At 47.4% G+C, this 72,089-nt stretch overlaps 2 protein-coding genes, 1 non-coding gene and 1 pseudogene across 4 annotated transcripts; all 4 read right to left on the minus strand.

Moving 5' to 3' along the window:
* Positions 1-15,577: 15,577 nt before the first annotated feature.
* Positions 15,578-17,220, minus strand: LOC125548601 (transcription factor MYB58-like). Its single transcript, XM_048712167.2, has 3 exons — positions 17,056-17,220; positions 16,471-16,600; positions 15,578-16,365 (listed from the first exon to the last, which is right to left on the minus strand). The coding sequence occupies exons 1-3, from the start codon at positions 17,189-17,191 to the stop codon at positions 15,756-15,758; spliced, it is 876 nt and encodes a 291-aa protein (XP_048568124.1). The 5' UTR covers positions 17,192-17,220; the 3' UTR covers positions 15,578-15,755.
* Positions 17,221-26,760: 9,540 nt separating this feature from the next.
* On the minus strand, positions 26,761-26,833 carry TRNAV-UAC (transfer RNA valine (anticodon UAC)). The gene has a single exon. It is a non-coding gene; the product is annotated as a tRNA-Val (tRNA).
* A 783-nt stretch (positions 26,834-27,616) lies between these two features.
* LPXA (bacterial transferase hexapeptide repeat-containing protein) lies at positions 27,617-32,490 on the minus strand. Of its 2 annotated transcripts, XM_048708484.2 has the most exons (11): positions 32,289-32,487; positions 32,103-32,188; positions 31,597-31,721; positions 30,861-30,969; positions 30,540-30,632; positions 30,346-30,462; positions 30,178-30,261; positions 29,329-29,433; positions 28,494-28,580; positions 28,285-28,407; positions 27,617-27,962 (listed from the first exon to the last, which is right to left on the minus strand). In XM_048708484.2, the coding sequence occupies exons 1-10, from the start codon at positions 32,368-32,370 to the stop codon at positions 28,288-28,290; spliced, it is 1,008 nt and encodes a 335-aa protein (XP_048564441.1). In that variant the 5' UTR covers positions 32,371-32,487; the 3' UTR covers positions 27,617-27,962; positions 28,285-28,287. The 2 variants fall into 2 exon arrangements, with proteins under 2 accessions (XP_048564441.1, XP_048564442.1); XM_048708485.2 differs by lacking the exons at positions 27,617-27,962; positions 28,285-28,407 and having other exon boundaries at positions 28,494-28,609; positions 32,289-32,490.
* A 706-nt stretch (positions 32,491-33,196) lies between these two features.
* On the minus strand, positions 33,197-35,241 carry LOC147980301 (subtilisin-like protease SBT1.2 pseudogene; annotated as a pseudogene).
* Positions 35,242-72,089: the final 36,848 nt, after the last annotated feature.

Genomic DNA, 72,089 nt, shown 5'->3' on the forward strand with positions numbered 1-72,089 from the left:
CTAAAACTGACTGTCATGATAAGGCGAGAGACTGGTCGCTGTTCGGCGAGGTTTTTCGAGTCCCTAAAGACTTATGCCGCTTAGGGCGAGGGGCCGGCCCTGTCCGGCTTACAAGCATGTATCATGCCCCGAATTCGGCCTTCTGAATACCAGGGACTTCGCCAAAATTTAAAATTATAGAATTCTATGGCTAAGTGAGAGTGATAAAGCATTATTAGTCTGGTTGCCTTGTTTGTTCTGCCGAGTACCTCCCTCGAAGGATCCAAATATGGGAACAAGAGTGCTCAGGTTTATCCCGAACACCCCAGCACTCGTGGCATGGGGGCAGAAGCCGAGGACTAGCCATCTCTCAGATTGGATAAACGGCCAAACAGAAGGTAATATTTTAAATTCACACAAGCGTTGCATAGCGCATATGAAACAAGTTTTCATCATACTGGATCACACGAGCAAGTTTACTCAAATATTACATCCTTTGAACATTCGTCCGCCACAAGACGGGCACCCTTCAGGACACCCTCATAATAAATTTCGGGGGTGCGATGCTCCTTGCCCTGCGGTGGCCCTTCCTTGATCAGCTTCACGGCGTCTAGCTTGGCCCACTGCAGCTTCACACGGGTGAAAGCCCAGCGTGCACCTTCGATGCAGACGGACCGCTTGATGACCTCCAGCCGTGGGCAGGCATACACTAGCCGCCTCACCAGGCCGAAGTAACTGTTCGGAAGGACGTCGCCAGGCCATAGCCGGACTATAAGGCCGTTCATGGCCTGTTCGGCCGCCTTGTGCAGCTCGACCAGCTGCTTTAGTTGGTCGCTTAGAGGCATTGGGTGTTCGGTCCCAGTATACTGAGACTAGAACAGCTTCTCCATTGAGCTCCCCTCCTCGGCCTGGTAAAACTGCGCGGCATCGGAGACGCTGCGGGGCAAATCTGCGAATGCTCCTGGAGAGCTCCGGATTCGGGTAAGTAATCGGTAATTTACTTTTACATGCTTGCTTTGCATATAGAAAGCCTTACCCGCCACTATCTTCTTCATTGCATCGATCTCCTGGAGGGCCTTCTAGGCCTCGGCCTTGGCACTCTTTGTGCTCTCGAGGGCCGCGGCAAGCTCAGACTCTCGCGTCTTCGAGTCAAGCTCCAACGCCTCGTGCTTCGTCACGAGAGCTTGGAGCTCTTGCTGCACCTCGCCCACACGAGCCTCTTGTTTCTCCCGCTCGGTGCGCTCCTTGGCCGCTTTATCTTCGGCCTTGGCTAGAGCTTGCTTCAGGGTCGCCACCTCGGTCGTGGCCCCTGGCAAATATACGATGATCCTGTCATTTTACAATCGCGTCTTCTTTTATATATACATATCTATAGACAGGGTATTACTTACCCTTGTTCTCCTCGAGCTACCTCTTGGCAAGGCCGAGCTCTTTCCTGGACCTCTCGAGGTCCTGCTTCAGTACGGCGACCTCCGCAGTCAGTGCGGCGGACGCCAGCAGCGAAGCCTGCATATGCATATTGACACACTTATATTAGACTCCTATTATATTATTTGATCCTCTGTTCGGCTTTTCTTTGTGAACACCGAACAAAGCATCAGGGGCTACTGTCTATGCGGTAATATTTCTACTGCATTTTAAAACACTTACCTCGAAGCCTGTTAGAAGGCTGGCACAGGCTTCAGTCAATCCGCTCTTGGCGGACTAAACCTTCTGGATCACCGCACTCATGATAGTGCGGTGCTCCTCGTTGATGGAAGCACTGCAAAGCGCTTCCAACAGACTGTCCGGCGCCTCTGGATGGACAGAGGTCACCGGCACAGGCGTCTTGCCCCTCTTAGAAGGAGGCCGCCTGCTCGAGCCCGGAACCGCTGGAGGGTCTGGCGTGGTGTTCGGCTGAGGGCCGAACTCGGAGCTCTCAGGGGCCCCGTCCCCTCGGCTCCCGGAGTCCGGAAGGTCGCCTTGAGGCGCCTCCGGGACTGTCTCCCCTCGATCCGGTGCCTCTTGAGACAACACCTCGGCGTCGTCGGCAGGATGAGGGGAGGTGGCGGTCGGGACTGGATCGCTATCCATGTCCGACAAGCCCAAGGAGCCGTCCGATGATACCTCGATATTGGCTCGTGGCGGCCTGCATAATTATGTTCGACGATTAGGGAAAATAGTGCGCCAAAGGAATTCCATGAGTTACTCTGGTATCCGAATACTTACGATCTCCCCGGGGGCTTGGCCCTGGGCAACCACTCATCTTCGCCTTCGTCGACGGCGGTGGAACTGTCTGGAAGGAGAGTCCTTCCCTTCTTGGACCCTCCGGCCTCCCCAGTTGGGGAAACCTTCCTTTTCCTGTCTCCCCCAGTCGGTGGGGGAGCATCTTCTTATTCTTCCTCGTCTTCGGGGGAAGATTGCGCCGCAGAGTCATCGGACGGTGAGTCCGACGACGCCTGGCGCTGGGAACTCTTTCGAGTTCCCTTGGCCTTCTTGGTCTTCTCCGGCACCGTATAAGGGGCCGGAGTCAACATCTTCGCCAGAAGATCGTCTGCGGGGCCTTCGGGCAAAGGAGCCAGACAGTCGATCTATCCGGCCATCTTCTGCCAGTCCTGTCAAAGGTACGGGAGTTTAGATCCCGCATAGAGTCAATCTATAAAAAAAATAAGTATCCTGTGAAAGGTAAAGCAGCTTACCGCACTGGCTTGGCGCTTCGCGCTGAATCTGCGATCCTCAGTAATAGGAGGGGGGACCTTGGCACTTTTGAACAGCACCCTCCAAGCATCTTCATGAGTCGTGTCGAAGAGTCTGTTCAGAGTTCGGTGCTGCGTCGGGTCGAACTCCCACAAATTGAACTCCCGTTGTTGGCACGGGAGGATCCGGCGGATGAGCATAACTTGGACTATGTTGACAAGCTTGAGCTTCTTGTTCACCATGTTTTGAATACATGTTTGGAGTCCGGTCAGCTCTTCCCAACTACCCCAGGACATGCCCTTCTCTTTCTAGGAGGTGAGCCGCATGAGGATGCCAGATCGGAACTCGGGGGCCGCTGCCCATACAGGGTCGCGCGGCTCGGTGATGTAGAACCACCCCGATTGCCACCCCTTTATGGTTTCCACAAAGGAGCCCTCGAGCCATGTTACGTTGGGCATCTTGCCCACCATGGCGCCTCCGCACTCCACCTGGCGGCCGCCCACCACCTTCGGCTTGACATTGAAGGTCTTCAGCCATAAGCCGAAGTGGGGCTTGATGCGGAGGAAGGCCTCGCACACGACGATAAACGCCGAGATGTTGAGGACGAAGTTCGGGGCCAGATTGTGGAAATCCAGGACGTAATAGAACATGAGCCCCCAGACGAAAGGATGGAGAGGGAATCCCAGTCCGCGGAGGAAATGGGCGAGGAATACTACCCTCTCATGGGGCCTGGGGTGGGGATGAGCTGCCCCTCATCTGGGAGCCGGTGCGCGATGTCGTCGGGCAGGTATCCGTCTTTCCTCAGTTTCTTGATGTCTCCCTCCGTGATGGAGGAGACCATCCACCTGCCTCCCGCTCCGGACATGGTTGGAGAAGGTCGAGGTGGGAAGTGTGGACTTGGGCACTAGAGCTCGAGTGTGCGAAAACGGATGAGCAAAGGAGGAAGAAGGCGTGGATAGAAAGGTGAATCCTTATCCCTTTATATGGGCGGACGAAGCTAAGCGTCCCCACTTGCTTGGTAAAACTCGCTTATCCCCCAAGCGCCGCAATTGATGGTGCGGTTGGGTTACCCACGTCCGTATTGATGAGAATCCCGTAATAAGGGGACACGATCTCTGCTTTGACAAGACGTGTCGAAAAGCTGCCTCGCGTTATGTGTGGGGCTGGTTAAAGGAAACGGTTCGAATAATCACCAGGCCATGACATAACGTCATGCTGCCAAAACAAGCCAGCAAATTAGATCTACGAAAATACTATTCTCTCTACGGTGGAATGTGGAACTTATTTTGCAGGGTCGGACACTATCCTCGTATTCAAATTCTTCTGTGATGTATTCGGAGAAGGAACTCGCCTTGCAATGCCGAAGACAATACTGCGTGCCGGACTCATCGTCATTGAAGCCTGGTTCAGGGGCTACTGAGGGAGTCCTGGATTAGGGGGTCTCCGGACAGCCGGACTATCTCTATTGGCCAGAACGTTAGGCTATGAAGATACAAGATTGAAGACTTCGTCTCGTGTCCGGATGGGACTCTACTTGGTGTGTAAGGCAAGCTAGGCAATACGGATATGGATATCTCCTCCTTTGTAACCGACCTTGTGTAACCCTAACCCTCTCCGGTGTCTATATAAACCGAAGGGTTTTAGTCCGTAGGACAACAATCACAACATACAATCATACCATAGGCTAGCTTCTAGGGTTTAGCCTCTCTGATCTCGTGGTAGATCTACTCTTGTACTACCCATATCATCAATATTAATCAAGCAGGATGTAGGGTTTTACCTCCATCAAGAGGGCCCGAACCTGGGTAAAACATCGTGTCCCCTGCCTCCTGTTACCATCCGGCCTAGATGCATAGTTCGGGACCCCTACCCGAGATCCGCCGGTTTTGACACCGACAAAGATCTTTATCGGTCAAACCGCATAACGATATACGTTGTTCCCTTTGTCATCGGTATGTTACTTGCCCGAGATTTGATCGTCGGTATCTCAATACCTAGTTCAATCTCTTTTTCGACAAGTCTCTTTACTCGTTCCGTAATGCTACATCCCGTAACTAACTCATTAGCTACATTACTTGCAAGGCTTATAGTGATGTACATTACCGAGAGGGCCCAGAGATACCTCTCCGACAATCGGAGTGACAAATCCTAATCTCGATCTATGCCAACTCAACAAACACCATCGGAGACACCTGTAGAGCACCTTTATAATCACCCAGTTACGTTGAGACGTTTGGTAGCACACAAAGTGTTCCTCCTGTATTCGGGAGTTGCATGATCTCATAGTCATAGGAACATGTATAAGTTATGGAGAAAGCAATAGCAACAAACTAAACGATCATCATGCTAAGCTAACGGATGGGTCAAGTCAATCACATCATTCTCTAATGATGTGATCCCGTTAATCAAAGGACAACTCATGTCTATGGTTAGGAAACATAACAATCATTGATTCAACTAACTAGTCAAGTAGAGGCATACTAGTGACATTCTGTTTGTCTATGTATTCACACATGTACTAAGTTTCTGGTTAATACAATTCTAGCATGAATAATAAACATTTATCATGATATAAGGAAATATAAATAAAAACTTTATTATTGCCTCTAGGGCATATTTCCTTCAATCCTAAGGTGGCTACCATGACTAGCTAGTAGCTTAACCATCCTTAGTTGCATAACACTTAGTTTCATATATAGGCGACTTTGGACCTAAGTTGCTAATGCTACTAAGCGTGCACTTGTTGGCTAGCCAGGTCACGTGTTTTAGATGAGAAGTTGCATAGGGGGTAATGACAAGTTTCATACGGGGATGGATTAGACAATTGCCCACTGTCGGTGTCAAAACCGGCGGATCTCGGGTAGGGGGTCCTGAATTGTGCGTCTAAGGCGGATGGTAACAGGAGGCAGGGGACACAATGTTTTACCCAGGTTCGGGCCCTCTTGATGGAGGTAAAACCCTACGTCCTGCTTGATTAATATTGATGATATGGGTAGTACAAGAGTAGATCTACCACGAGATCAGAGAGGCTAAACCCTAGAAGCTAGCCTATGGTATGATTGTATGTTGTAGTTGTTGTGTCCTACGGACTAAAACCCTCCGGTTTATATAGACACCAGAGAGGGTTAGGGTTACACAAGGTCGGTTACAAAGGAGGAGATACACATATCCGTATTGCCTAGCTTGCCTTCCACGCCAAGTAGAGTCCCATCCGGACACGAGACGAAGTCTTCAATCTTGTATCTTCATAGTCTAACAGTCCGGCCAATGGATACAGTCCGGCTGTCCGAAGACCCCCCCCCAATCCAGGACTCCCATAGTAGCCCCTGAACCAGGCTTTCAATGATGATGAGTCCGGCGCGCAGTATTGTCTTCGGCATTGCAAGGCGGGTTCCTCCTCCGAATACACCACGGAAGAATTTTGAATATAAGGATAGTGTCCAACCCTGCAAAATAAGTTCCACATACCACCGTAGAGAGAATAATATTTCCACAAATCCAATTTGCTGACTTTGTTTTGGCAACACGACAATACGTCACGACCCGGTGATTATTCGAACCGTTTCTTTTAACTAGCCCCGCACATAACGCAAGGCAGTTTTTTGACACGTCTCGCCGAAGCAGAGATCATGTCCCCTTATCACGGGATTCTCATCAATACGGGCGTGGGTAACCCAACCGCGTCTAGGACTCCTAGATTATAGGCAAGTCCCAAACGGCCATGGAGAGGACGCTTGGTATTCACCCTCTTTATAAAGGGCCAAGGTTTTCACTCTTTTCCCTCCCGTACTCAATCGAATCCTTCCCCCGCCTTGAGTTCCAACACCCAAAGCCCAGGTCAGGTGCTCCGAATCTTCAACCATGTCCGGATCCAGCCTTCAAGGCCGATGGATGCCCTCCTCCGTTATGGAAGAAGACATCAAGAAGTTGAGGGTGGCCAGATACCTGATCGCCGAGGTTTCGCATCGGCTGCCTGCCCGAGGGCAGGTCGTCCCTACTCCTGAACCCAACGAAGACGTCGTGTTCATCTCCCACTTCCTCCGAGGTCTAGGCCTCGCTCTGGATCCCTTTGTAAGGGGTTTGATGTTTTACTACGGGCTAGACTTCCACGATCTAGCCCCGGACTCCTTTCTTCACATCTCAGCATTTATTGTCGTGTGTGAGGCCTTCCTCCGCATTACCCCCCACTTCGGCCTATGGCTCAAGACCTTTGACGTGAAGCCGAAGACAATCGAGGGACAGCACGCAGCGTGTGGAGGAGCATTAATAAGCAAGATTGCGGGAGCTCCGTGGCCAAAAGGTTCCTTTCCAGAGGTGTCCGGATTATGGCAACAGGAGTGGTTCTATGTCACAGCTCCCAGAAGTGCCAAGTGGGTGGCTTCCCCCGCTTTCCGCTCGGGCCCCCCACCACAACTGATGTCATGGATTAGCAGAGGGCTGAGATGGGGTCCAGCCAACGACGTGCCCATACTGCAAAGCCGCATTCGAGATCTCTTCGAGGGAGATTTTAATTTGGTTATGGTGATGCAAGTCATGCTGGTTCGTCGAGTCCAGCCTTGCAAACGCCGGCCCCTTCGCTTGTGGGAGTTCAACCCAAAACGACCGCGCGCTATTCAAAGTTTCCTTGGCCTGACGCATGAGGAGATGTACAGGTCATTCTTTGGACCTCAAACAGAGTGTCCGGACACTACCGAGGTCGTGGGCCTGAGTAGCAACCGCGCCGCCGAACAAGGAAGTAATCCTTAAGCCAAACACAACGTCTTTTATTTATCATGACGTCATTTCTGAGAAATCGCCTTTTGACCAGGACTGGCTAACCAAGCGAAGATGATTCGGTGTTCGGCCCCCCTCCCTGAGGGTTTGGAAAATCCGGTACTGGAAAAGATGCTCGAGCGCGCACCTTGCCCGGAGCCCTCGAAGGAAGATGCGGGGGGGGAGGGGGGAATAATACGGGCGCAAGCGGGCCCCCATCGCTGCCAGTTCCAACCGAGGGAACGAGCGCCTCCACAAGGGAGGATAACCAAGGAGAAGATTCTGGCCTTCTCTCGCTACGGGGGAGGAAGAGGACTGCCTCTGAGGATCCGGAAATCGAGGCCTCCAAACGGGAGAAGTCTCCAACAGAGGGTCCTGCCTCGGGGGGTGCTCTTGCCGCACAAAGTCCGCGCGGGGACCAGCCCTCCAACGAGCCGTAAGTGATCAAAAAAATACTTTAATAGTGAAGGTATACTACCTTTCTTCTGAGAAAAATAACCGAAGCATATATCTTGCAGTTTGGATCTTAGCCCTTCTCATCTGAGCTCGTCTTCGGGGGATCTTCTTCCGGAGATGATGGAGAGCGAAACGCCTCCCCTGGACTCCCCCGCTCAAGAAGTGGGCGACCTTGAAGTGTCGTCACGGAGGGCCTCTCCAGGTCCGGTGAGGCCAGAAGACAATACCGTAGTCACCCGAAGTCCCCAGTGTCCGGCTCTTGAAGAGAGCAAACAGAAGAGTCTGGCATCGGCTGGTATGCGGTCAGACGTTCTGAGGGAGCTGTTGGAGCGAGCGGCCATCTCAGAAGAACACCGTACGTTGATGGGTGCGGTGATGGAAAGAATTTCATCCACCGAAAGCGGATTACATGAAGCCTTTATGAGTCTACTGACGGGCTTTGAGGTACGTGAAATGATATACTTTTTGATAGTACCGCACATGTTAAGTGTGCCCTGTGTAGATAGTAGCCACTGAGACTCTGGTTGTCGTCGAGAACGGCGGCGAACAGAGGATTATAGTCCCAGGTAATAACCAGACTGCCTTTATGTGCAGGTGGTGGAGGCTCCGGTGGCTGGCTGGACTAAGGAGTTTGCCGAACTAAAGTGGCAATTGGATGCGGCGGACGCCGACATCGAGCTTGTTAACAAGCGGCTTGACGAGTCACAGGGTAAGTAATGTTTTCTGGTGAATGTCACATAATAAGAGCAGCATGATGCTATTATCTTTAATATGTTGTGACTGCAGACGGAGCTGCCACCGTGGAGACCCTTCGGGTGAAACTTGCCCGAGCCGAAGAACAAGCAAGAGCTAGTAATGCAGCTGCTTTGAAGGCGGCCGAGGAATTAAGAGCCGAGAAGGCTGCGCATTGCGAAAGCAAAGAGAAGATGGCCAAGATGGCTGTGGAATTAAAAGGCACTGCCGACCTTTGCCAGTTCCTTGAAGAAGAAAACCGAGTGAAGGCAACGAACCTTGAAAAGGCCACGATGGCAACCAAAGACACTCGCTCTGCTATGAGGGCGAAGAAAGAGGAGATGCGTGAAGCCAGGGATATTGCGGCTGGGAAGCCCTTTCTGCTGCAGAGGAAGTACGGAGATCCGCGATATACCCCTCTGGACCGGCTGTGGAGTTCGGCAGACGCATATATGGACTTGGCTGCAAGCGCTGTCGATGCGGCCGAATACTTCCGAGATCAGACAGATCGTGAAGTGGACAAGCTGTTCTGGTCGCAATTTAACGCTCCAGAGCGTCCGCTTCCCTTGACTGGTCAGCTAGCCGAATGGGATGAACTTAATAGGTTGTCCGGGCTTGCCATGAGGTCCGTCGTAGATCATTTGTGGTCGGAGAAGCCGAAGCCGAACAGCTATTTCAGCTTAGTGCAGCAGTTCCTTGGTGCGGTGTCGCGCATCAATGCGATGAAGAGGTCGGCGTGCATAGAAGGCTCACGGATGGCCTTTGCCTGTGTCAAGGCATACTGGGCAGAGATGGATGCTACCACTATTGCGGCGCAAGGTTCGGCCATAGGCCGAGTAGCTGCCGAGCACTATTTTGAAGAGGTTCTTGAGGGTGCTCGTCTGATAGAGTCCTAGTGCTCGAAGAATATTATGTTTGAGTGACATGTATTCCCATTGTAAACACAATGTTTTTAGTAAGGCTGTATTTATACTTTTGCCGGAAAGTAATGTGATGCCTCATGTGCGGCCGTTTATGTATATATGTATATAACCTGAAAGATTGCAGTCGTCGGCTTCAACCCCCACGCATATAATGCGGGGTTGCTTGCAAAAAACACGTGTTCACACTTAACCCAACGTCTTGGTCCTATTAAGGAGGTGATAGCGCAGCGAACGAGGCAACCGGACTATGATGCTTTAACACTTTCACTTAGCCATAGGAGTTTGACGGTGGGGCTACTATATAGCCCCTGGTGGCTCCGCACTCTCCCGAACTCGGGGTGCGTATATGCCTGGCCGAGAAACGGCCCTTCATTAAAGCAGAGGAATTTTAACATTCCGATAGGTCATCGAGTGGTTGACCAGTCTCGCGCTATATCATGACAGTCAGTTTTCGGCTTTCTCTACTGAGGTGCTCGTCCGGACGAACCAGGGCACAATCGCAGTAGTTCTCCTGGTGCTGCCTTAGCCGATAGAGCGGAACGTAAGGCACCAAAACACAGTAGCCGGGCAAACCCAACATTTGACCAAAGACATTATTCGGAGCTGATGCATATAAGGCCAAACTCGCGACGCCAAACACTCCCTAAGGTATTCGGTCTTTACGGTATAAACCGGGCCCAAATAGTGCCCTTTGTAAGAAGCCCCTTGTGTCCGGGTACGTGCGGTATTCTGACGTGGCCACATGCCAAGACGTCAGCATCCTTCTCAATTGTACTGAGAATCCGAGGGATGTATATCAACAAGAGACAGTAAAAAAGGTTTACGTAGGGTCTTAATCTAAAAAGAATCCTTGGGGCGGGTCCCTGCTGCACGTCTGCGCGTGTGTCTCCGTTGTGCTGTATCCTGGACGGGTGTAGCACGATGGTCATCTATGAAAGAGAGGAACTTAAGTGAAAAGTTGTCGTGCAAAAAAGTAGTTTTTAAAGAAACCATGTATAATTAAAGAGGAGTAAAAATTGCCACTTGTCTGTGCGCGTTGAGCCCCTTGTATTTGTGATAGGGGTGTGGCCATCAATCTGGTATGAATTACATATGGCTGAGCCGGACTCGTCTAACCATGTCCGTGGTCTTGACGACCTATCAAATGCTTTAGCTAGTGAGGCCGTTTTTAGTGTGTGGCTGCCAAGGCCGTCGCACTCTCTTCGGCACGCAAATATTGCTCAATATTTCCATTCACCGTAATGATGCCACGTGGACCGGGCATCTTGAGCGTGAGGGAAGCGTAATGTGGTATTGCATTAAAGCGAGCGAAAGCTTCGCGTCCAAGTAGTGCTTGATAGCCACTTTGGAACGGAGCAATGAGGAAGGTTAAATGTTCGCTACGGAAGTTATCGGGGAAGCCGAATATAACCTTTAGTAGCAGGGAGCCCGTGCACTGAGCCCCTGGGCCTGGCGTTACTCCTTTAAAGGTAGTATTGCTACGGCAGATTTTTGTAGGGTATATCCCCATTTCGCGGATTGTATCCTGGTATATCAGATTTAGACTGCTGCCACCGTCCATCAGGACTCGTGTGAAGTGGTATCCGTCAATTATTGGGTCTAATACCAGGGCAGCCCATCCTGCACGCCGGATACTTGCTGAGTAATCACGATGGTCGAAAGTGATTGATTGAGACGACCAGTGGTAGGACTCCGCGGTGACAGGCCCTTGGGCATATTTTTTTGGGAGTGCCGCTTTGTTTCTCCCCTTAATCACGTATAACACGTTAACTCTTTTGACTTCTGGTGGAAACTTCTTTTGTTCCCCAGTGTCTTGCTTGAGAGGCTCATCCTCGTCTTCGCTTGGTGTATCCTCCCCCTTGTGTACGGCGTTGAGCTTGCCGGACTGCTTGAAGACCCAACATTCTCTATGGGTATGATTAGCGGGTTTACCAGGGGTGCTATGGAACTGACATACTTGGTCCAGAATTTTGTTTACGCTGGACAGTTCGTCTCTGGCGCCTTTAGAGGGCGGCTTTTGCTGACTTGGTCGAGAGCTTTTGAATCCGGCGTTTACTACCGTGCTCTTCGTGTTGTCTTCTTTATTCCGGCGTTTGTTATTTTTGTTGCGCCATGATTTCCCATTTCCATCTCTAACTTCGGATGTACTTGGGTCGCTGATGTTGCATCTAGCTAGCCAACTATCCTCACCCGCGCAAAAGCGGGTCATGAGGCTTGTTAGTGCTGCCATCGTTCTCGGCTTTTCTTGGCCGAGATGTCTGGCAAGCCATTCGTCACGGACGCTATGCTTAAAAGCTATCAAGGCTTCGGCGTCCGGACAGTCGACTATTTGGTTCTTTTTAGTAAGAAACATGTTCCAAAGCTTTCGGGCTGACTCTCCGGGCCGTTGAGTTATATGACTCAAATCGTCCGCGTCCGGAGCTCGGACGTAGGTCCCCTGAAAATTTGCCCGAAAAGCATCTTTGAGCTCTTCCCAGCTTCCAATGGAACTTTCGGGGAGGCTCTTAAGCCAGTGCCGAGTTGGCCCTTTGAGTTTAAGGGGTAAATACTTAATGGCGTGGAGGTCATCTCCTCGAGCCATATAGATATGGAGGATATAATCCTCAATCCAGACACTAGGGTCTGTTGTTCCGTCATATGCCTCTATATTTACGGGTTTGAATCCCTCTGGAAATTCATGATCCAGCACCTCATCGGTGAAACATAGGGGGTGTGCGGCACCCCTGTATCCGGGTGTACCGCGTTCTTCAGATGTTTGTTGTGTTGCGTTGTATGCTGGAGCGCGCTTACGTGGTCCATAGATGGATCTGGTTGTGCGGTCCTTTTGATGTGAGTCCTCGCGTAGATCGCGTATTGGCTTATGTGCGGCGTTGTTTGCCGCTCTATGTTGGCCGTGAGGTTGCTTATCTGGCCAGATGGCTGTTTTGATTTTTGGTTGTGGGGGATCTAAGGCCTCCTCATCGAATTCAGGTAGCAACTTCCGCTTCGGGTAGCTCTTGGTGGGGCGATTGCCGCCGTACTTCGCTGCTGTGTTGAGTACTTTGTTCCATCTGATTTGGAGTGTGTCTTGCGCAGCCTTGAGTCTTTGCTTCTACTTTTTTAGACTCCTCGCAGTGGCAACAAGCCTTTGATGGGCATTCTGTTGCTCCGGGTGTCTGTCCCGTGTGACGTCATCTGGACTATGATCTTTGACAGAGTCGGATTGTTCGGCTTGATTCTCCGTGTTGCCGTGGTCCGGCAATGGTTCCCCCTGCTCTAATACTGGGTCTGTATGATCGTTGTTTCTACCGAGGCAGGATTTGGGGCGGCGCTTACGCCGCCATTTTGACTGCTTCTCGAGGGAACCATCCTTCATTGCATCCTTCCGTTCCTCGTCGTCGTTTTCCTTTGGTGTGTCCACCATGTATACGTCGTGTGGTGAAGTGGCTGTCTAGCGCCCTGTGGGCAGTGGTTCCTCTTCGTCTCCCGCATCGTCGTCCATACCGCCGATGTCTTCGGAGCCGAAGTCGAGCATGTCGGTTAGGTCATCGACAGTGGCTATTAAGTGGGTGGTGGGTGGGCCGTGAATTTCTTCGTCGTCCGCATCCCAGTCCTGCCGGACATAGTTCGGCCAGGATCCTCCTGACAAGGAGAGAGACCTTAATGAGTTCAGTATGTCACCGAAGGGCGAGTGCTGAAAAATATCCGCGGGGGTAAACTTCATGATCGGCGCCCAATCGGATTCGATAGGAACGGGCGTAGGCGGTTCGGAGTCCGTGGCTGGAGAAGGATCCGACAGTTTAACAACACGGCTCTTTAGCAAGGTAAGGTCGATGTTTGGCTCAATCGCCGCTGAGGGTAAGGCCTCCGTGGCGGGGTCTATCCACCCGTCCGTGGACGGCGCAACTAGCTCCGAATTGAGGGTCGGAGCGGCTGCCTGTGCGATCTCCTGAACACCGTCCGATGGTAGAGCTAAATCGTACTTATCGGGACCGTGTGACGCATAAGGCAGAGGCTCGAATCCGTCGAAGATCAAGTCTCCACGGATATTGGCCGTGTAGTTTAAACTTCCAAACCTGACCTGGTGGCCAGGGGCGTAACTTTCAATCTGCTCCGGATGGCCAAGTGAATTGGCCCGCAGTGCAAAGCCACCGAATACGAAGATCTGTCCGGGGAGAAAAGTCTCACCCTGGACTGCATCGCTATCGACGATAGTAGGAGCCATCAAGCCTGATGGCGACGACACAGAGGAACTCTCAATGAAAGCACCAATGTCGGTGTCAAAACCGGTGGATCTCGGGTAGGGGGTCCCGAACTGTGCGTCTAAGGCGGATGGTAATAGGAGGCAGGGGACACAATGTTTTACCTAGGTTTGGGCCCTCTTGATGAAGGTAAAACCCTACGTCCTGCTTGATTAATATTGATGATATGGGTAGTACAAGAGTAGATCTACCACGAGATCAGAGAGGCTAAACCCTAGAAGCTAGCCTATGGTATGATTGTATGTTGTAGTTGTTGTGTCCTACGGACTAAAACCCTCCGGTTTATATAGACACCGGAGAGGGTTAGGGTTACACAAGGTCGGTTACAAAGGAGGAGATACACATATCTGTATTGCCTAGTTTGCCTTCCACGCCAAGTAGAGTCCCATCCGGACACGAGACGAAGTCTTCAATCTTGTATCTTCATAGTCTAACAGTCCGGCCAATGGATACAGTCCGGCTGTCCGGAGACCCCCCAATCCAGGACTCCCACACCCACAAACCTATGTGTTCTTAATTTTCGGTCGAGTAGCCTGCGAAAATCATTGAAATCTTCAGATATAATGATGGAAAACACAGATGAGTTGGCTAGCTAGGTCGTGACGAGCTCTTGTAAACTAAATCCTATATGGGTATGTTTCTTTGATTTTTTTTCAAAAGCAACTTTGATGCTAGATGAGGCAACTTTAGTGCTAAAAAGAAGCAACTTCACTCCTAAAAATAACTAATTAGCAACAATAAGCAACTAGCTAATAATACTTACCAACTTCGAAACAGAGGTAGATAATATCACATCACCTTCATAAGCAACTTTCCTTCGACAAGAGGAAACTTTGCTTAAAGTAGGCAACTTCGGTACACTTTATGTCCTAGTTAATTATGTCTAACATTCTCCTAACTTCATTGCTGGTACTTGTAAGTTGCATATTGTTCATGCTCGTATGTCGTCGTTGTTTCTAAATTGCGTATAATACTATAATGTCGTCTACCGATGATGTTCTTGTGTCTGCTATCGCTAGTTATGGTAGACAACATGATGTCACATCTTGGCCACTTCAGAGTGTTTTGCAGGTAACTTAGAAAAACAATGATAAAAAACTTCATAATATTGTAGACAACTATTTTTGCAAAGTTAGGCAACTGAGAAGCAATTGTAGGCAACTAATTACCAATAGGAGGCAACTAGGCATCAATATAGGTAACTTATAGCATTTATAGGCAATTGAACATCAACAGTAGGCAACTAAGCATCAACAACAACCATGATAGGCAAGTTGGGATAATGTTAGCAAAACTCATAGATACACATAGTGCAATGAAGTTGCTTTGTATGTAGCACTAAAGATGCCTTATGTTTTGTATGATTTTTTCTTTTTTTACACAAACCAACCTAATAGTCAATCCAACTAGGCTAAAAAGAAAAAGTTGCTTCCCTATAGCACTAGACTTGCCTCAATTGCATACAAAGTTGCCTCGAAAAAAAGTTTGACGAAACCTACTCATATGGGATCTAATTTGGAAAACTCATCGTCAGAAACCTGACAGTGAAAATGGAACTGGATTTTGATGCTTGAATCAAAAGTTATGGGTTTTACAACTTTTGAAAACTCCAAATAGATGCACGTGGGGACATGATGTAGGCTGATTCAATTGGCAGCCATGTGCGCTACCGGATGTGGCGAAATAATTTCCTATTCTAGCGTAGACAACTATTCACAAGGACATGCACTTACTATATACGGCAGTGCGCTTCAAACAACAAACGAGCGCAGCGGCGCTCCCTAGCCACATCCAATATATATATAGTATGAAACTACATTTCATAATGAATCTAACAATATTGATTTGACATTGAGAATGTTGATAATTTTTCTACAAGTTTGGTTAACGTAGAGATATTTTACCTTCGGACAAAACTTATATGCAGACTAAAAATGACCGGATGGAGTATAACTTAAAAACAGTAGATCTAAATATATACACAAAAGTTACCACGCTAATTCAGATCTTCAGACCAATTCGTTCCTAGGTACAGCAACTCTTGCGTCGCTATGACCTCGTCGTAAGATGAGGCCAACAAATCTAGGAAAGAGTCGGGCGTGGACGGCGGACCGAAAATGTGAGCAACGCAAGGATCATCAAATTCAACCATGCCGTTCCCGCTAGACTCCGGCCAGAGTATTGTGTCATGCACGTCCACTGGCCACGTAGCGCTGCTCCCAGCTGCAAAACTACTGGCGGTCGGACTTGTTCCAAATGACGACGGCGACGACATCACCTCCCCGGTGGATTCACGGGTCGTGGACTGCGGCTCGATGAGCCCCATGAGCTCGGCGTACAGCTGCTCCGATTCGCGCGTGAGCTCTCCGCCGTCGTCGGCCGTGGCGAGGGCCGCGTCGAGATTCACCAGGGAGGGAGGAGGAGGGGGGAGGGACGATTGGTCGGCCCCGTGAGGGCTGTCGGCGGCCGCGATGGCGTCGCCGCCTGTAGGAGGAGTTGATGGCGCCGCGGTCAGCGAGTAGTACCTCTTCTTGAGCTTGGTGTTCCAGTGGTTCTTGACGTCGTTGTCTGTTCGGCCGGGCAGCTTGGCCGCGATCACCGACCACCTGGGTCAGTACAAACCAAACCATGCACAGAGGTTCATTAATTCAGCTGTCAAACGTATGTTGAACAAAGAGCTATAGCTAGTCATGTATCCACTCCATATATACCTGCTTCCGATGTCGCCATAGAGGGACAATATGAGGCTGTCCTCCTCCTCGGTGAAGCTGCCGTGCCGGAGCGCGGGGCGGAGGTAGTTGAGCCACCGGAGCCGGCAGCTCTTGCCACAGCGGTTAAGCCCTGATGATGCATATGCAAATTAGAAACAGAACTAGCTATAGAGAAGGACAAACACTCTGACGTGTGCCACACGCGAACTGGAGTCCTGGCTAGGTGAGTAAATTAATTACGGAAAATTAGTTAAGCAGCGATGATAAGCTTGCGTAAACTAACTACGTAAACTGTGTCAATTGTCAACCAACCAGCCTTGCTAGACAGAGACGTCGCAACTCACACATGCATTCCACTGCTAGCCGACGAACCTAGCTCACACGAGTTTCTTTTGACCACTGTTTTTTTGTTACCACCATCCTCCCTCAAGGCACGTACGTACGTAGTAGGTCAAGGCAAAAATAAACCTAAGTACGTACGGCCGGCGAAAGATTTCCTAGCTCCGGCCCGCGTGTTCTTCCTTTCGTCTCGGATGAAGTATATACGCCGGCGGCCAGCCGTAGCACGTAACACGTATACGGTACCTGCTTTCTGTGGCAGCGTGATCCAGTTGCCGGCATTGGCGAACCTCTGGACGAAGTTCCTGAGGACGGCGTCCTCGTCCCGCGACCACGGCCCTCGCTTCACGCTCGCCTTGTCGCAGCAGGGAGACCTCCCCATTGATCAGTCAGGCCGCCGGATGAGGCAGAATGCAGGTGTGGGAAGAAGCGGGATTGCTGACATTCCCGTCGTCTGATCCTCCCGACGGTTAGGAAGGGGTTATATAGCTAGAGGAGCAACGGCCCTGCTGCACTGAGCAAGTTGACCCAGCACATATAGTCTCATCCAGAAGAGTTCAACCACTACCGGTCAGATTAACTCATAAGTACTAGCTTTCTTTTTTTAGGATTAACTCATAAGGCGTTGTTCCGTGCCACAACTTGCATATATACATAACCGTTCCTTACAAAAACAAAATACCAAGATAACCGTGGGTTTAAATTTTGTATGATGCCTGCAACATTATGTATGGAAGTTCAATAAGCGACAGTTCTTGTCTAGATGCTCAAAACAGGCTCAACATATATGCTTGGTTGGACGACAATGTCCATACTCCATGGGCACTTGCATTGGCCATATACCTAGAAAACCCATTTCCATCAAAAATATATGTATATACTTAGAAAACCTAGCTTGATGATAACTTGGCAACTACCAGACGATAATCTATTTCATTTTAGCCGATTTTGACTTACTTCATTAGTTCCGCTTCAAAAGATTGTCTATGGATCGTACTTAGATGTAACTGATGTTGCTGGTTTCCCACGACCGCCAACCTAGGCACTAATCGCACTACATCAATTGCGAACAAAGTGGTGAGGCCAACCTAAACCGCTTTTATGCTGCGGCACATCCTAGAAGGAGTGATCATCTTGATTGAGAGCGTCCATGAGTTATATACCAAGAAACTTGATGGAGTTATATTAAAGGTGCATTTTTTAATACCTATAACAAGGGGACTCCTCTTAAACAGGTCATGAGCATGAAAGGTTTTGCGCCCAAATGGTATCATTCAAACATAATGGCAACGTTGGTGTTAACATTAATAATGATATTAGTCACTAGCTATTCCATGCAATGAAGGGATATTTTCCGGTGATCCTTTATCGCCAATCCTTTTCGACATCATTGCTGATATGGTGATAGTGCTTACAGTGAGAGCCAAAGAGGATGGTCAGGTCGGTGATCTTATACCACATTTGATGGATTATGGTGTATCTGTATTACAATATACGAACGACAGTATTGTTTTTATGGAGCATAACATGTAAAGGGCAATTGATATGAAGCTAATTATCTTCTGCTTTAGTAACCCAAAGAAAACAAGACCCTTACAAATAACTTTTTGGTTGTGAGACTGGCTCACTTTTTTTTTGCTACCTTGGCATTTCAACGAAGAATAGAAAGGCACTTAGTCCCATTTTGAGAAAAAGCTTGGAAGGGCAAGTTACTACCCTATGGGATCCTCTTGTTCTCATCAAAGTTGAACTAATGTTACTGTTTTTCAATAGTTAGTAGTTGAAATGAACTTAAGTTATTCTTTGTCATCAATTCTCAATGAGATAATGAAGATGCTTCTATTTGTTGCGTATGTTTTATTAATAGTTATGGTCCAGCAATGATTCTTATATATTTTTACGTATTAAAAGTTTATAATTAATTTGTGCACTATCTCTCTCTTTATTTCCTCCCGCTCACCTTGTATATACTTTAAAAAATCCTTGCTCTCCCCATCAGAGTTTGATAAGAAACATATCACTATCTTTTACTATCCTCACTTGTCGCACTAGTGATGCAATAGCAAGTTGAGGTTTTAGCACACAAATAAGTTAGGACTTTATTCATTCAATAGTTGCTTAGGTATTTTTGTCTTTTGAAACCACTAAAGAGTGGTACGACATAGCAGTAAACTAAAATATCACAACAGCAAGTTAGCAACGCGGTAAAAATCAATCTCCATGTTTGCAAAAAAATGAAGAAAAAAATCAACTCGGTGCTAATAGCATATAACACCTTAGGTCTTTTAATTTTGTGTCAAGTTTAGCAACCTGAAGTAGCGAGCACGGTGAATTTGCATAAATGATGGACAACGGGGGGAAAACACAATGGTTTTTTTCTTGGTTAAAACTGATGCTCCGCATATGGCAAAATATCTATCATGACATATCATACATGTAAGTAAGTCTTTGTGCAGTACCACTCACAACAGCTATCTGTTTGAAAAGAACAATTGAATTTAATAAGCCCGACTCAATTTTTCAATCACTTCCTTTAACTGACTAGCTCTGAAATCGTAAATGTCAACATATGACTTGGTTACAAACAAGACTGGGGACAAACATCAGACAACCCTCTGATGTTATGCATGCACCACACTGCCTTTGCTGATGCAACACAAGCATGAGGTGAAAGCATAACACCTACAAGGATTTTATGGTGTTTCCCCTAGACATCGTATGGAACTGAACCATATGTAGTGCAAGAGCAAGATGATTATAATAATGAAACAGTTTTATACATATCATGACATCAACTGGCGGAGCTATGTGTATGGCTGGGGGGGGCTGTGCCCCCCCCCCCCCCCCAAGCCTTGTAGCTTTTGTGAAGATTTTTTTTGGGGGGGATGGCATAGATTGAGAAAAATAGGGACTTTTACCCCTTCATAAAGCCATATTTTGCCATTGCCCCCCCCCCAATAATCCTGTGCTAGCTCCGCCACTGATGACATCCATGATTTATCTAGCTGATAAATCATCAAATTGATATTGCAGGATTAGCACGACAAGAGAGGACAATAAAAGATGGTAATCTTGGAGGAAAGAGAGATGCATATTGTGCTACTCATGTATTTTTTTATAAATAGATTACAATCTATATTAGTATGATGGATAAGAGAGAGAGAGAGATGTTGTTTCTTTTATTTACATGGGGAGAGATGTGAGGAAAGAGTGACAACTTTAAGGTTTCGAAGGCGAATTGGGATTATATAATGCCCGGGCTCATCGCAACCGATGTCATAAAAATATCATTTGTGATATGATATCTCACATCGCAAACGGCATGGGCCATATGCTACACATCACAAAAGAATTTGTTCATCTAGCACTTCACACACGGGCTGACTTGGGCCACCGTGTGTAATAGTCATGCCGCATGTTTAGGGCTCAATCATTGCAATGAGGGGTGTTAATAGGTGTGTCATGTAGTGCCCCTTCTTCCCAAAACCGTAAGGCACACTTGTCTTTTTACAGTCTTCGATGCACGACTATGTAAAACACACTTGATTTTCAAGGTCTTTGACGCTGGACTTTGACTACTACTTATACCAAAATAGATGGGTTTTACATATATTAGTGTTATCTTGTATTTATATTGCACAATACTTTTATGCCATTTTATAAGTAATTTTATAGACATATTATAAGTGAAAATCAATATCTAAATTGCCTTAATTGTTGGGAAGGAGGGAGTACCGATTCCGGTTTATGGGACAAAGAGTGTGTCAATATGGATTTGATCCCAAATGAACAAGGAGTACAATCACCTTCATAAAAAGCATCTCCTCCATCTCCCTTTCCATGTGTCCGGGCGGACAACCCGGACACTGTCCAACCAAAAAGTACACCCCCAACAGCCTCCTAATGCCTCCTCATCTGTCCGGGATATCCGGTCCGCCCCAAACCCAGCCCATGCGTAGGGTGGAAATGGGGTCGTACGGACATGTTTGTCATGTTGGACGCGGGAGTCCGGCCCCACCCCAATTCCTCCCAAATAACACCCACTCCCTCTCCCCAACCTTCTCTTTCCTCCCAAATAACACCCACTCCCTCTCCCCAACCTACTCTTTCCCTCCTCTTCGAGTTATGTTCGTGTCCTTGTCACACCATCCTCGTTCTGCCCCCAGTCGGAGCTCCACCTCCGTACACCGACATTGTCCCTAGTCCGACCCTGACGTGGAGCACCGCCCCTAGACACCACCATTGCCCCAAATACCACCCCGTTACATCCTAGTATGCCCAAAATACACCTCGCCTGCCACACGTTCAACTAAATGTCTAAATTATTTTTTTGACATTCGATTCGTCTGATCATGAGTTTGTTTAACCAAGTGATGTTGAGTTTATTTAAAAGGATTTCTTCGATCAGTCAGTGACGACGATGATGACTTGATGACGATGATGAGCATCCTCAAAGCAATGAGAAGGAAGATGAGCATGTTCTCAACTTCAGGGATTCGACGCCGGTAGGATAACTATTACTCTAAATTGGATAAAGGGTCGTAGGATATCTGCAATGACTACTTCAAAGCCAACTGGGTATATCATGAGGGCTTCTTTCGGCGTCGCTACCAGATGTGCAAGCATTTGTGTTGTGTATAATGGAAGGTGAAAAGGGATATGATCCTTACATCACATTGAGAAAAGACTGCACCGGAGCACTATCGTTCTCTCCTCTCTGGAAATGCATTGATGTTGTAAGGATGCTTGCATATGGCACAGTCGCAAATATCATTAATGAGTATGTCAAGACCATTGACACAATGGTGAGATTTGTCGCGGTCATGGTGAATGTGTTTGGACTGGAGTACTTGAGAGAACCAAATGTCAAGAACACACGAAAGCTTTTGACATTTAGAGCAGCAAGAAGCTTTTCCTGTATGATTGGTTTATTTAGTCCATTGTTGCATGTTTGCGATGGAATAACTGCCCGGTAGGCTTGGCAGGGTAATACCAAGGTCACACCAAAGAATCCAATCATAAGTTAGTTCTCTAGCATGTGTAGATGTTGTAGCTGACATAAACATACCATTCATTTCCTTGTCCTTTTTGAGAAAAGGACTGACACATAATCTGTTAGTTTTCGATAGATAAGAGAATCTATGGGGTAGAATTGTCGTGATTAGTACTTCCTCCGTCCGAAAATACTTGTCATCAAAATGAATAAAAAAGGATGTATGTAGAACTAAAATACATCTAGATACATCTCTTTTTATCCATACATCATTTTTTATCCATTTTAATGACAAGTATTTCGGGATGGAGGGTTACTATTTTCTGTCAAAATCCGCATGACCAAAGCACGTACCGGGTCAAAGCTCTAAAACCTGGTATGTACGGTGCACCTTGTACCTTTGTACTACTAGCAGTCTTGTACTATTAGCAGTTCTTTAGCTTATGCCCGTCGACCTTAGGATACTAGTTATCAGGACACTATGGGAAAAATGTATTATCCAAGATCAGGATGGCTCAAAATAGGTTGTCCTGTACATGGCTCAAGAAGATAAGCATCTCAACATACTTGAAACAGGAGCGACGCTCCAAGGCCCAGAGAGAGGGGGCAGTCTCAACGTACATGTCTGCCTTTTCCGGAAATGGTTTGATGTGTTCGGTACCATAGTGTCTGGTGGTTTCTTAAGACGGCACGGCTCCGCTCTTGTTTAGTAGTCATGGTTGTATCTTGTTAGATGTGGCTATCCTATTTTCATGCTTGGTGTTGGGTTAGTATCACCCGTTCCACTGGCTTGGATGATGTTCTGATTTTCAATTGTCTGTCTTTATGAGGATTTCCTCACCACTTTGTGTCGAAGCGGATGTTTTTTTTTCAAAAAGGGGGTTTACCTCAGTCTCTGCATCAAAAAAATGCATACGGCTCATATTATTAAAAGGATAATTCAGTAACAAAGTCTCCAAGTAATGTGGTGCGAAAATAAACAAAAGCTCAAAAGAGCTAAAAACCAAAGACACAACCGGCTGGCAAATACAATAGGAGCACTACATGCCTATCCTATTACATGACCGCCATCTAAACCGGTTGAAAATATCCGGAGCTACCATCTCCTATTGGGTAGACGCAGTAACCAAACGCTCCCTGGCCTCCGTCGGAGTGAGTAGCGACCACATACAGATGAACGTCGTGGCCCTGAAGATAACCTGCAAAAAGTGAATGTTTGTTGATCTGTTAAAGACTATATCATTTCTGCAGTTCCATACTGCCCAAAATAAAGCACAAACGCCAACACGAATATGTCTTGCAGTATCGGAATCGACCCCATCAAGCCATGTTCTAAATAACATGTTGATAGAGGTGGGCTGATTAATATTAAACGCAACATGAATCGACCGCCACAGAATCTTAGCCAACGGACAATCGAGAAAGAGGTGTTTGATGTTTTCGTTACGATCGCAAAAGCTACACCTAGAAGAGCCCACCCAGTTGCGTTTTTCCAGGTTATCCTTAGTCAAAATGACTTGTTTATGCATGTATGGGTTATATATATTAAGTTGGGTGAAAGTCTGTTTCGAAAATAAAATGACACCAAGTTAGTTGAATGATCGTGACACAAATGTAGCATCACACATACATCCTCGTTGCACAATTGCAGAGTTGCATAATTTATAGCAGCACAGATTGTGTCGTTCTTAATTACGTCGTATTATAGTTGATTAAAATATACAAAACTACATAATCTAAATTATCACAAAACCATTGTCTTAAGGAAGAGCTTCAAATAACCCACTTTCCTCACAAAAATAATAATTACCTATTCATGTATAATGTTGTAAACTGTGCACTTTCGTCCATTCCAATAAGTCTGTCAGGATTATCCCACTATGTTGAGCATAACACTATACCTAGCTAGGTTGTTACTCCATTTATCCTTTTGACTCTGCATATTAGCCTTGCTCCAAGTCAAACTTTATAAAGTGATCGAGTTTATAGAAAACAGTACAGACATTTACAATAACAAATATATATAGGCACACACACACACAATACAATGATTGATCTAATAGTATTCATTTGGTATTGTAGAAGCTAATAAAAATTAAAATTTGTTAGAGTTTATAAAGTTTGACTGAAGACAAAGTTAATATGTTGAGTAAATAAAAACAGAAAGAGTATGTGAAAAGATGTCTCGTGATCTCTTTGCACATATGACTGATAGAGGAAATCAAGATGCTACTGAAGTTCCATCAAAACTTGTATTACTCATATTAGTCATAACCAAAACGTTATTAGTCATCCATTCGCAAAAAAAAAACATTATTAGTCATGTCCTAGCAAATTATGCTAGACATAATGGTCGTATAGCTGTTTGATTAAGCTCTAGTCCTGAAGATGTTGAGGGCAGATGCACCATTGATTGTAATCCTTGTGGTTGAGTAATGCAAGTTATTTTCTGCAAAAAAAGAGGGAGTACACGAGTTTCAATAAAATTTGAAGGTTAGCTTCCCATATATAACACATCAACCGTCTTAATCACATCCAATGGATAAAAAAACCATGGAAGTTAATAATCATATCACAACTAGCTAAATATTCTCCCTGGAAAAAATAGTAGTGTTGAGCTAATTGCATGGCTTTGAATTCGACACATATTGGTTCTAGCTAATATCATATTGTACTGCAAGCACTGATTCATTCAGACAATGCTTAAGTTGAGAGAGAGAGAGAGACTATATATTTCAACACAAAGTTGGTTAAGCAAAGGGAATCGCTATCGCCACTGCCAACGAGCGAACACAGGGCTCACACCTGGCTAGAAACTCATGAGGTCATGTGTTCCTTTGCAACTAGTGTCTAAGTGAATTGGGGAGCGCTTGCTCCCTTTTCAGAAAAAAAATACTTTTCACTCTTTCAACAATTCCAAAAAAGCGCATTAGATGACTCGTTATTATGTTCAAGTTCCAAATTTCTTGAAAAAAATCACCTTATTATGTTGTTGTGAAAAAAACTCAAGGTCCTTTTCTTAAAAAAAGGCCTAAAATAATTTATTTTCTAGCTCCGATTCTAGGTTTTTTTTTGCATACAGACTACAAATCAACAATTCTACGCACTGCTATCTACATGCCAGGTTTGTTTTGAACTTTCTATTTTTTATAGTCTCATCCTTTGAATGTTACTTTCTTTTTTGAAAAATCCAGCAAAATTGTTGGCTTGATTCAGATTTAGCAGAAAGCAACGGAAGAACGACATGGTGAAGATCCGAAGATCAAAGAAAAAGAAAAACATCAGCCTAAAAGCTGCACAACGACCCTACACTCACAAGGCGGAACGCCATCCACCCACAAGAATACAACGCAACTCCAACTCCGACGGAGAGCTACGAAGAAACTAGGCAAGGTTGGCTTTGAATCTTACTTCATTCTAAGAAATAGAGAGTGTGTGATCCCGGGTGCACAAAAACAACATGGTCTACGTTAGCACTTAGCAAGCACTTCACCAGACTTGAGGTTTGTGTGGACTTGTATTAACAATTGAAGAAGTATGGTCCTTGCAAAAAAAAACTGAACAAGTATGGTTATTCAGCATTATGGATCACCATTGAGTTTCATACAAAGCCACTTGCATTTCATTAATGAGCAAGAAGAGAATATATATAAATGTAGTTCTTTATAGATGTAGAATTGTTTACTTAAGCATCTTTGGCTATGAGATAAGGTCATTATGTCTTGTTGTTTACCTTCTATTTGCTACTCCCTCCGTTTATAAATGTAAGATGTTCTAACTTTTTTTCAGAATCAGATGTATATACTGTTATTTTTCACTCATTTTAGTCTGTATGTAGTCCATATTGAAATATCCAAAACATCTCATATTTATAAACAAAGGGATTACTTGTTAATATGTGTTCTCGCATTTACTCGGGTGAACATTAAGGTAGCATGCACAGGCACAGAGGAGAGTTTATAAAAAAAAACTTGCTGTACTATGTTTGGTTTGATGGTTTCGGTAACTTGATAATGTGGTTCACAAATGGGTCAAAGCTCACAAAGTTCGTAAAAAGTAGGACATTATCTCCCTATTATCTATGTGTGCTATGGTTGAGGAGAGTTTATAAAAAAAAACTTGCTGTACTATGTTTGGTTTGATGGTTTCGGTAACTTGATAATGTGGTTCACAAATGGGTCAAAGCTCACAAAGTTCGTAAAAAGTAGGATATTATCTCCCTATTATCTATATGTGCTATGGTTGAGCCAAAGATCACCCAGGACCAAGAGGCGCATGCCTGTACAGGTCATTACAAAACTGTTATACAGTTTACAGTGGGAGTATGTAACTGTGATAAAGGTCATTGCAGAACTGTTTTTCTTTTTTTGAGCTGCATTGCAGAACTGCTATACTCAGTCACTCACTATCAAAAATTAGAATATGTGTAGAGGGCTATCACTCAGTGGAAGTTAAGTAACATATATCAAGTAAAATATGGTTGCTAAGAAGCACGGAAGAATAAGTGACAAAGATTCCCGAATGTTAACATAGACTGAACTGTTTGGTGAACTAAGATAAGGAAGACAAATAGATGGTCATTTTCATGTGCGTCAGTGTGAATGTTTAACGACTTGGTCAGGTGATTAATTGCCTACAAAATATTCTGTAACCAACCAAAGGATATTGCTTTTTTATAATGCCTAGAATCTAAGTGCATGTACCACAGCTTCACTCATCCCTCCACGCCATCCAAAGATGCTATATGTTGCAATGGTTTATTTCTTTGGTATTCTATGAGTGATTCAAATTTAACTTAGAACATGGGAGTACGGAATGAGCTTCGTTGGATTGGAGAAAAATGGCCTCTTTTCCAAGTATACAAAATAGGGATACGTTGATATAAAAGAAGGGGAGAAAATGTTGCCGCCCATGATCGAGAAAAATAGGGATACGTTGATAAAAAAAGAGCCAAAAATTGTTGCTGCCCAGGATCGAACTGGAGACCTTCAGTGTGTAAGACTGACGTGATAACCACTACACCACAGCAACTGTTGTTGACAAATAACCGATTTATATTAAAAGTTAACATATTTGTTGTCCTTTTTCCAGAAAGTGTAGTGCAAAGACCACTACACCACAGTTAACACACTTTGTTCCCTTCGGCTTAAGAGGGGCATCTTCAACATTTATACATAATAATACTAGTTTTTTGTTTGAACTTCGATAATAATACTAGTTGTTAGTAGTAAATTAGTCACATAAGACACATAATGATATGGCAAGAAAATAAATAAAGAGAGAAAGAGTAGAGAAGCTAATAATCCTGGCCGAAGTCTCAAGATGCAAAAGAAGAGCAAACTTATAGCTTCCCTCACCTCCTACCGAACAATTTAGACACGTTTCATTAGAGTTGTACTCCCTCCATTTCAAATTACTTGTCTTGGATTTGTCTAGATACGGATGTATTTAGACTCATTTTAGTGCTAGATACCTCCGTATCTAGACAAATCTAAGACAAGCAATTCGGAACGGGGGGAGTATATGATAGGTTGTTGGTTAATTATATGAATAGTTGTATACTTACAGAATAACACAAACTACTAACGATGCTCTGAGCCTTCAGACGGATTTCTCGGGCACCCTTGTTGGATTACTAGGTGGATTGCATGGGAATGATTCCTTCATTGGCTGCCTTACACATACATGCCCTGGAAGACTTGAACTCCTTCCACCATGGACATGGTTGAATCTTTCTGACGGTCGTTCGAATTTGTTTCAAAACTAGCGTGAACTACTCGAGTGCAGAAGGCCGAATCACAAACTCACAGCAGATACAAACAGTGACTATGTGCATCTCCACAATAACGGCATCCAGATCTTACAGCTTCGAGCCTGAGATCCAAAGACATCTCTGAACAAAATAAAGGCCATGTCGAATTGTAGCTTACAACTATGAGCTATAGTACAAGGATTGTACATCCAGGAGGCAAGAAAACTAGTATAGGTATTACAAAAAACTTCCCTATAATCGGTGCGACAATCATCTTGTCCACAACCCAGGTTTCATCTGGATTGACTGGCACTAGGTCACTCGCTGTCTGTAAGGTGTATCCATGCATCGGGTATAGAAGAACAACGAGAATTGAAACTGAGCATTCCATAGAGTCAGGTGGGCTGTCTGCAAACAGAAAAGAAAAAAAACAATTTAGGCCTTACAATAAAGCAGATAATACAATCAACATTGGCACAGAAATAACAAACTAAAATCAATATAATAGCCAGCAAATATAGATCCCAGAAATATAGTGATGCCAGAAAACAACTTCTGGGGCATTTTCAATATGCTCACTGTGAATTGTGATCCACCTTCCTGGAAAAGTCTCTGCTTAATACGGATTTGGCTTATCTCTTTGGTAGATCTAGAAATAAAATGAGCTCATATATTCCCAACGATGCTATCCTGCAACTCAATCAGTGCACAGATGAGCTTGGTAACTTACAACTTATGAGATGTTCCAACTTCTGAATTTGCAAATTCCACGACGTCCTTGGTCAAATGAGGTGCGAATAGATTCCACCATATAGGATACAGAGGGAGATTCCAATAGCTCAATTTCCCGTTCCTGTTATTATGGAATGGTATAAATGCACGGAAGAAAGAAAATGCAACTATGCAAGTAACACAGAAAAAAAGAACAACCGTGCTTACCAGTTCAGCGAGTCGGTCTTCAAAGTTACTCTGGGAACTACTGGCTGGCATAAATACTTTCCTATATGCTTTCCTTAGGCTCCGTACCTTTGATGTTATGAAGAATCCATAACAATCTTATGAGAGAAAGATAATTTACTTGAGTGCAAACATTTAGCTAGTAGTGTTTAGGAACTAAAATCAAACCCTCCAGGAGTCCTTAAGAAAATGGTGCAGAAAGTAACGACAGTTCATGCTTATGGTGGTAGTTTAAAAAATAAATCCTACACCCTTTGTTTATGAATGCTTGGCACTTTTGACTAAGATTTCTGTGTAGAGAAATACATGATAGTCTCCGCTTCCTAATGCATGTATGGCCTAATGACCTATACAACTCTACTCATGGCCCTCTGCTTGCATTGCCTCATTGCTCCTATTTAGGAATATTATTGTGGAAGGACATTCTAACCATGTATACCTAAATTGTGATTGCTTAGTATGTGTGACCTTGTAAATATGCTAAGTATTCAAGAACAGACGTACTAGTAATGATGATTTTCACATCATAATTCTTCGTGACTACTAGCAAAATCTATGACTAGTTTTAATGGGTGAAATTATCAGATGATGCATATGTCACAAAAAATATCCTCCCAGTAACGCATTGAAATAGTTTACTGTGAATTCGCAATAAATGGCATCATATGTCTATACACTTACCCATATCAGTAAATGGGAGATGAGAAGTGACTAGTACTATTCTAGGTACTCTCTTTGATTCAAGTATCAAACGACGAAAGACAAGCACTGCAGGTGATATCAATAAGGGCTCTAAATTTTAGTAATATGAGCAAACCTCTTGGTCTGAGAAACCGTTGCGCCTGAGACCTTCAAGATTCAGACCACGAAGCTCTGCTCTATCACCTGCAACCATCGTGTATCTTGGAACATCTTGTGCAACCTGATTTAAAGAGAAATGAATGAATCCATAATCAACAGACAAAATATTCAAAGTTTAAACATTGTGAATTGCTTACAACTTAAAGGTGGTGGTAACAACAGTTCTAAGGCCGTTTAATTATTAGGGTTGCTCTCTACATAAAACAGAATAGGTGCATCAATTCCAATTAAGCAATGAGCTAATCAAATATCCAGAAATCCACAGAGCCCCACTTCCACCTCAGCGATTAGGCCCTGCTGGCAGATAGATGAGGTTGTATCACGCTAAATGACATTTGACATGAGTGCCTCCATGCAGAAATAATACTCCCTCCGTTCCCAAATATAAGTCTTTCTAGAGATTCCAACAAGTGACTACATACGGAATAAAATGAGTGAATCTACACTCTAAAATATGTCTACATACATCCATATGTTGTTGTCCATTTGAAATGTCTAAAAAGACTTATATTTAGGAACGGAGGGAGTACTTCATAATTTTGTATGATCATGCACCTGTGCCTAGAAAAGCAACATCAGGTAAAGTGTACCATGTACACTGATTCTCTGACTTTAGCTCGCATATCTCGTTTTGTATTTACTATTTGCATTATCTATTAGCACAATTTGGCCGTGGGTAATGGAGAGAGGACTGATCAACAACTAAACCACATGACCTCGATATGAACTCTTTCCATAAGAATTATTCCAATACAAGGGAACACCTAAAGCACATGAATATTTATACTTTGCAGACCAAACATACCACAGAGCCTCCGCCTAGAAATGAGAATGATCCAATGTGACAAAATTGATGGACAACGACAGCCCCAGCAGTATGAGTGCAGTCCTGAAACAATAAAATCTTAACGATGCAGAAATGGGCTCTCGACTAAGAAAATGTGGAGGTTATCACAGTAAAATGATTACTCACTTCAACAATAACATGGCCACCAAATAGAGTATTATTAGCAAAGATGTTATTGCTGCCAATCTTGCAGTCATGTGCTACATGGCAGGACCCCATTATGAGATTATTGTCACCAATAACCTATAAAAAAATGCTTGCTCGTAAAAAGGGAGAAATGAGCTCAGCAAATATATTTGAATCATAGGGAACCTGAATACCGTGCAGTCACAAGGTTTAGAAGATCGGTGAATAGAGCAGTACTCTCTGATCTCATTGTTGTTACCAATGCGTAGAAAGCATTCATCTCCTGGCTGAACAGGAGGAGAAGGGCGTTAATGTTCTGCACAAAGCATAAGATTTCAAGTAACCAAATGAAATGCTCGTCATTCTGAATGTAAGTGTTTGTGTGTCAGCAAAAAAATGATTGACAAACAATAAGCACAAAAGTAGTTGTCTTGAATAAGATTGCATGAACGGGAAACGCTAATCATACACTGCACTATGTGACATCATTACACCAAAGTCAAGTTACTGCTAACCTTATATTTGAGATCTTGGCACTTAACACCAACCACAGCATAGTTCCCAATTACATTATTTTCCCCAATAATTGTTCGTCCAGGTAGATCTGCACCAAGAATAGCACCACTGCCAGAAACTAAATTCCACAGTATGAATAGGGGTAAAAGTATGTTACTGATATAGTGATATGTCATATTTTCACATATCATCGAATTTGCAACATGGACTATCCTGGAACTTTGCAAATTTCAGACTTGAGTGCTGCTGGCTATGGCGTAACTGTTGACAAAAAACTAAGTGCTTCATATGGTGAGAACATTCCTTTTCTAAACTAATAAACCCTGATCAAGAACCTAAAAAGAGATGTGAAGTACATCTCTTTCTTTTGGAGAAAAACAGTACAGAGAGACGGCAGGTCTTGAGATTGGGTGTGGGCTGGTTCCACCACAAGAAACCTTTTGCAGATGTGATGTGAAGTATTTCTGAATCCCTACTGAAACAATATACAACCAGAGTACCAGTAGTCCAGTACCGACCTCCACCAGCACCTAGTGATGTTATTCAAGTCATGACCACAGCAACCTAAACTTACTTTTGCTTGTACTTTATCTTGGAACAAACTTACAGGTTCTTTCTCGCGTCTATTTCTAGTTTCATGCCAATTTGAATTTTCAAATCATACAATGCAAGCCTTTATGTATTACCAAAAGAGAGAAAAGCCGGAACAGAAAATAGGGAGAGATGTCATCATACGTGTGAACAACACATCCTTCTCCTAGCTCGGTGTGTCCCGTGACATGACTCCCTGTATGTAACTGACAAGCATCACCGATCCTCGCTGAAGCCCCCACGGTGCAAAATGGGCCTATTGTGACACCCTACAAAATAGTTCAGAGCACATAAAAAACACTGATTTTCTACCATACAACTCCAAACTAGAGAATGCATGCCAACAGCCTGAAGATCCCAGAGGGCAGCATATTTCCACAGAAACAGAAAGTAATTATGGAGCACTGAATTCAGAAGGCACAGGTAAACACGAGTGCCGCATGGGCCAGATCCAACAGCCCAGGCACGCCGGCTCCATGGGTGGGATGGTCGGAGAGTAATACTGAAGTAAGTAATGCGTGCACCACTACGAGTATCCAGAAACTCAGTCAGCCATCCCCGAAGCAAAAGCTGCGAGAGATGGGAGGGAGCGATCGGTGAGTGCGTGTGTGTGCCGTGTGCGTGTATGGAGCGCAGGCGGGAGTCTTCACCTGGCCGATGGCGGCGTCGGGGTGGACGACGGCGGCGGGGTGGATGAAGCTCGTGGACGCATCCCTCGCCGATCCCTCCGAGGCACCTGCGGGCCGCCGGGCATGGGAGGCAATCCCGCATGAGTGAGGGTGACGCTAATGGAGATTAGTTAGGATACGATGAGAAGAGGGGGAGAGCGCGCGTACTTGCTTGGAGATGGCGCGAGGCGATGAGGAGACGGGGGGAAAGGAGGCGGCCGGCGGCGCGAGAGGCGGCGGCGGCGGCCATGGAGGGGGAAAGGGGCAGGTGGACCGCTGTGAATGAGGTCAGCCAGGGTTACGGGTACCCGCTGCTCCGATGCTGCCTGTGTGCGTCTATCAGCGTCAGCATTCCAGCGGTACAGCCGCAGCCGCACGCCCGCTGCCAAGACACACGCGGCAGTCCCGCGGCCTGCTCTTCGGCGACAGCAGCCGATCTTTGCCGCAATTTACACATACCGTAGTCTCTTTTTCTTTTCTTTTTGAACTTATTACACATACCGTAGTTTGCTCAGGTTATGTACACGACCTTGGAGCTCCAGGATCATCTCGACCAAAACATATAGCTAAAGAATCGTACGATTTGACTGTGTACACGGTTCGCTTTTCTTTCCTCCGAAGAAAAGAAAAGGCGGCTGGCGGACGTCTTAGCCGTATGGGGTTTTGCCCTTCGTTCAACGCAATAATCTCATTTTTGGCGAGCGACCTTAGATGTCTACAAAACTGTATATCAGTAATGGAGCCGCATCGAGTTCGGGTGTGGAGGTGATTTGTCATTTTTTTCTTTAATGGCCGTTGTGGTGGTGCCAGAAGGCAGATGACGAATGTCGGGTAAAGCTCGGAGGATTGTTCATTCTTGTTTGTAATTTTACTTCTTGGCTGGTGTTCATTTGTGCAAAGACTATCTTTCGGCTTTCTTTTCAGTTTTCCCACGTTGATATGTGCGTGAGTTGTACCATGGTCCTTATGATATAAATGAGACACATATTACTATGAAAAAAACATAGCTAAAAGAGAAAAATTCACTCTAGGTCACTAAACTTGAGCCGGATGACACATTAGTACCACTATTTTAAAATACCCGAACTACGGTCCAAATACTTGCGCTAGGGGTTCACTTTGGTTCATGTATATGATTTTGTGTACGTATTTGCTGACTTGGCCGCCAGCTCGCTTTGACCGCCACCTGGTCGTGCCTTCGGTATACTAGTCCATCCAAGGGGTTTTTTTTTGCAAAAACGCCGTGACCATTAAACTGGAGAGAAGAATCAGCCACTGCACGTCCTTCCAGCAAGCCGCTGATCATGCCTGATCGTGTGCTAAATTGCACCTCTAGTCCACGGGCCAGGTCACGGCAATGGGGCTACTCACCATGCACCGCCTCCCCTGCCCCGTGCTCCGTTGTTTCCACACCAGGTACCCCTCCGCACTGTCCTTCCCCATGGCGAACGCGTCGGCGCGCTCCCCGCCGTCAGTTATCGGCTTGCCCTGCCGGTCCGTCACGTCGGCCGTCTTCATGATCGCCGACCGCACCATCGCCGGGCTCCATGAAGGGTGCGCTGACCTGACCAGCGCCGCGATGCCGCTCGCGTGCGGGCATGCTATCAACGCCCCCGACAGCACCGTGAAGTTGGACCGTCACTCGTCGCCGTCTAGCCCCGATGGGCTCACGCTGCCCGGCCACGCCGCGATGATGTTAACCCCGGGGGCGCCGGCGGTGAGCATCCAGGGCGCTTCGTTGGCCACGGAGCTCGGCTACGGCCCGTTGTTACCGGCGGCGCTCACGACGAAGACGCCGCGCACCGTGGCACGGAAGCTGCCGATGGCGATGCTGTCCTCGAAGTCAGCCTGACCTCGAAGAGCGGGATGGGGAAGCCGCCGAGGGAGAGCGACAACACGTCGACGCCGCCACGCACCGCGTCGTCCATCCCGGCGAGGATATCGGAGCTGAAGCATCCGTTGAACCAGCAGACCTTGTACGCGGCGACGTGTGCGCCGGAAGCCACGCCGCGCGCCTCCCCAGCCCCGGCGCCGAGAACACCGGCTCCGGCCACGGCGGCCCCCACGGTCGTCGACGCCATGTTAGTCCCGTGCCCGTGCGCGTCCCGCGGCGAAGCGTACTCCCGCGCGCGCTGCGGCGTCCGACGGGTCTGTCGGGTAGTTGGCGCGGTGGCCCTTGGAGTAGAACCGCACGCCGACGAGCTTCTAGTTGCAGTTCGTCGCGTTGAACCGCTCCCCGGTCTAGCACACGCCCGGCCACCGATCCGGCACCGGCGGCATCCCGCGGTCGTCGAAGCTTGGGCTCTCCGGCCACACGCCAGTGTCGAGCACCCCGCCGACCACACCGCGGCCATACCGCGCGCGTGCCCACGCCTCGGTCGGGCACACGTTAAGGCTGAGGAACCGGTACGAGTACGTGGTGTGCAGCTCGACCCGGCGGTCCTCGCGCACCGACGCGACGCCCTGCAGCGCCCGCAGAGCTGCCGCTTCGCCGACCGTGAGCCGCGCCGCAAAGCCGTCGAACACGGTGTGGTAAGAGTACAACAGCCTTGACGACGGCTTCCACTGGCGCTTTGCATCTTGCTCCACTGAGGAAGGCAAGGATTTAACGATGAAGGCGAGGTGCCAGTCGTGCTCGAAGATCCGCGTGGGTGCAGCTGGACAATGTAGGTCCGCAGAGCCTCCTCCTGATCCGCGGCGGTGCCATGAAGAAACACCAACGAGGAGGAGAGGAAGAGGAACACCGCGTGGGAGGCGAACAGGTGGAGGAAACCCATGGCTGCCTTGCTAAGCAATCGAGCAGTTGTTCGCTTTGGTTTGCGACGGTGAGGTGGGAGATGGAGAGGTGGGTGGGAGATCGAATTTCGCGGACGACGATGACGTGGCTGGGCGAGCGTGTCTGTCCTGAGAGACGACGCTTCCTCTGGCAGGCGGGAGGCGGGGCCGTGAGCAAGAGGCACAGCACATTAGGTGGAATGGAAGACGCCAAGGAGGAGGAGCGAGCAGCAGTGGAACGCAGTGATGGCTCGCTCTGCTTTGCCGGCCTAGGCGCGCACTGGAGGGAGTAATGGCAGGCAGGGCCGTCCGGGCTCCGGCCGCTAGTCACCCGATGGAGCTCTGACTGACGCTGGGTTCCTTAATGGCGCAGACACGGGTAGAGAGAGAGGAGGAAGACTGAGGGAGGAGGAGCGTATCTGCCTCGTGCGTGCCATTTATGATGCCCGCTGCCTTCTTGCTTCTGTTGCACTCCAGGCGGCGGAACAAGGAGGACCGGGGGCGGCGCCGAGTTGAGCAGGAGGCGCCGAGTTGGACCGGGGCTGGTTTAATGGTCATGCTGTTTTTGCAAAAAAACCCTGGATGAATTAGTATTCACCGAAGGCACGATCAGGTGGCGGTTAAAGCGAGCTGGCGGCCGCTAACTCGGCCAAGTCAGCAAATACGTACACAAAATCGTATACATGGACCAAAGTGAACCCCTAGCGTAAGTACTTAGACCGTATTTCGGGTATTTTGAAATAGTGGTTCAAATGTGTCACCCGGCTCAAGTTTAGTGACATAGAGTGAATTTTTCTCTAGCTAAAACCCCAAAACAGAACTTTTGGGTCTTTTTAACACAAGCAGTGGACCCACAGCAGACCAAAATATGCATACCAAAAGTGTAGAATGTAGAGGGGTGTTGAACTTGTCTCGTCTACTCACTTTGCTCACTGTACTCAACAATGTTGGTTTATAGATGGGTTCACGCCCATATAATCAATAATCTCTGGGTTTTTTGCGGGTGAAATAATCTCTGGTTAATCTCCAAGGCTCATATAGGTGCATGGCAAGTTGAGAAGAGTTGAGATCTCTTTGATAAGGGATGCTCTTCCTCTTACTATTGGGGTATTACTCCCATAAAGGTGTAGCGACTAGACCTAAACAGTCTGATCTCTGTGCATCAGTGTCATCACTGGATCGGTAATGCTGACACGCACAGTATCTGAAGATTTATAACAGAGTAGCAATCACACATTTATTATATCGAATGTCTCAAAAGAGAACTTATTACAATAAATATGGCTTAAGGCCATCTAATACGAAAACAACGGAAGGCTTGGAAGATAAAGTGAGCCCATCAACTCCAACGGCATCACTGAGTGAAAGATCACGACCTAAGGCTCCTTACTCGTCGTTTGAAAAGTCTGCAACATGATACGTTGCAGCCTGAAACGGGTCAGCACATGGAATATGCTGGCAATGTAACACAAGAGAGTAATGAACAGAATAATGCTATCACTACATGCATATATGGCTGATGGAGGCTGTATGGTTAATGTTTTACGAAAAGCCAATTTTTCCCTACTGCAAAGAAATATATTTTATTTAACTACAAAGTTGGTTGAAAAACATTGAGAAGGTAAACCCCCTCTCAATCCCAATTAAAAGTAACTAATAACCCAATCAAAATTATATTAAGAGTGATGAGATCCACATGATAATCCAAGAACTAGATACTCAAGATGTCCATAACCGGGGACGCGGCTAACCATGATTAGTTTGTACACTCTGCAGAGGTTTGTGCACTTTTCCGCACAAGACTCGATCTCCTCCGTTGGATTTCTCGCACTACATGATGTTTGAGAAACGGTTGACCGAGACACAGTCTTTCTGAAGAGGTCCCCTTAACCGATAGATAGACCTATACATCTACAATCCCCTACATCTGCTAGTCCATCATGAAAAGATTTCCCACAACTTACTCAACTATGTCAGAGCCCATATTGGCATGTGGCTACACACGGAAGTTTCTAGCATAAATAATCTTATGATCCCTTTGAGCCTAACCATAGGAGAATCACACGGTACCCCGGGATTTCCAAAAATACAAGCAATCACTGGGTTCCCTAGGTGCCTCAATCCACCCAGATGTGCATTAAAGTTGCCACCTTAAGTTAACATTAATTAACAACTCACATCTGTCATGGATACTCTCAAACCCAATCCACATCTACGAGCATAGCATGGCAATATAAGCATAACATAGAAGTAACTCCCAAGGGTTTGATAATAAACAGGTGAATAGGTTCTACCTCATCTACTTCCCAACCCACAATTTATTCAGATCCTAACCATGCAAGTTTTTGAGGATTGGTATAATGCAATAAAAATGGGTAGTAAAGAGGTATGATCAAAGTGTTACTTGCCTTGCTGATGATCCGTGAAACCTAGAGACTCGTAGTAGCACGCTTCGCACTCCGGATACTCTATCGCAATCAAACAAGCATACAATAAGCAATCAAGAAAGGGGCACGGGTAAACTCAAATAAGAAGATCTAATCAGAAAGTTCAACTTAAGAACTTCAGTTTGCAAAAAGAATCAAATCAAACGAAGCAACGAAACTCAAACTGCGAAAGAAACAAGCTTCGTTTACTAATCTGGACTAAAGTCAAATTTTATAGTGGCAAAAACTTGTTTAAGTTGGTTAAAAAGAAAGAGGGCTTTGAGACGAAACTCTAGGCGCTTGAATCGCCTGATTCCGATAAACAAGCGAAAAGATAAACTAAAACAAAAATCGGATCAGAAATCGCGATCGAGAATAATCGCGAAAAATCCGAGAAAAAGAAAAACTGATGAACAGACTAACGAACGAACGTTTTCACCGTTCGTTAAAACGAACGTCCGGACGAATGTCCGCTAAATAACTAAACCGAAAAAAATGAACCAGATCTGAAAAAACAGATCTAGGGTTTACGAAATAAAACCTATCGGTTTTATAAAAAATGGCGGCTACCTCGTGGAACGGGATGGCGGCGGCGTAGTCCGGCGGGGCGGCGGCGTCGGGCGACGAGGCGGCGACGGCGTGCTCCGGCGGCGAGGCGGCATCGGGCGGCGGTGGGCGGCGGCGGGGTTGGCGACGACGGCGGGGTGCGTAGCTGGACTGGCTAGGGTTTGGCGGCTCGGGCCCCTCGCCTATTAAAGGGCCGGCCGGATCGGTGTCCCAGGCGGACACGGCCTGGTAGGTCGGTAACTTTTTTTAATTATTCCACGAAGAAAAACAAATAAAAGAAATACTAAACGGACTTCAAAAATCTTGAAATAAATTTTTCCCGTCCTCTAAAAATCTACTGAACAAGGTGAACATTTATATGGGACTCTAATGCAATTTTGAAAAACGTATATTTTTCCTAATTCAAATAAAATAGCGATAAAAATCTGAATAAAACTCATATTTGATTTTAACATTAAATCTCCAATATTTCTTTATTTTGAGGAAGTCATTTTATCCTCTCTCTTTTATTTTTATAAAAGAAATATTCGAAGATAAAATAATTAAAATCAAACGATCCTCTTTTCAAAATTCGAGAAAAACTCAAATATGAAAATAACGAAATCCCCAACTCTCTCCGTAGGTCCTTGAGTTGCGTAGAATTTCTAGGATCAAGCCAAAATACAATAAAATATGATATGCAATGATGATCTAATGTATAACATTCCAAATTGAAAATTTGGGATGTTACAAACCTACCCCCCTTAAGATGAATCTCGCCCTCAAGATTCGGGTTGGCTAGAAAATAGGTGAGGATGATTTTTCCATAAGTCTTCCTCGCGTTCCCATGTGGCTTCATCTTCAGTATGGTGGCTCCACTGAACCTTGCAAAACTTGATAACTTTGTTGCGTGTAACTCGGCTGGCAAAATCAAGAATCTTGACTAGCTTTTCCTCGTAGGTCAAATCGCTATCCAACTGTATCGCTTCCAGTGGCACTGTATCTCTCAGAGGGATATCAACCATCTCTGCGTGGCACTTCTTCAACTGAGAAACGTGGAACACATCGTGAACTCCTGACAATCCTTCGGGCAATTCCAACTTGTAAGCAACTTCTTCCATACGTTCCAAAACTTTGTATGGTCCCACAAAACGTGGTGCTAACTTTCTCTTAACTCCAAAGTGCTTAACTCCTCGGAGTGGTGATACACGAAGATACACTGTCTCCAACTTCGTAAACTGTCTCCTTGCGTTTAGAATCCGCATAGCTCTTCTGCCTGGACTGGGCTACCTTGAGTCTATCACGAATCAGTTTAACCTTCTTTTCAGACTCTTTAATCAAATCTGGTCCAAACAACTGTCGGTCTCCAACTTCATCCCACAACAACGGTGTTCTGCACCTCCTTCCGTACAATGCTTCGAAAGGGGCCATCTTCAAGATGGCTTGGTAACTGTTTTTGTAAGAGAACTCTACGTAAGGCAAATTATCGTCCCAACTAAATCCATAATCTAGTGCACAAGCTCTCAACATGCCCTCCAGAATCTGATTGACTCTCTTAGTCTGTCCATCCGTCTGCGGGTGAAAAGTTGTACTGAACTCTAGCCTGGTTCCCAAAGTTTCATGCAACTGATTCCAGAACTTTGAGGTAAACTGGGTTCCTCTATCTGATACAATTGTCCTCGGAACTCCATGCAAACATACGATCCTGGTCATGTATATCTTTGCCAACTTAGCACTGGTGTACGTGGTCTTCACTGGGATGAAATGAGCTACTTTCGTCAAACGATCGACTACAACCCATATCGAGTCATAGCCTGAACGAGTCCTAGGTAATCCCTGTTGGAAATATGCCCTAGAGGCAATAATAAAAGCATTATTATTATATTTCCTTGTTCATGATAATTGTCTTTATTCATGCTATAATTGTGTTATCCGGAAATCGTAATACATGTGTGAATAACAGACACCAACATGTCCCTAGTAAGCCTCTAGTTGACTAGCTCGTTGATCAACAGATAGTCATGGTTTCCTGACTATGGACATTGGATGTCATTGATAACGAGATCACATCATTAGGAGAATGATGTGATGGACAAGACCCAATCCTAAACATAGCACAAGATCGTATAGTTCGTTTGCTAGAGTTTTCCAATGTCAAAGTATCTTTTCCTTAGACCATGAGATCATGTAACTCCCGGATACCGTAGGAGTGCTTTGGGTATACCAAACGTCACAACGTAATTGGGTGACTATAAAGGTAGACTACGGGTATCTCCGAAAGTGTCTGTTGGGTTAACATGGATCAAGACTGGGATTTGTCACTCCGTATGACGGAGAGGTATCACTGGGCCCACTCGGTAATGCATCATCATAATGAGCTCAAAGTGACCAAGTGTCTGGTCACGAGATCATGCATTACGGTACGAGTAAAGTGACTTGCCGGTAACGAGATTGAACGAGGTATTGGGATACCGACGATCGAATCTCGGGCAAGTAACATATCGATTGACAAAGGGAATTGCATACGGGGTTGATTGAATCCTTGACATCGTGGTTCATCCGATGAGATCATCGTGGAGCATGTGGGAGCCAACATGGGTATCCAGATCCCGCTGTTGGTTATTGACCGGAGATCGTCTCGGTCATGTCTGCTTGTCTCCCGAACCCGTAGGGTCTACACACTTAAGGTTCGGTGACGCTAGGGTTATGAAGATATGTATATGCAGAAACCCGAATGTTGTTCGGAGTCCCGGATGAGATCCCAGACGTCACGAGGAGTTCCGGAATGGTCCAGAGGTAAAGAATTATATATAGGAAATGCTGTTTCGGCCATCGGGACAAGTTTCGGGGTTATCGGTATTGTACCGGGACCACCGGAGGGGTCCCAGGGGCCCACCGGGTGGGGCCACCTGTCCCGGGGGGGCCACATGGGCTGTAGGGGGTGTGCCTTGGCCTACATGGGCCAAGGGCACCAGCCCCACTAGGCCCATGCGCCTAGGGTTTCCATGGGGGAGGAGTCCCACTAGTGGAAGGCACCCCGAGGTGCCTTGGGGGGGAGGGAATCCTTCCCCTGGCCGCCGCACCTAGGAGATTGGATCTCCTAGGCTGCGCACCCCCCCTTGGCCCTCCTATATATAGTGGGGGAGAGGAGGGACTTCATACACCAGCCTTGGCGCCTCCCTCTCTCCCCGTTACATCTCTCTCTTGTAGTATAGGCGAAGCCCTGCTACTGTGACGCCCTGCATCCACCACCACGCCGTCGTGCTGCTGGATCTTCATCAACCTCTCCTCCCCCCTTGCTGGATCAAGAAGGAGGAGACGTCCCCGTCCCGTACGTGTGTTGAACGCGGAGGTGCCGTCCGTTCGGCGCTTGGTCATCGGTGATTTGGATCATGTCGTGTTCGACTACATCATCACCGTTCTTTGAACGCTTCCGTGCGCGATCTACAAAGGTATGTAGATGCATCCAATGACTCGTTGCTAGGTGAACTCCTAGATGATCTTGGTGAAACGAGTAGGAAATTTTTTTGTTTTCTGCAACGTTCCCCAACAGTGGCATCATGAGCTAGGTTTATGCGTAGTTCTTCTTGTGCGAGTAGAACACAATTTGTTGTGGGCGTAGATTTGTCAACTTTCTTGCCGTTACTAGTCTTTTCTTGCTTCAGCGGTATTGTGGGATGAAGCGGCCCGGACCAACCTTACACGTACACTTACGTGAGACCGGTTCCACCGACTAACATGCACTAGTTGCATAAGGTGGCTGGCGGGTGTCTGTCTCTCCCACTTTAGTTGGAGCGGATTTGATGAACAGGGTCCTTATGAAGGGTAAATAGAAGTTGACAAATCACGTTGTGGCTTTAACGTAGGTAAGAAGATGTTCTTGCTAGAACCCTAATTCAGCCACGTAAAACTTGCAACAACAATTAGAGGACGTCTAACTTGTTTTTGCAGCAAGTGGTTTGTGATATGATATGGCCAAAGTTGTGATGAATGATGAATGATCTATATGTGATGTATGAGATGTTCATGCTATTGTAATAGGTATCACGACTTGCATGTCGATGAGTATGACAACCGGCAGGAGCCATAGGAGTTGTCTTTATTCTTTTATATGACCTGCGTGTCATCGAGAAACGCCATGTAAATTACTTTACTTTATTGCTAAACGCGTTAGCCATAGTAGTAGAAGTAATAGTTGGCGAGCAACTTCATGGAGACACGATGATGGAGATCATGATGATGGAGATCATGGTGTCAAGCCGGTGACAAGATGATCATGGAGCCCCAAGATGGAGATCAAAGGAGCTATGTGATATTGGCCATATCATGTCACGTTAATTATTTGATTACATGTGATGTTTATCATGTTTTGCATCTTGTTTACTTAGAACGACGGTAGTAAATAAGATGATCCCTCATAACAATTTCAAGAAGTGTTCTCCCCTAACTGTGCACCGTTCCTAAAGTTCATCGTTTCTAAGCACGCCGTGATGATCGGGTGTGATGGATCCTTACGTTCACATACAACGGGTGTTGACGAGCCTAGCATGTACAGACATGGCCTCGGAACACATGCAAAACACTTAGGGTTAACTTGACGAGCCTAGCATGTACAGACATGGCCTCGGAACACAGAAGACCGAAAGGTCGAGCATGAGTCGTATAGAAGATACGATCAACATGAAGATGTTCACCGACATTGACTAGTCCGTCTCACGTGATGATCGGACACGGTCTAGTTAACTCGGATCATGTAATACTTAGATGACTAGAGGGATGTCTAATCTAAGTGGGAGTTCATTAATAATTTGATTAGATGAACTTAATTATCATGAACTTAGTGTAAAATCTTTGCAATATGTCTTGTAGATCAAATGGCCAACGTAGTCCTCAACTTCAACGCGTTCCTAGAGAAAACCAAGCTGAAAGACGATGGCAGCAACTATACGGACTGGGTCCGGAACCTGAGGATCATCCTCATAGCTGCCAAGAAAGATTATGTCCTACAAGCACCGCTAGGTGATCCACCCGTCCCACAGAACCAAGACATTATGAACGCTTGGCAGACACGTGTTGACGACTACTCCCTCGTTCAGTGCGGCATGCTTTACAGCTTAGAGCCGGGGCTCCAAAAGCGTTTTGAGAGACATGGAGCATATGAGATGTTCGAAGAGCTGAAAATGGTTTTTCAAGCTCATGCCCGGATCGAGAGATATGAAGTCTCCGATAAGTTCTTCAGCTGTAAGATGGAGGAAAATAGTTCTGTCAGTGAGCACATACTCACTATGTCTGGGTTACACAACCGCTTGTCTCAGCTGGGAGTTAATCTCCCGGATGATGCGGTCATTGACAGAATCCTCCAGTCGCTTCCACCAAGCTACAAGAGCTTTGTGATGAACTTCAACATGCAGGGGATGCAAAAGACCATTCCTGAGTTGTTCTCAATGCTGAAATCAGCGGAGGTAGAAGTCAAGAAGGAGCATCAAGTGTTGATGGTCAATAAAACCACTAAGTTCAAGAAAGGCAAGGGTAAAAAGAACTTCAAGAAGGACGGCAAGGAGGTTGCTTGCTTGCCGGGAAGAAGCCAAAGAATGGACCCAAGCCTGAGACGGAGTGCTTTTATTGCAAAGGGAAGGGTCACTGGAAATGGAACTGCCCCAAATACTTAGCGGACAAGAAGGTCGGCAACGCCAAAGGTATATTTGATATACATGTAATTGATGTGTACCTTACCAGTACTCGTAGTGACTCCTGGGTATTTGATACCGGTGCCGTTGCTCATATTTGTAACTCACAGCAGGAGCTGCGGAATAAACGGAGACTGGCAAAGGACGAGGTGACGATGCGCGTCGGGAATGGTTCCAAGGTCGATGTGATCGCCGTCGGCACGCTGCCTCTGCATTTACCTACGGGATTAGTTTTAAACCTCAATAACTGTTATTTAGTGCTAGCTTTGAGCATGAACATTGTATCGGGATCTCATTTAATTCGAGATGGCTACTCATTTAAATATGAGAATAATGGTTGTTCCATTTATATGAGAGATATGTTTTATGGTCATGCTCCTATGGTGAATGGTTTATTCTTAATGAATCTCGGGCGTATTACTACACATGTGAGTACCAAAAGATGTAAAGTTGATAATGATAGTACCACATACTTGTGGCACTGCCGCCTTGGTCACATAGGTGTCAAACGCATGAAGAAGCTCCATGCAGATGGACTTTTAGAGTCTCTTGATTATGAATCATTTGACACATGCGAACCATGCCTCATGGGTAAAATGACCAAGACTCCGTTCTCAGGAACAATGGAGCGAGCAACCAACTTATTGGAAATCATACATACTGATGTGTGCGGTCCAATGAGTGTTGAGGCTCGCGGTGGCTATCGTTATGTTCTCACCCTCACTGATGACTTGAGTAGATATGGATATGTCTACTTAATGAAACACAAGTCTGAAACCTTTGAAAAGTTCAAGGAATTTCAGAGTGAGGTTGAGAATCAACGTGGCAGGAAAATCAAGTTTCTACGATCAGATCGTGGAGGAGAATACTTGAGTCACGAATTTGGCACACACTTAAGAAAATGTGGAATAGTTTCACAACTCACGCCGCCTGGAACACCTCAGCGTAACGGTGTGTCCGAACGTCGTAATCGCACTCTATTGGATATGGTGCGGTCTATGATGTCTCTTACTGATTTACCGCTATCTTTTTGGGGCTATGCTTTAGAGACTGCCGCATTCACTTTAAATAGGGCTCCATCGAAATCCGTTGAGACGACACCGTATGAATTATGGTTTGGGAAGAAACCTAAGCTGTCGTTTCTAAAAGTTTGGGGATGCGATGCTTATGTCAAGAAACTTCAACCTGAGAAGCTTGAACCCAAGTCGGAAAAATGCGTCTTCATAGGATACCCTAAAGAAACTATTGGGTATACCTTCTACCTAAGATCCGAAGGCAAGATCTTTGTTGCCAAGAACGGAATCTTTCTGGAGAAAGAGTTTCTCTCGAAAGAAGTAAGTGGGAGGAAAGTAGAGCTTGATGAAGTATTACCTCTTGAACCGGAAAATGGCGCAACTCAAGAAAATGTTCCTGAGGTGCCTGCACCGACTAGAGAGGAAGTTAATGATAATGATCAAGATACTTCTGATCAAGCTCCTACTGAAATTCGAAGGTCCACAAGGACACGTTCCGCACCAGAGTGGTACGGCAACCCTGTCTTGGAAATCATGTTGTTAGACAACGGTGAACCTTCGAACTATGAAGAAGCGATGGCGGGCCCGGATTCCGACAAATGGCTAGAAGCCATGAAATCCGAGATAGGATCCATGTATGAAAACGAAGTATGGACTTTGACTGACTTGCCCGTTGAACGACGAGCCATAGAAAATAAATGGATCTTTAAGAAGAAGACAGACGCGGATGGTAATGTGACCATCTATAAAGCTCGACTTGTTGCTAAGGGTTATCGACAAGTTCAAGGAGTTGACTACGATGAGACTTTCTCACCGGTAGCGAAGCTAAAGTCCGTCCGAATCATGTTAGCAATTGCCGCATTTTATGATTATGAAATTTGGCAAATGGACGTCAAAACGGCATTCCTTAATGGTTTCCTTAAGGAAGAATTGTATATGATGCAGCCGGAAGGTTTTGTCGATCCTAAGAATGCTGACAAGGTGTGCAAGCTCCAACGCTCGATTTATGGGCTGGTGCAAGCATCTCGGAGTTGGAACATTCGCTTTGATGAGATGATCAAAGCGTTTGGGTTTACGCAGACTTATGGAGAAGCCTGCGTTTACAAGAAAGTGAGTGGGAGCTCTGTAGCATTTCTCATATTATATGTAGATGACATACTGTTGATGGGAAATGATATAGAACTCTTGGACAGCATCAAGGCCTACTTAAATAAGAGTTTTTCAATGAAGGACCTTGGAGAAGCTGCTTATATATTAGGCATCAAAATCTATAGAGATAGATCAAGACGCCTCATAGGTCTTTCACAAAGCACATACCTTGATAAGATATTGAAGAAGTTCAATATGGATCATTCTAAGAAGGGGTTCTTACCTATGTTACAAGGTGTGAAATTGAGCTCAGCTCAATGTCCGACCACGGCAGAAGAAATAGAAGAGATGAGTGTCATCCCCTATGCCTCAGCCATAGGTTCTATTATGTATGCCATGCTGTGTACCAGACCTGATGTAAACCTTGCCGTAAGTTTGGTAGGCAGATACCAAAGTAATCCCGGCAAGGAACACTGGACAGCGGTCAAGAATATCCTGAAGTACCTGAAAAGGACTAAGGAAATGTTTCTCGTTTATGGAGGTGACGAAGAGCTCGTCATAAAGGGTTACGTCGACGCTAGCTTTGACACAGATCTGGATGACTCTAAGTCACAAACCGGATACGTGTATATGTTGAATGGTTGAGCAGTGAGCTGGTGCAGCTGCAAGCAGAGCGTCGTGGCGGGATCTACATGTGAAGCGGAGTACATGGCAGCCTCGGAGGCAGCACATGAAGCAATATGGGTGAAGGAGTTCATCACCGACCTAGGAGTCATACCCAATGCGTCGGGGCCGATCAAGCTCTTCTGTGACAACACTGGAGCCATTGCTCTTGCCAAGGAGCCCAGGTTTCACAAGAGGACAAGGCACATCAAGCGTCGCTTCAACTCCATCCGTGAAAATGTTCAAGATGGAGACATAGAGATTTGTAAAGTACATACGGACCTGAATATAGCGGATCCGTTGACTAAACCTCTCCCTAGGGCAAAACATGATCAACACCAGAATTCCATGGGTGTTCGATTCATCACATTGTAACTAGATTATTGACTCTAGTGCAAGTGGGAGACTGTTGGAAATATGCCCTAGAGGCAATAATAAAAGCATTATTATTATATTTCCTTGTTCATGATAATTGTCTTTATTCATGCTATAATTGTGTTATCCGGAAATCGTAATACATGTGTGAATAATAGACACCAACATGTCCCTAGTAAGCCTCTAGTTGACTAGCTCGTTGATCAACAGATAGTCATGGTTTCCTGACTATGGACATTGGATGTCATTGATAACGAGATCACATCATTAGGAGAATGATGTGATGGACAAGACCCAATCCTAAACATAGCACAAGATCGTATAGTTCGTTTGCTAGAGTTTTCCAATGTCAAAGTATCTTTTCCTTAGACCATGAGATCATGTAACTCCCGGATACCGTAGGAGTGCTTTGGGTATACCAAACGTCACAACGTAACTGGGTGACTATAAAGGTAGACTACGGAGAGACTGGGATTTGTCACTCCGTATGACGGAGAGGTATCTCCCAAAGTGTCTGTTGGGTTAACATGGATCAAGACTGGGATTTGTCACTCCGTATGACGGAGAGGTATCACTGGGCCCACTCGGTAATGCATCATCATAATGAGCTCAAAGTGACCAAGTGTCTGGTCACGAGATCATGCATTACGGTACGAGTAAAGTGACTTGCCGGTAACGAGATTGAACGAGGTATTGGGATACCGACGATCGAATCTCGGGCAAGTAACATATCGATTGACAAAGGGAATTGCATATGGGGTTGATTGAATCCTTGACATCGTGGTTCATCCGATGAGATCATCGTGGAGCATGTGGGAGCCAACATGGGTATCCAGATCCCGCTGTTGGTTATTGACCGGAGATCGTCTCGGTCATGTCTGCTTGTCTCCCGAACCCGTAGGGTCTACACACTTAAGGTTCGGTGACGCTAGGGTTATGAAGATATGTATATGCAGAAACCCGAATGTTGTTCGGAGTCCCGGATGAGATCCCGGACGTCACGAGGAGTTCCGGAATGGTCCGGAGGTAAAGAATTATATATAGGAAATGCTGTTTCGGCCATCGGGACAAGTTTCGGGGTTATCGGTATTGTACCGGGACCACCGGAGGGGTCCCGGGGGCCCACCGGGTGGGGCCACCTGTCCCGGGGGGCCACATGGGCTGTAGGGGGTGCGCCTTGGCCTACATGGGCCAAGGGCACCAGCCCCACTAGGCCCATGCGCCTAGGGTTTCCATGGGGGAGGAGTCCCACTAGTGGAAGGCACCCCGAGGTGCCTTGGGGGGGAGGGAATCCTTCCCCTGGCCGCCGCACCTAGGAGATTGGATCTCCTAGGCTGCGCACCACCCCCCCTTGGCCCTCCTATATATAGTGGGGGAGAGGAGGGACTTCATACACCAGCCTTGGCGCCTCCCTCTCTCCCCGTTACGTCTCTCTCTCGTAGTATAGGCGAAGCCCTGCTACTGTGACGCCCTGCATCCACCACCACGCCGTCGTGCTGCTGGATCTTCATCAACCTCTCCTTCCCCCTTGCTGGATCAATAAGGAGGAGACGTCCCCGTCCCGTACGTGTGTTGAACACGGAGGTGCCGTCCGTTCGGCGCTTGGTCATCGGTGATTTGGATCACGTCGTGTTCGACTACATCATCGCCGTTCTTTGAACGCTTCCGTGTGCGATCTACAAAGGTATGTAGATGCATCCAATGACTCGTTGCTAGATGAACTCCTAGATGATCTTGGTGAAACGAGTAGGAAAATTTTTGTTTTCTGCAACGTTCCCCAACAATCCCATGATAAAATCCATGCCCAGCTTATCCCACTTCCATTCGGGTATCGGCAATGGTTGTAGCAATCCTGCTGGCTTCTGATGCTCTGCCTTCACTCTCTGACATACATCACAAACTGCTACATACTCCGCAATATCCTTCTTCATTCTGGTCCACCAGAATCTATCCTTCAGATCCAGATACATCTTGGTATTTCCTGGGTGAATCGAATATGGTGAATCATGGGCCTCCTGCAAAATCATCTTCCTGATCTCCTGATCATTTGGTACATATACGCGGTCCTCGAACCATAAGGTATCGTGCTCATCCTCACGAAATCCTTTAGCCTTTCCTTTGCTCATCCTTTCCTTTATCTCGGCAATCTCCTTGTCCTTCTTCTCCGCTTCTCTGATCTTATCCATCAAAGTAGACTGAATCTCCAAAGCTGCTACATAACCTCTCGGAACTATCTCCAAACATAGCTCACGTAGGTCTTTTGCTAATTCCTTGGGTAACTCTCTGGTCATGAATGTATTGACATGACTCTTGCGGCTCAACGCATCGGCTACTACGTTAGCCTTTCCGGGATGATAGTGCAACTTCATGTCATAATCCTTTATGAGTTCCAACCATCTCCTCTGCCTGAGATTCAACTCCTTCTGCGTGAAGATATACTTCAAACTCTTGTGATCCGTGTATACCTCACAATGATTTCCGATGAGAAAATGTCTCCAAGTCTTCAACGCATGCACTACAACTGCTAACTCCAAATCATGGGTAGCATAATTCAACTAATGGGGTTTAAGCTGTCGTGAGGCATATGAAACAACTCTTCCTTCCTGCATAAGCACTGCTCCAAGTCCTCCACGAGAAGCGTCGCAATACACTTCATAATCTTTGCGTTGATCTGGCAGAATCAACACTGGTGATGTAACCAAACGTTTCTTCAATTCCTGAAAACTAGCCTCACATTCCTCAGTCCATTTGAACTTGGTGTCCTTCTTAAACAACTTTGTCATAGGCTTTGCAATCTTCGAGAAATTCTGAATGAACCTCCGGAAGTATCCTGCGAGTCCAAGAAAACTCCGGATCTCTCCAACGGATGTGGGTGCCTCCCAATTTGTCACGGTGAAAACTTTGTTGGGGTCTACCGCTATTCCTTCTCCGGATATAACATGTCCAAGGAATCAAACTTCCTTCAACCAAAACTCACACTTGCTGAACTTGGCGTATAGCTGTTGTTCTCTGAGCTTCCCAAGTACCAAACGCAAATGCTCCTTATGCTCCTCTTCACTCTTCGAGTAGACCAGAATATCATCAATGAACACCACAATGAACTTATCTAAAAACTCCATAAACACCTTGTTCATCATGTTCATGAAATAGGCAGGTGCGTTAGTCAGGCCAAATGACATAACGGTATACTCATATAGCCTGTACCTTGTGGTAAAAGCTGTCTTAGGTATATCCTGCTCCCGAATCTTCAACTGGTGGTACCCTAATCGTAGATCGATCTTGGAAAACACCTTAGCTCCTTGTAGCTGATCAAACAAGTCATTGATCATCGGCAGTGGGTATTTGTTCTTGATCGTCACCTCATTCAATCCTCGATAATCAACAACCATCCTTAATGAGCCATCCTTCTTCTCCACTAGAAGTACTGGTGATCCCCAAGGTGACGAGCTTGGGCGAATATATCCTTTATCCAGTAACTCCTTAATCTGCTTCTTAATTTCCTCTAAATCCTGTGCGGGCATCCTATATGGTCTCTTAGATATTGGCCCTGTGCCTGGCAAAAGCTCAATAAAAAACTCAATGTCTCTATCCGGTGGCATGCCTGGCAACTCTTCTGGAAATACATCCGGGAAATCCTTCACCACTGGTACTTCCTCCTATACAACTCCTGATAAGGAATTTACTTGAGTCCTAATCAGCGCATGCCGAGATACATACTTGATCCTTCTTCCTTCTGGGGTGGTGAGCAAAATAGACTTACTGGTGCAATCGATGTTTCCTCCATACATTGATAGCCAATCCATACCCAGAATCACATCCAAACCTTGCGAATCCAAAATTATCAGATCTGAGGAAAAAACGCGCCTACCTATGGTCAACGGTATCTGAGAACATCCTTGGCTTGCCATATACTCTGCTCCTGGCGAGCTCACTAACATAGGTGTACTAAGAACATTGGTGGGCAGTTTATACTTATCCACAAATCCCCTTGATATGTATGAATGCGATGCACCAGTATCGAAAAGTACGACTGCAGTAAATGACTTAACCAAAAACTTACCTATTACTGCATCTGGCTCGGCTTCAATCTCCTCCATGTTAACATGGTTTACTTGTCCCCTGTTGAAAGGGTTGGACTTCTTCCCAGAGCTTCCATTGCCGTTCCCATTCTTAGCTTCAAGACATTCATTGGCATAATGTCCGGTCTTCTGGCACTTGTAGCAAGTAACGTGGCTTAGAACTTTCTTGGCGGGCGTTGCTGGGTTGGAACGGTTCTGTCCGTTGCTTCCTCCATTACCATTCTTGGAGCCACTATGGTTGTGCGAACTTCCTCCATTGTGAGTGTGGCCTCCATGGTTATGTACAAGTACTCCCTGTCGGGGAATGTAGTAATTTCAAAAAAATTCCTACGCACACGCAAGATCATGGTGATGCATAGCAACAAGAGGGGAGAGTGTGATCTACGTACCCTTGTAGACCGACAGCGGAAGCATTAGCACAACGCGGTTGATGTAGTCGTACGTCTTCACGGCCCGACCGATCAAGCACCGAAACTACGGCACCTCCGAGTTTTAGCACATGTTCAGCTCGATGACGATCCCCGGACTCCGATCCAGCAAAGTGTCGGGGAAGAGTTCCGTCAGCACGACGGCGTGGTGACGATCTTGATGTTCTACCGTCGCAGGGCTTCGCCTAAGCACCGCTACAATATTATCGAGGGTTATGGTGGAAGGGGGCACCGCACACGGCTAAGAAAATGATCACGTGGATCAACTTGTGTGTCTAGGGATGCCCCTGCCCCCGTATATAAAGGAGCAAGGGGAGGAGGCCGGCCGGCCCTATTGGCGCGCCAAGGAGGAGTCCTCCTCCTAGTAGGAGTAGGACTCCTACTAGGAGGGGGAAAGGAAGTGGGGAGGGAGAAGGAAAGGGGGGGCGCCGCCCCCCTCTCCTAGTCCAATTCGGACCAAGGGGGGAGGAGGCACGCGGCCCACCCTGGCTGCCCTTCTCTCTTTCCACTAAGGCCCATATGGCCCATTACTTCTCCCGGGGTTGTTACGGTAACCCTCCGACACTCCTGTTTTCTCCGAAATCACCCAGAACACTTCCGTGTCCGAATATAGCCGTCCAATATATCAATCTTTATGTCTCGACCATTTCGAGACTCCTCGTTATGTACGTGATCACATCCGGGACTCCGAACTAACTTCGGTACATCAAAACTCATAAACTCATAATATAACTGTCATCGAAACCTTAAGCGTGCGGACCCTACGGGTTCGAGAACAATGTAGACATGACCGAGACATGTCTCCGGTCAATAACCAATAGTGGAACCTGGATGCTCATATTGGCTCCCACATATTCTACGAAGATCTTTATCGGTCAGACCGCATAACAACATACGTTGTTCCCTTTGTCATCGGTATGTTACTTTCCCGAGATTCGATCGTCGGTATCTCAATACCTAGTTCAATCTCGTTACCGGCAAGTCTCTTTACTCATTTCGTAATACATCATCTCGCAACTAACTCATTAGTTGCAATGCTTGCAAGGCTTATGTGATGTGCATTACCGAGAGGGCCCAGAGATACCTCTCCGACAATCGGAGTGACAAATCCTAATCTCGAAATATGCCAACCCAACATTTACCTTTGGAGACACCTGTAGAGCTCCTTTATAATCACCCAGTTACGTTGTGACGTTTGGTAGCACAGAAAGTGTTCCTCCGGCAAACAGGAGTTGCATAATCTCATAGTCATAGGAACATGTATAAGTCATGAAGAAAGCAATAGCAACATACTAAACGATCGGGTGCTAAGCTAATGGAATGGGTCATGTCAATCACATCATTCTCCTAATAATGTGATCCCGTTAATCAAATGACAACACATGTCTATGGCTAGGAAACATAACCATCTTTGATTAATGAGCTAGTCAAGTAGAGGCATACTAGTGACGTTTAGTTTGTCTATGTATTCACACAAGTATTATGTTTCCGGATAATACAATTCTAGCATGAATAATAAACATTTATCATGATATAAGGAAATAAAATAATAACATTATTATTGCCTCTAGGGCATATTTCCTTCAGTCTCCCACTTGCACTAGAGTCAATAATCTAGATTACACAGTAATGATTCTAACACCCATGGAGCTTTGGTGCTGATCATGTTTTGCTTGTGGAAGAGGCTTAGTCAACGGGTCTGCAACATTCAGATCCGTATGTATCTTGCAAATCTCTATGTCTCCCACCTGGACTAGATCCCGGATGGAATTGAAGCGTCTCTTGATGTGCTTGGTTCTCTTGTGAAATCTGGATTCCTTTGCCAAGGCAATTGCACCAGTATTGTCACAAAAGATTTTCATTGGACCCGATGCACTAGGTATGACACCTAGATCGGATATGAACTCCTTCATCCAGACTCCTTCGTTTGCTGCTTCCGAAGCAGCTATGTACTCCGCTTCACATGTAGATCCCGCCACAACGCTTTTTTTAGAACTGCACCAACTGGCAGCTCCACCGTTTAATGTAAACACGTATCCGGTTTGCGATTTAGAATCGTCCGGATCAGTATCAAAGCTTGCATCAACGTAACCATTTACGATGAGCTCTTTGTCACCTCCATATATGAGAAACATATCCTTTGTCCTTTTCAGGTATTTCAGGATGTTCTTGACCGCTGTCAAGTGATGCACTCCTGGATTACTTTGGTACCTCCCTGCTAGACTTATAGCAAGACACACATCAGGTCTGGTACACAGCATTGCATACATGATAGAGCCTATGGCTGAAGCATAGGGAACATCTTTCATTTTCTCTCTATCTTCTGCATTGGTTGGGCATTGAGTCTTACTCAATTTCACACCTTGTAACACAGGCAAGAATCCTTTCTTTGCTTGATCCATTTTGAACTTCTTCAAAATTTTGTCAAGGTATGTGCTTTGTGAAAGTCCAATTAAGCGTCTTGATCTATCTCTATAGATCTTAATGCCCAATATGTAAGCAGCTTCACCGAGGTCTTTCATTGAAAAACTCTTATTCAAGTATCCCTTTATGCTATTCAGAAATTCTATATCATTTCCGATTAGTAATATGTCATCTACATATAATATCAGAAATGCTACAGAGCTCCCACTCACTTTCTTGTAAATACAAGCTTCTCCAAAAGTCTGTACAAAACCAACTGCTTTGATCACACTATCAAAGCGTTTATTCCAACTCCGAGAAGCTTGCACCAGTCCATAAATGGATCGCTGGAGCTTGCACACTTTGTTAGCTCCCTTTGGATCGACAAAACCTTCCGGTTGCATCATATACAACTCTTCTTCCAGAAATCCATTCAGGAATGCAGTTTTGACATCCATCTGCCAAATTTCATAATCATAAAATGCGGCAATTGCTAACATGATTCGGACAGACTTAAGCATCGCTACGGGTTAGAAGGTCTCATCGTAGTCAATCCCTTGAACTTGTCGAAAACCTTTTGCGACAAGTCGAGCTTTGTAGATAGTAACATTACCGTCAGCGTCAGTCTTCTTCTTGAAGATCCATTTATTCTCAATTGCTTGCCGATCATTGGGCAAGTCAACCAAAGTCCATACTTTGTTCTCATACATGGATCCCATCTCAGATTTCATGGCTTCAAGCCATTTTGCGGAATCTGGGCTCACCATTGCTTCACCATAGTTCGTAGGTTCATCATGATCTAGTAGCATGACTTCCAGAACAGGATTACCGTACCACTCTAGTGCGGATCTTACTCTGGTTGATCTATGAGGTTCAGTAGTATCTTGTTCTGAAGTTTCATGATCATCATCATTAGCTTCCTCACTAATTGGTGTAGGTGTCACAGAAACTGATTTCTGTGATGTACTACTTTCCAATAAGGGAGCAGGTACAGTTACCTCATCAAGTTCTACTTTCCTCCCATTCACTTCTTTCGAGAGAAACTCATTATCTAGAAAGTTTCCGAATTTAGCAACAAAAGTCTTGCCTTCGGATCTGTGATAGAAGGTGTATCCAATAGTTTCCTTCGGATATCCTATGAAGACACATTTCTCCGATTTGGGTTCGAGCTTATCAGGTTGAAGTTTTTTCACATAAGCATCGCAACCCCAAACTTTCAGAAACGACAACTTTGGTTTCTTGCCAAACCACAGTTCATAAGGTGTCGTCTCAACGGATTTTGATGGTGCCCTATTTAACGTGAATGCGGCCGTCTCTAGAGCATAACCCCAAAACGATAGCGGTAAATCAGTAAGAGACATCATAGATCGCACCATATCTAGTAAAGTACGATTACGACGTTCGGACACACCATTACACTGTGGTGTTCCGGGTGGCGTGAGTTGCGAAACTATTCCGCATTGTTTCAAATGTACACCAAACTCGTAACTCAAATATTCTCCTCCATGATCAGATCGTATGAATTTTATTTTCTTGTTACGATGATTTTCAACTTCACTCTGAAATTCTTTGAACTTTTCAAACATTTTAGACTTATGTTTCATTAAGTAGATATACCCATATCTGCTTAAGTCATCTGTGAAGGTGAGAAAATAACGATATCCACCACGAGCCTCAACATTCATCGGACCACATACATCTGTATGTATGATTTCCAACAAATCTGTTGCTCTCTCCATAGTACCGGAGAACGGTGTTTTTGTCATCTTACCCATAAGGCACGGTTCGCAAGTACCAAGCGATTCATAATCAAGTGGTTCCAAAAGTCCATCAGTATGGAGTTTCTTCATGCGCTTTACACCGATATGACCCAAACGGCAGTGCCACAAATAAGTTGCACTATCATTATCAACTCTGCATCTTTTGGCTTCAACATTATGAATATGTGTGTCACTACTATCGAGATTTAATAAGAATAGACCACTCTTTAAGGGTGCATGACCATAAAAGATATTACTCATATAAATAGAACAACCATTATTCTCTGATTTAAATGAATAACCGTCTCACATCAAACAAGATCCAGATATAATGTTCATGCTTAACGCTGGCACCAAATAACAATTATTTAGGTCTAATACTAATCCCGAAGGTAGATGTAGAGGTAGCGTGCCGACTGCGATCACATCGACTTTGGAACCATTTCCCACGCGCATCGTCACCTCGTCCTTAGCCACTCTTCGCTTAATCCGTAGTCCCTGTTTCGAGTTGCAAATGTTAGCAACAGAACCAGTATCAAATACCCAGGTGCTACTGCGAGCATTAGTAAGGTACACATCAATAACATGTATATCACATATACCTTTGTTCACCTTGCCATCCTTCTTATCCGCCAAATACTTGGGGCAGTTCCGCTTCCAGTGACCAGTCTGCTTGTAGTAGAAGCACTCAGTTTCAGGCTTAGGTTCAGGTTTGGGTTTCTTCTCTTGAGTAGCAACTTGCTTGCTGTTCTTTTTGAAGTTCCCCTTCTTCTTCCCTTTTCCCTTTTTCTTGAAACTAGTGGTCTTGTTGACCATCAACACTTGATGCTCCTTCTTGATTTCTACCTCCACAGCTTTCAGCATTGCGAAGAGCTCGGCAATAGTCTTATTCATCCCCTGCATGTTATAGTTCATCACGAAGCTCTTGTAGCTTGGTGGCAGTGATTGGAGAATTCTGTCAATGACACAATCATCTGGAAGATTAACTCCCAATTGAATCAAGTGATTATTATACCCAGACATTTTTAGTATATGCTCACTGACAGAACTGTTCTCCTCCATCTTGCAGCTATAGAACTTGTTGGAGACTTCATATCTCTCAATCCGGGCATTTTCTTGAAATATTAACTTCAACTCCTGGAACATCTCATATGCTCCATGACGTTCAAAACGTCGTTGAAGTCCCGATTCTAAGCTGTAAAGCATGGCACACTGAACTATCGAGTAGTCATCAGCTTTGCTCTGCCAGACGTTCATAACATCTAGTGTTGCTCCAGCAGCAGGCCTGGCACCCAGCGGTGCTTCCAGGACGTAATTCGTCTGTGCAGCAATGAGGATAATCCTCAAGTTACGACCCAGCCCGTGTAATTGCTACCATCATCTTTCAACTTTGCTTTCTCAAGGAACGCATTAAAATTCAACGGAACAACAACACGGGCCATCTAACATAAACAAGCAAGATACTATCAGGTACTAAGTTCATGATAAATTTAGGTTCAATTAATCATATTACTAAAGAACTCCCACTTAGATAGACATCCCTCTAATCCTCTAAGTGATTACGTGATCCAAATCAACTAAACCATGTCCGATCATCACGTGAGATGGAGTAGTTTCATTGGTGAACATCACTTTGTTGATCATATCTACTATATGATTCACGCTCGACCTTTTGGTCTCCGTGTTCCGAGGCCATATCTGTATATGCTTGGCTCGTCAAGTATAACCTGAGTATTCTGTGTGTGCAACTATTTTGCACCCGTTGTATTTGAATGTAGAGCCTATCACACCCGATCATCACGTGGTGTCTCAGCACGAAGAACTTTCGCAACGGTGCATACTCAGGGAGAACACTTCTTGATAATTAGTGAGAGATCATCTTAAAATTCTACCGTCTAACAAAGCAAGATAAGATGCATAAAAGATAAACATCACATGCAATCAATATAAGTGATATGATATGGCCATCATCATCTTGTGCTTGTGATCTCCATCTTTGAAGCACCGTCATGATCACCATCGTCACCGGTGCGACACCTTGATCACCATCGTAGCATCGTTGTCGTCTCTCCAATCTTATGCTTCCACGACTATCGCTACCGCTTAGTGATAAAGTAAAGCATTACAGCACAATTGCATTGCATATAATAAAACGACAACCATATGGCTCCTGCCAGTTGCCGATAACTTGGTTACAAAACATGATCATCTCATACAATAAAATTTAGCATCATGTCTTGACCATATCATATCACAACATGCCCTGCAAAAACAAGTTAGACGTCTTCTACTTTGTTGTTGCAAGTTTTACGTGGCTGCTACGGGCTTAAGTAAGAACCAATCTTACCTACGCATCAAAACCACAACGATAGTTTGTCAAGTTGGTGTTGTTTTAACCTTCGCAAGGACCGGGCGTAGCCACACTCGGTTCAACTAAAGTTGGAGAAACTGACACCTGCTAGCCACCTTTGTGCAAAGCACGTCGGGAGAACCGGTCTCGCGTAAGCGTACGCGTAATGTCGGTCCGGGCCGCTTCGTCCAACAATACCGCTGAACCAAAGTATGACATGCTGGTAAGCAGTATGACTTATATCGCCCACAACTCACTTGTGTTCTACTCGTGCATATAACATCAACACATAAAACCTGGCTCTGATACCACTGTTGGGGAACGTAGTAATTTCAAAAAAATTCCTACGCACACGCAAGATCATGGTGATGCATAGCAACAAGAGGGGAGAGTGTGATCTACGTACCCTTGTAGACCGACAGCGGAAGCATTAGCACAACGCGGTTGATGTAGTCGTACGTCTTCACGGCCCGACCGATCAAGCACCGAAACTACGGCACCTCCGAGTTTTAGCACATGTTCAGCTCGATGACGATCCCCGGACTCCGATCCAGCAAAGTGTCGGGGAAGAGTTCCGTCAGCACGACGGCGTGGTGACGATCTTGATGTTCTACCGTCGCAGGGCTTCGCCTAATCACCGCTACAATATTATCGAGGATTATGGTGGAAGGGGGCACCGCACACGGCTAAGAAAATGATCACGTGGATCAACTTGTGTGTCTAGGGGTGCCCCCTTCCCCCGTATATAAAGGAGCAAGGGGAGGAGGCCGGCCGGCCCTATTGGCGCGCCAAGGAGGAGTCCTCCTAGTAGGAGTAGGACTCCTACTAGGAGGGGGAAAGGAAGTGGGGAGGGAGAAGGAAAGGGGGGCGCCGCCCCCCTCTCCTAGTCCAATTCGTAGCAAGGGGGAGGAGGCGCGCGGCCCACCCTGGCTGCCCTTCTCTCTTTCCACTAAGGCCCATATGGCCCATTACTTCTCCCGAGGTTGTTACGGTAACCCTCCGGCACTCCGGTTTTCTCCGAAATCACCCGGAACACTTCCGGTGTCCGAATATAGCCGTCCAATATATCAATCTTTATGTCTCGACCATTTCGAGACTCCTCATTATGCCCGTGATCACATTCGGGACTCCGAACTAACTTCGGTACATCAAAACTCATAAACTCATAATATAACTGTCATCGAAACCTTAAGCGTGCGGACCCTACGGGTTCGAGAACAATGCAGACATGACCGAGACATGTCTCCGGTCAATAACCAATAGCGGAACCTGGATGCTCATATTGGCTCCCACATATTCTACGAAGATCTTTATCGGTCAGACCGCATAACAACATACGTTGTTCCCTTTGTCATCGGTATGTTACTTGCCCGAGATTCAATCGTCGGTATCTCAATACCTAGTTCAATCTCGTTACCGGCAAGTCTATTTACTCGTTTCGTAATACATCATCTCGCAACTAACTCATTAGTTGCAATGCTTGCAAGGCTTATGTGATGTGCATTACCGAGAGGGCCCAGAGATACCTCTCCGATAATCGGAGTGACAAATCCTAATCTCGAAATACGCCAACCCAACATTTACCTTTGGAGACACCTGTAGAGCTCCTTTATAATCACCCAATTACGTTGTGACGTTTGGTAGCACACAAAGTGTTCCTCCGGCAAACAGGAGTTGCATAATCTCATAGTCATAGGAACATGTATAAGTCATGAAGAAAGCAATAGCAACATACTAAACGATCGGGTGCTAAGCTAATGGAATGGGTCATGTCAATCACATCATTCTCCTAATAATGTGATCCCGTTAATCAAATGACAACACATGTCTATGGTTAGGAAACATAACCATCTTTGATTAATGAGCTAGTCAAGTAGAGGCATACTAGTGACGTTTAGTTTGTCTATGTATTCACACAAGTATTATGTTTCCGGATAATACAATTCTAGCATGAATAATAAACATTTATCATGATATAAGGAAATAAAATAATAACATTATTATTGCCTCTAGGGCATATTTCCTTCACTCCCGAGTTCGGGGTAAAACGGGGTCTCTGCTGAGCTCCAGAATTATACCTCCCTTGTCCATAATTCCTCTTGCGGTTATCAATCTGCTGCTGCTTTCCTTCAATCATGAGGGATCTATATACTAGCTCCTAGTAGTTGTTGAAATTTGCCACCATCAACTACATGCTCAGCTCATCATTCAGTCCTTCTAGAAACTTCTCCTGCTTAGTTGCATCGGTAGCAACATCATCTGGGGCATAACATGCTAGCTTACTAAAATCATCAACATACTGGCCAACTGTGCGTCCTCCTTGGCGTAAGTTGCGAAACTCACGCTTCTTTATGGCCATAGCTCCTGTGGATACATGGGCTATGCGAAAAGCCTGTTGGAACTGGTCCCATGTAACGGTGGCTATAGGATAGGTGACAGAGTAATTCTCCCACCATGAGGCTGCTGGTCCATCCAATTGGTGTGCGGAAAAACGCACCTTCTCAGCATCTGTGCATCCTGCAGTGGTTAACTCCCTTCCAATCTTGCGGAGCCAATCATCTGCTACTATCGGCTCGGTGCTACTAGAAAACACCGGCGGCTGCAACCTCAGAAAACGGGCTAAGTTGTCAACTGGGGGGTGGTGGTGGTGGTGGGTTGTTGTTGTTGCCTTGGTTCTGAACTAACAACTGCATCAGGGTATTCTGCTGCTGGATCAACTGAGTGAGCTCCGGTGGAAAGGTAAATCCGGGGTCACGTCTCGGAGGCATCTGAGGGTTTAGAGGGAAGAGAATAGAATAGAATGGGGTCTAGTGAGAAAACACTACCCATATGCACATGAGACAGACACAATCATATCACTAAATCAATCAAGCAAGGGCATACAATCGGTCTAGAACTATCGTTACAGAAGTGCTCGGACTATACTACATACATGGTGGAATACTACTACTGATATGGTGGTCGACTAGAAATATTGATCGGTCGAAGACTCGATGATATCTGCTCCAGCTTCATCAACATAGTCATCATCGCTATCGTCGGGGTCCGAGTCGGTGTCGTTGATGATGATGTAGTTCTCCGGGCAAGTGGAACCGTCATCTTATCCTCCTGGCGCGGGGTCTCCCATGAATACTCCTAGCTTCCTTGTCAGGTCGTCATTCTTCTCCACTAGTACGACGATTTCCTCCTCATAATCTTCATGAGTTTCCTTGAGTTCTTCTTCAAGCTCCGTGATCCTTGTCATCACCTTATTTAGATCTATCATGCCTACGCGCACCCGCCGCGCCCGTGCCTCTGCCCGTGCGCGCCCCTCCACCCACCGCGGCGCCGGTCCCCGTGCATTTGGCTGCACCCACCGTGCCCGTGTGCTCGCGCCCCTCAACGGCATGGGACGCTGCCGTCGACCGCTACCTCTCAGCGGCGCCAGTTGCCGTCCTCCCGTGCCTTGCCCGTCGATCGCGCGATGACATGATGTTTGATTTACAAGTGAAGAACATTTTGTGCTGCCTTGAAGACTTCAACAACGATGTCCCGGAGGACGACAATGATAACGACGACACGGCATGCTGCCTCCGCCGCTGCTGGAAATAGTTTTTTTGGGGTTTAATACTGTATCTCGAATTCTCAATCATATGAATATAAATTCGCAGTGTAACTGAATGCAAGATATGGTTTGAACAAACTTGCGTTTTTCTCTCTTAATGTACAGACTTATCAAACGATTTTCTTTTGAAAAAAAGTCAATGGTTTTTAAATATGAAACACTCATCGCAAACGTTACAGTTAGAATATTCATATGCAAACCGACAGCTTCCCCAGGAAGCCAAGGGAAAATGTGTCGAGCAGGATTTGTGCATCACTTCAACGCAAACTGTTGTTATACATGACCCATGTGCAAGCACGTACAAACAATTGGGTAAGATTTGCATATCTGTCATTTTGGGTATGTTGCCATTTGTCAAACTGGAAAGATTGACATTTGTTTATCTAGTAACATTGCCATTTGTCAACCTTGTAACATTGCGATGTCAAAATATGCAGCTAAAAATCACTAGCACTATCTAATTTTTGCAACTAAAATCACTAGCACTATTCATATGGACACCACTAGCATGCGTGAGGACGCATATGCAAATGTACCATTGATTACATACAACAAGTCATCAACCCACAACAACAACGAGCGTACACGTTGGATTATAGATCATTTCCAACAAAACATTCTAGTAAAGTTTTTCTCACACAACAAATAACAAAGCGATGAAATGAACTTCAGCTCTACCAGAAGTGATTCTCTAGGAAGGGAAAGCTACTGTCAATCTCGAGACCAATGTAGGACTGATCATCGAGGCTGAAGCGGCATATGTCAGGACCCATATTGGGATAGTAGGGAAGCATAGTAATGTTCGAGGTATAGATACAGTTGCTTCTCATAAATGGTAGTAACGTTGTGTCAACAGCAGCTGGATCGCCTTCCACCATCATTGGATAGTTTTGTCCAAGGAAGAGCGAGTTTCCTCCAAGACTTTCAATACTGAACCGGGAGAAGGTGTTGGCGCTAGTACACTAGTATCCATCCCGAATACCCTGCAATGGATGTTGGAATAGGTCTGGAGAGTGCGACCACGCGAGGCAATACCTGCTTCCTTACTAACACCAACAGTGCCCTGTATACAGATAAGAAGAGGTGATCCATCGGAATAAGTTGCCAGGCGCCACTGAGTATATGGGTTCTGCTCGTCCTCATGCTCGTAAAAATTTTCAAGTATAGGTGGTGGAATGTTCACAGGACCTTGGAAACACAAGAATGTTAATTAGTAAAGGGAAACTAGCTAACCCACATGCATGTGGATGAAACAATTATAATTACGGTGGAAGACAAATGTACCGAAAGAATCAGGATTCCATGCAAAAGCAGTGCCATGAGTGGTGGAAGCAAACACAAGACCCTCGTATTGAATTGCATCACAGTACTCGTCCGTGTATACAAAATTGATTTTTGAGCAATATCCATCGTGGCATGGAAGTAAGTATGACAACAAGCTTGTCGAAGATAGCAACAACTTCATAGTTCGTGTAATCCCAAGAGCAGCTGGGAACTCGACAAATTGCTATCTTCCGTAGACGACAACCAGCATGATCGTATTTGAACCCACGTAGAATACCGGTGTACTCAACCTCTGGGCAGTCGTCTGAGATTTTTGGAAGTGGAACCCGGTGACAAGTGTACACATTCACAAGTTCCCACTCGCAGTTGTACCCAATATAAACAACCCAATCTCCATTTGCGCCTGCCCAAGCCTTGCCCTCAAGCGATGGCATCTTAATATCATACGTATCATTATCAAGCGGCATCAAATTACACAAGGTGAGGCTTCCCTCGTCCCCATGCCAGTCAGCAGGGTCACGGCTAAGAAGATAGGGGAGATCAAACCGCTCCGGACCCTTGGGTTCCTTGTAATGATGTTCTTAGTTGAGTCAAGAATGGTCTTGAACGAACCTGCCATTCTAGCCGAGGTGATGACGTCACACCGATCAATGAGTTCCTCCACCGCATCATCATTCAGATCGGGGCAAGAATAACGGGGTCGTTTCTGGCCTGTTCCCTCCATGGAGAAGGCAATCAAACAATGGCAGAAGGAAGGGTGAAGGCAAATAGAAGAGGGAGGAAGAGCTAGCGTGCGACAACAGTTCCAAATCGAGAGGGAAAGGCGAAGAGTCAGTGGACGGTTGCCACGGTACACGAAGAGGCGCCTGGGGAGCGAACGGTTGCCACGGAGGTCACACATTGACGACAAGGGCCAAGTGAACCGCATGCGTATATCGCACACACCTTGATCTGGCTGACCGTTTCTTTTGTGTTGCCTAATTACAAATAGTTCATCCGAGTGAATTGTATGTTATATATCGCACACACCTTCATCTGGCTGCCCGTTTCTTTTGTTCCTCCTCTTCACAAATAGTTCATCTGAGTGAACTGTATGCTGTGTATCACACACACCTTCATCTGGCTGCCCGTTTCTTTTGTTCCTCATCATCGCAAACAGTTAATTGAACTGAACCGTATGCCCTTCATCGCACACGCAACTAAAATCTGAACCGTGTTTGATGCATCCATCATCGCAAACGTTTTATACATTTTTGACGGTTTTCATACACCACCATTTGCGATTATTGCATCGCACACAGTTTCTCGAAGGGACTCTGATCGTAGTGTTGCGTTAGCAGCATCTTGCAGTAGTGTGGATATCGTCATGATTATTTGAAGTTCTATCAATTGCCCAACAGTAATTCTGTCGGCGTTCTGGGAACGGGGGTCCCCAGACTTGCCTGCTTGCGGCCCACAACGTGGTTCCACCAGCGGCCTGTATGGCCCATCTTCACCAACAAATACTGAAGACCCTCGCGAGGGGCCAAGCGTCGCGAGGTGGACGACGCCGGACCTCCTCAGGGGCGGCCTCACCAGGCTGGCTCATGAGGGGCGGAGAGATCAAGGCCAGGGATACCTCGCGAGGTTTCTGTGACGCAACCCATGACGACTGGAGCCAGGCGGGCGCCAGCGCGCGTAGTGTCCTCATTTCCTCTTTGGTGCAAAGGGGGCAAGCGCAGGCAAGGAGTCCCAAGGCATCAGGCAAAGGTTTCCATATTGGTGCAACAAGACCAAGACCAGCAGGACAGCAAGATGGAGGTCACCGTGGAGCCCAAGACGGCGTCACCACCCGAGTCTTTGGTAGGTGAAGACCACCTTTTATTAGGATAGCTTGTACTAGTTGTCTCCCTTCAAACTGGCCATTGTGGGATCCCTTCCTGCTCAATATTTGGGAAGAGGACCAGGGCCTCTATATAGGACTAGCCACCACCATAGGAAGGGGATCGACAACCACACCAAGTCTACCAAGCACAAGAACACCTCTCCTCAGGAGGCTGTTCTTCCCTTGTAACTGTTCATCCTCAGCCTAAGAGGCAATCCACCACACTACACTGGCGTAGGGTATTACACCACAACGGTGGCCCGAACCAGTATAAATCTTGTGTCTCTTGTTCTTTGAGTCCGTCGAGCTAGGCCGTAAGATCTTACAAAGTGTGCGAGCTAGTGGGGGGAGAGAACTTCGCGCGCACCCCAGTGTTCGAACCTCAAGGGTTTGCCGGAACCCGAAATCCGACATTTGGCGCGCCAGGTAGGGGTGCGCCGAAGCTTTCTTCTTTGCCGACCCATGCTTCGTCACTCCACCAAGTTCATGGCGGACGCTCGCCGGGCTTGCGCCGAGCGCCGGGCCGCCCTCGCCACCCATGTCGCTCAGACAGCCCCCGTCAGCGGGCCTCCTCGGTGCTCTCCGTCAACCGCCGCCAACGCCGCCACCGGTCCGGCGGCAAACGAGTAGCAAGCCTCCTCACTGCATCCCTCCGTGCGCTGTGACGGCCACACCGCCACCCCGTCGCTGACTCCCGCTGGCTCATCATCTCAGGCTCGTCGCGCACCCACGGACGCGCAGGCTGCGCTACTCATGGCATGCGAGCTCCTGCGCTACCGCCCAGTCGACGACCTCTACGAGGATTGCTCCCTCTCGCTGCCTCGCCCGCCCCCAGCTGCGGGCGATGTGGCTCACGGAGCGCCTCCGCCTCCCCCGTAACAAGATGGCGCCCTCACGCCGAAGCTTACAGCTCGTGGTGCGCCTCCGCCTCCCCCACGTCAGGACAGCGCCCTCGCTCCAAGGTGTGCGGTCCCGCGGCGTGACCCACCGCGCCGCGTGCCCGAGCACGAAGAAAGGAGCTACCAAGAGATTCCCTGTCTGCAAGGAAACGCTCCACCGCTCCTGGCTCCACTGCGCCAGGATTGCTTGCTGCGACAGGACCATGCGCCGCATGCCGTGGCGGTGTAGGGGCATCACGACCATGCTCTGCCTCCGCGACGGGCCCCTGTGGCCATGGCAGGTTGCCGCGCCTTCACTCCCGAGCCGCGTAGCGTCGTCTGGCCAGGCAAGTTCAAACCAGATCTGCCTCCATGCTACGACGGCACCCCCGACCCTACGGACTTCCTGCATCTCTACGAGCTGAGCATCGAGGCGGCCAACGACGACGAAAAGGTCATGTCGAACTGGTCTCCCATGGCTCTCAAGGATGGCGCTCGCTCATGGCTCCTGAACCTGCCTCCAGGCTCGGTCTCCTCCCAGGACGAGATGCGCGACCGCTTCATCGCCAACTTCCAGGGCACTTGCGACCGCCCGCCGGCCGGGGGTGACCTGCGCCGCATCAAGTAACAGCCGGGAGAGACCCTACAAAAGTACATCCAGCGCTTCAATGGTGTGTGCATGAAGATCCCCAAGGTGACCGACGAGGCCATCATCTCAGCGTTTTCCAACGGCGTCCACGACATCAAGATGAAGGAGGAACTCGCCATCCATGAAGAGTTGTGCACGACCTTGGAGCTGTTCAACATCGCAACCAAGTGTGCAAGAGCTGAGGAGGGGCGTCTCTCCCTCCTGGAGCTCCCTACTGCGGATCCAGAGAAGAAGAAGGCCAAGGCCAAGGACGTGAAGCGTAAAGGAGCAGCCGTACTCGCGGCAGAGCCAGACACCAAGCGCGGCCAAAATCTTCCCGAGTCGTCCAAGGGCAGCCGCACGTTCTGCGCCTTCCACAACGTGCATACCCACAACACCAACGATTGTCAAGAGCTCAGGGCCATTTGAGATGGACGCTTTGGTCGGTGCCCCGGGCGCAACGACCGGGGCTACGGCCGAGTGGGTGGATAGGGTGGAGGACATTGGGATGACCGTGGGCCCTGCCAGGAGTGGCGCGACCAACCTCGCAAGGACCGCTGGCAGGACCAGCCTCATGAGGGCGCCTGGCGCGACCAGCCTCATGAGGACTGACCTCAGGGCAACCCTGGACTCCCCCCACTGCCGCCGCCAAGGAGGAACGGCAACCACCAACAGGATGAAGGGGCTAGGGGCTTCCAAGAGCCGCTCGCCATCGCCTGTATCTTGGGTGGCGCACAGGCCCCAACCTCCCAGCGCATCTTCAAGCTCGAGGCCACGCGCCCGCTCAGATGGTCCAAGTACGCCATCACCTTTAGCTCGGCGGACCACATCAAGTGCGCGGAAACAGCTGTCGTTCTCCCGATGCTCTGTTCGCCCGTCATTAACAGTGTTCAAGTCATCAAGACCCCTCATCGACGGCGGCGCAGGGCTTAATGTCCTGTCCGTCGAAACGTTCGACAGCCTTCAAGTGCCATACGATCAGCTCCAGCCTACCAAGCCTTTCTCAAGAGTGACTGACGGCCCTACCATCCCGATAGGACAAGTCTGTCTCCTAGTCACCTTCGATCAATGCAACAACTACCACACCGAGCTCATCGACCTCGACATCGCCCACATCCGCCTGCCGTACAATGCCATCCTCGGATACCCAGCACTGGCTAAATTCATGGCACTCACCCACCATGGCTACAACGTCCTCAAGATGCCGGAAAGCGATGGAATCATCATGGTCCCCTGCGAAGAAAGAGACGCGGTGTGCTCCCTCGAGCGTGCCATCCAAGCTGCATCGATCGAAGACCCTGACAGCGCGGGTGCGTAGTACCCTCCTGAGGCCAACCCCAAGAAGAAGAAGCAGCTACTCCACACTGAACCTCAAGGAAGTGGCACCTCCGGCAGCACCACCTCAGGATCTACGCTCGCGCCTGGGGCGCCTCTCTCCCTCGCATAGGGAGGCGCGCCCGGCGCCGTCGTCGGGCAGGGCTTGTGGGCTCTCTTCTGGAGGGCCTTAGACCTGGCCAACATCACGAGGGAGGCGCTCGGGCACCACGTGGAGGCGTGCTTCGTGGCACGTTTCCCTCAGGAGGGCACCGGGCGAAGAGCGCCCGATGCTCAGGAGTTCATCGACAAGGTCACTCAGGAACTTCAGGAAGCAAGAGCAATATGCGGCGACTGCCGCCCACCTGGCGCTGCTCCGCACTCAGGTGAGGGTGGTGAGCTGCGCGTCTGCATCGACATCCCAGGGCTCAACAGGGCCGCATCTCAGGAGCTCTTCTGGCCTTCACGCGTGGGAAGCTACGAGGGTCCACCTCATAGCTACGTTCGCATGCCATTCGGCCTGCCAAGCATGGCTGCCGCCTTCCAGCGCGACCTGCGGAGCGTCATGGCGGGTCAGGAAGCCAGGCATCACGCGGTCCTGGCGGAGATGGAGACGGTCCTCAGGAGGCCGCCCGAGCCTCCAGAGCCTCCCGAGGCTCAGGGCCGCGACGGCCTGTGAGGGGCGACTTCTTCGCTACGTGTCTTCAGCTACCCCAACACCACTTCAACAGCCCAACCAGGTGACATCTTTCCAAGTTCATTCAGCTGGGAGCGCCCCTGGGCTGCATCATTCCCAGGCCGTGTGGGTCAGTCCCTGTGGCATGTATCCAATTGCACTTTTAGTTCACCTTGCTGGGGGCGCCCCTCGGGCTGCATCATCCCCAGGCCGCTCGGGTCCGACCCAGTGGCATGTACCGTTCCTGCATTTACCTAAGCCAGTTCGCTTTTCATGCAAAATCTATCTATGGTTATCACCTGCTTGACTATCACCCACCACGGGAGCCGCGCGCCGATCGTCTTTCTTCAGGACCCTTCGCATAAGAAGGCTAGGCACGGCGTCTGTGCTCGGGCCCGTCCATGCAGCATCGATAAATCCAACGGCTGAGCTCTGTCTGGCGGGCTGGCCCGTTCACCTCACCTCCTGGGACCGTTGGTGCTTGGCCTTCTCGTGCGATAACCTCAGGAAATTCATTCGGCGCGGGTTCTCTAACCATCTCGCAAGAACGTTGCAGCCATCAAGAACCAAGACCATGCGCAACCTGCCTTGAGGTAGGGCCTCGTGAGTCCCGCCCTGGCTCGCGAGTGCCCAGATACACCTTGTCTAGCCCTGCCGTGCAAGCCACGTGTCAGGGCGGGGATGTACACGCCCCGGGGGCTCTCTGCAGTAGGGAGTCCCCTCCCACGTACCAGAGGCGGACCAACAACCACCATGGCGGTTTGAGCCCTTCCTCGCGCTAACTTGCAGGAACTTCCCGAGGTCTACAGCAGGTGGTACCGCAGACTCTCTCTCTTCTCTCATGTGATTTGCTTGCGCGTTAAAAGGAGGGCTCCTGAGCATCGCGACTCAGGAGCTCTTACTGGCTCTCCAGCCCTCACCCCCTGGCCTTGACCACGGCATCGCGACCTGGCATACCAGCGGCGGATGAGCTCGCTCGAGGGCCGGGACCTGAGGACGCAGAGCACTCAGGAGAGCATAGAGAAGAGGGGGAGGCTCGCACGAGCCTGACCTACCTACCCGACAGCGGCAGATGCCCGAGTCTGGCGCAATACGAGGAACCAGCTCTAGAATACCAAGATAAGACTCGCGCCTGGACCAACCCAGCACTACGCCATAAGATCCTCGCCTTTCGCTGCCCTGCTGCGGAAGCTTTGCCTCCCTTTCCCATCCTGAGGTAGCTGCTTGCACGCTAAAGGGGACCTCTTGAGCATCGCGCCTCAGGAGCTCTTACTAGACCTCGGGCCACTCACCTCCTGGCCTTGACCACGGCATCACGACCTGGCATACCAGCGACGGCTGCAGCCTGCCTGGGGACTGGGACCTGTCAGCGTAGAGCACCAAGCTGCCGCGGGATTGGAAAGGGGAAATCAAGCCTCAGCAGGACATGTGCATGCAAATTTTCATAATAAGGACGATATAAACAAAAGACATTACAGACGCTTTACATGCCCCGCGGGGTCCGTTTTGATTCCTCACAGGGAACAAAAGAAGGGAGTTCCTAGGAGCTCTATCTACGTGCACTAGGGCAGCCGACGCCATCATCAACAGTGGGCCGCGAGGGGTCGGCGCTAACCCCATCCAGATCAACGACGACGGCGGCTGGACGTTGCAGCCTTGCTCCGAGCGCGACGTGAACTCGGGGCAAGTAGCTATCGTTGCTTGTCTCCGGAGTCTCAACGGGCTCGGGAGAGTCACTGGACCACCGGGAGTCACCGCTGTCGCTTGAGGAGCTACTAGTGAGGCCAGCGGCAGGCCCGGCGCCCACTACTGCGCCGTCCTGGTGACCACCTTCAGGGCAGCACTCCAAGCGGTGACCTTCCTCGTCGAAGACCTTGAAGAACAACATGGAGGCGCCATCATGCTCGAAGTGGATGGCGAGGGCGCCTTCCGCGCGGCAGACTCGCGCGACCTCGCCCCAGCCGCGAGTCATGAAGACCCTTCCGGAGGAGATGACTTCAACCTCCACTCTAGTCACCAGGGCGTCGCAGTCGGCGTGCTGCAGCCCAAGCTCGAGAGGGCCCATCAGCGGCATCTCGGCGGTGAAAAACTGCGGGAAGCGGATCCAAGTGCTCGGAGGCATCGCCGACCATAGCACGAATTCACGTGAGGAGTCCGCGGCATGGAATCCTAGGGCGACGGGATATGTCACCATGGTTCGGTGATCTCGGTCCTGGCGTGGGTGGTGGCGACCGTCTTCCCTCCCTCTGGAGCCCGCAGCTTGGGCGTACAAAGGCAGCGGATATCCAGGAGGAGGCTGTTCGTACCACGGCCGTGACACCACCGGCCTCGAGGCTATCTCACGGCGATGGGACCGCCTCTTCTTTGGCGGGAACAACTTGGGTTTGTTGAGGGGAGTTTTTCCTTTCTCCGCGACCGAGAATCCCCGAATAGGCGCCATGGCAGAGGCCGCAAGCGGAGCGAGGAAGAAGAAGAAGCGGGAGAAGCAAAGGAAGAGACGGGTGACAGGGGCTCCGCCCCCACTCCCCACTTATATCCCAGGGAGGCCAACCGCCGGCCTCCACGATCTAAGGTAATAATGACTTTTTTTCTGCATGCAGCAAGGAATCGTCAAGTCGGGCAGTTGCCGAGGCCCATGGGGAAGCGGAGACGCCCACGTCCAATCAATCATCACGCGCCAATCGTGGCCGCAGGCTATGGGGGCGTGCGGCGCTCCGCACTTGCCCTTTGGCTTCGCCTCGAAGCCAAGCCCGAGCGTGCCTTGGGCCCGGGGGCTACTGTCGGCGTTCTAGGAACGGGGTCCCCAGACTTGCCTGGCTGTGGCCCACAGCATGGTTCCACCAGCGGCCTGTACAGCCCATCTTCACCAACAAACACTCAAGACCCTCGCGAGGGGCCAAGCCTCGCGAGGCGGATGACGCAAGACCACCTCAGGGGTGTCCTCACCAGGCTGGCTCATGAGGGGCGAAGAGATCAAGGCCAGGGATACCTCGCGAGGTTTCTGTGGCGCAAGCCATGACGACTGGAGCCAGGCGGGCGCCAACGCGCAGTGTCCTCGTTTCCTCTTTGGTGCAAAGGGGGCAAGCGCAGGCAAGGAGTCCCGAGGCATCAGGCAAAGGTTTGCATATTGGTGCAACAAGACCAAGACTAGCAGGACAGCAAGACGGAGGTCACTGTGGAGCCCAAGACAGCGTCACCACCAGAGCCTTTGGCAGGCGAAGACCACCTTTTGTCAGGATAGCTTGTACTAGTTGTCCCCCTTCAAACTGGCCGTTGTGGGATCCCTTCCTGCTCAATATTTGGGAAGAGGACCAGGGCCTCTATATAGGACTAGCCACCACCATAGGGAGGGGATCGGCAACCACACCAAGTCTACCAAGCACAAGAACACCTCTCCTCAGGAGGCTGTTCTTCCCTTGTAACTGTTCATCCTCATCCCAAGAGGCAATCCACCACACCACACTGGAGTAGGGTATTACACCACAACGGTGGCCCGAACTAGTATAAATCTTGTATCTCTCGTTCTTTGAGTCCGTCGAGCTAGGCTGTAAGATCTTACGAAGCGTGTGAGCTAGTGAGGGGGGGAGAACTTTGCGCGCACCCCAGTGTTCGAACCTCAAGGGTTTGCCAGAACCCGAAATCTGACAAATTCGTTTACCCACCGTTTTCTATTTTTCTCGAGAGAAGCCACTAGTGAAATCTACGGCCCACGGGTCTCTTTCTCATATTATTTGCCTTTGCGATCTATTTTCCTTTGCTTTTATTTTCAGATATATTAAACCAAAAATACAAAAATACTTTCCTGCAATTTATTCTCATTTATTTTATCTTGCGTTCCCACGATCCAATCTATCATATTTTTATCACGTCCTTTTGCCAATTTCTGGCGCCGTTACCCGAAAGGGATTGACAACCCCTTTAATACGCCGGCTTGCGAGTATTTGTTATTTGTGTGCACGTGATGTTTATGTAGTGTTGCTTGGTTCTCCTACTGGTTCGATAACCTTGGTTTCATCACTGAGGGAAATACCTACCGTCACTGTGCTGCATCATCCCTTCCTCTTTGGGGAAATATCGACGTAGATTCAAGCTGCATCAAAAGGAATTTCTGGCGCCGTTGCCGGGAA

The sequence above is a fragment of the Triticum urartu genome, chromosome 3A (assembly GCF_056163025.1).
Source record: "Triticum urartu cultivar PI428250 chromosome 3A, HENAU_Tu73, whole genome shotgun sequence".
Taxonomy (NCBI): domain Eukaryota; kingdom Viridiplantae; phylum Streptophyta; class Magnoliopsida; order Poales; family Poaceae; genus Triticum; species Triticum urartu.

Coding starts and splice junctions, on each gene's coding strand:
- LOC125548601 (XM_048712167.2), bottom strand. CDS start 17,191: ATGGGGAGGTCTCCCTGCTGCGACAAGGCGAGCGTGAAGCGAGGGCCG. Junction 16,601..17,055: donor CACGCTGCCACAGAAAGCAG/GTACCGTATACG, acceptor ATGCATCATCAG/GGCTTAACCGCTGTGGCAAG. Junction 16,366..16,470: donor TATGGCGACATCGGAAGCAG/GTATATATGGAG, acceptor GTACTGACCCAG/GTGGTCGGTGATCGCGGCCA.
- LPXA (XM_048708484.2), bottom strand. CDS start 32,370: ATGGCCGCCGCCGCCGCCTCTCGCGCCGCCGGCCGCCTCCTTTCCCCC. Junction 30,970..31,596: donor GAAGGATGTGTTGTTCACAC/GTATGATGACAT, acceptor AGTTTCTGGCAG/TGGTGCTATTCTTGGTGCAG. Junction 29,434..30,177: donor TTCTAGGCGGAGGCTCTGTG/GTATGTTTGGTC, acceptor TCTTTAAATCAG/GTTGCACAAGATGTTCCAAG.